The sequence below is a fragment of the Camarhynchus parvulus genome, chromosome 1 (genome assembly GCF_901933205.1).
Source record: "Camarhynchus parvulus chromosome 1, STF_HiC, whole genome shotgun sequence".
Lineage (NCBI taxonomy): Eukaryota > Metazoa > Chordata > Aves > Passeriformes > Thraupidae > Camarhynchus > Camarhynchus parvulus.
In genome coordinates, this window is record NC_044571.1 from 3,463,729 (window position 1) to 3,524,676 (window position 60,948).

General features: G+C 40.7%; 2 protein-coding genes across 2 annotated transcripts; both read right to left on the reverse strand.

Annotated features, from left to right (window-relative positions):
* Positions 1–3,758: 3,758 nt before the first annotated feature.
* On the reverse strand, positions 3,759–12,199 carry PSMG1 (proteasome assembly chaperone 1). Its single transcript, XM_030949122.1, has 7 exons — positions 12,063–12,199; positions 11,751–11,833; positions 10,384–10,535; positions 9,974–10,036; positions 7,830–8,028; positions 6,728–6,864; positions 3,759–5,230 (listed from the first exon to the last, which is right to left on the reverse strand). The coding sequence occupies exons 1-7, from the start codon at positions 12,182–12,184 to the stop codon at positions 5,156–5,158; spliced, it is 831 nt and encodes a 276-aa protein (XP_030804982.1). The 5' UTR covers positions 12,185–12,199; the 3' UTR covers positions 3,759–5,155.
* A 2,007-nt stretch (positions 12,200–14,206) lies between these two features.
* BRWD1 (bromodomain and WD repeat domain containing 1) lies at positions 14,207–59,649 on the reverse strand. Its single transcript, XM_030945446.1, has 41 exons — positions 59,534–59,649; positions 59,350–59,408; positions 59,176–59,205; positions 58,935–58,994; positions 55,696–55,846; positions 54,803–54,901; positions 54,445–54,605; positions 54,014–54,235; positions 52,559–52,659; positions 51,922–51,992; positions 50,757–50,857; positions 50,126–50,166; positions 49,307–49,405; positions 47,825–47,975; positions 47,241–47,375; positions 46,223–46,351; positions 44,817–45,042; positions 44,322–44,507; positions 42,819–43,002; positions 41,402–41,492; positions 40,323–40,463; positions 38,841–38,926; positions 37,710–37,905; positions 35,534–35,650; positions 35,328–35,435; positions 34,867–34,991; positions 34,687–34,769; positions 34,244–34,355; positions 31,158–31,219; positions 30,246–30,401; positions 29,071–29,191; positions 27,656–27,781; positions 27,055–27,130; positions 26,523–26,567; positions 26,278–26,424; positions 25,444–25,596; positions 25,003–25,172; positions 23,354–23,589; positions 22,242–22,433; positions 20,456–21,430; positions 14,207–17,902 (listed from the first exon to the last, which is right to left on the reverse strand). The coding sequence occupies exons 1-41, from the start codon at positions 59,589–59,591 to the stop codon at positions 16,779–16,781; spliced, it is 6,906 nt and encodes a 2,301-aa protein (XP_030801306.1). The 5' UTR covers positions 59,592–59,649; the 3' UTR covers positions 14,207–16,778.
* Between the last annotated feature and the right edge of the window lie 1,299 nt (positions 59,650–60,948).

The window sequence follows — 60,948 nt, forward strand, 5'->3', positions numbered from 1 at the left end:
CAATTATTAAACTGAAAAAGTTTGTGAAAAAATGAAAATTTACATGAGCCTTGGAAAGCCTCATGGCCACAAACAGGCACCACAGGGCAAACCAGCCTGCAGCTTTGAGTGCCTGACCCCAGTCAGCTCCCTACTGGGATGCTCAGGAAAGTAAATAATAGGATTATTGTCCAGTAGGACACAAAACAGAGCATTTGCAGAATGATTTGTGTTGGAAAAGAGCTCCAAGACCATGGAGTCCAAGCTGTGCCCCATCCCCACCTTGTCCCCAGCCCAGAGCCCTGAGTGCCACCTCCAGGGATGGGGACTCCAAACCTCTCTGGGCAGCCCCTGACAATATTTAACAACCTCTTCTGTGAAGAAATTCTTGCAAGAATTGCTAAAACCAACAAAATCTTCGCTGAACTTTATGCTCAGACAAACCTGCACCTCCAGAATTCCTTCCCTTGCCATGCAGGGTCTCAGCTGGGGACTGTGGGGATTCTTTTTTGGATTTAAATGCAAAGATCTCTACCACAAGCCTTGCAGGAGGTGAAGTTCCTGTCCATAAAGATAAGAAATGTGCTTCCCACAATACCTGAGAATGAGGTTATTTATAAAACCCCCACAGACTACTTTTTGCTAAAAAATCCTACTAGATTTTAATAGTTGTTAAAAGTAAATTTTCCTCTATACACACACTCTGATAGGAAGGGGAAGAACATAAAAAAGTGGAAATTCTAAGGGCAGGCACTGAATCCTCTGTTGCAGAGCATTTCCTCACACATGGCATTGCCAGATCCCAAATTACTTCCTGCCACTTGGAAAAAACCCACAGCACCCTGATGGAGCTCCACTGGGCTGCCTCAATTCCACATTCAGGTGGAACAGTTCTGCACCAGCACCTCCTAAGGAATGAACAAAACACTGGCTTGTTTCTGACAGCATCCACAGGGGCTCTTGCAAGTGTCTTCCAGGGTTTAAGGGTGGAAACAGCCAGGCAGAGCATTCTGTGCTTCTCACTGTGCTTATTCTGCACAGAAATAGCTTTATAATCCAACTTTGGAAGGGAGTTCAGTGGGGCAGCACAAAGGGAACACCAAACCCAAAAGCAGTTCCCACAAAGGGAACTTTCAAACCCTAATTTTACGGGATGATGGATGCTGAGGTTTTCTCTGCTGTGCTCTCACCTTTCCACAGTGGCTGTTCTCATCCAACCTTTCCTCCCACAGGTTTGCTTTGGGTTTTTCTTTCTTTAAATGAAATGAGGCTGTACATTCTCTGTTCATCTGCTCAGTAATCAAACTGCTGCCTTCTGTGATTGTGACTCTATTATTTTTATTTTTCATCTCGCCTTTTGTTAATTCCCCATGAAGCAGCTTTGAAGTCTCTGGAACTGACAGAGAAAAGGCTGCTTTGATTTCATGAAAAGGGATCCAGGTCAAACCTAAAAGAAGAATTTGAATATTAATGCTGAACATGAAATATGGAATTTTCAGTGTATGAAAGCATGTTGGAATTCTCTGATTCAAACACAGGGCAAGAACCTGTGGTCTCCTCAATAAATGCTTTATGTAAATTGTCCTTTGAAGGTGCATCACTTATCTCATGAAACATTTCCTACTTTAAAGCAATAGCCCAAATTTCCCATCCAAAGAACTTTTAAACATTGTTATACAATTGTTTGGAAGGAAAAAATTTGACTTTAACCTTCTTCCACACACACAATCTGGGGTCTGTGGCCTTCCCTCAACTCAGGATGCCTCAATAGCAAAGTGAAATGAGAGTTTTGCATTTTTATCCCTGTGAGTGAATGGTTTCCTGCAGTATTTACTGCATGGAATTCTTAATAAAAGAATTCTCAAGTACCTCTGCTCATCAGCCACTCTGGGAGAGCTCTCAACAGGGTCTCAGTGTTTCCTCTCAAGTAAAAAAGCCTGACCTCAGTCAGAGCTGTGATCTCACTTGGCTCAAGGAGGTGCCTGTAGGTGCTGGTTGCAGCTGTGTGCAGCAGCTGTCCAAACTTTCAGTCCAAAATATTTAAAGGGAAAAAAAAAAGTGGAGATCTGATGGCAGCAAAAAAAAAGTAAAGTCATGAATCTCTTTCATTTTGCTTTTAGCTCATTTAGATGTGTCGATGTTTTAGACACAAACCAGAAAGAATGAGGTAGAACAAAATACTTGCCTTTTTCTTTTTTTTTGGCACAAAAAATTGTAGAATTACATGTCAGAAGTGATGTTCTTCCTCTGCAGCTTTGCAACAGCTTTTGGACTTTGCAGGGTAGAGCCAATGTGAGCATGGAATCTTAGAAAGAATTAAATTCTTTCCTGGAGCTGTGCAGTGAGATGAGGAATGGGAATGATGGGAATCCTGTCTGCACCCACAGCAGGGTGGGCTGGGAAAGGGATTGGGATTCTGTCCCTGAGCCCCCACAGGTGATTTCCCAGCTGCAGAGCTGCCCCAGCCCTGGGCCCAGCGCAGGGAGGAGCTGGAGCTGCTGCAGAGAGCCCAGAGGAGGCTCCAGGATGAGCAGAGGGATGGAGCAGCTCTGCTGGCAGGAAAGGCTGGCACAGCTGGCATTGTTCACCTGCACAGGAGAAGCTTTGGCCTGAGCTCAGGGTGGCCTTGCAGGGCCTGCAGGAGCCCCAGGAAAGCTGGGGACAGACAATTTCCAGGAGATGGCTTCAAATTGAAAAATTACAGGTTTTGATTGGATATTAGGAAGAAATTCTTCCCTGTGAGGGTGGGCAGGCCCTGGCACAGCTGTGGCTGCCCCTGGATCCCTGGCAGTGCCCAAGGCCAGGTTGGACACTGGGGCTTGGAGCAGCCTGGCACAGTGGGAGGTGTCCCTGTCATGGCAGGGGTGGGATGAGATGATTTTTTAGGTCCCTTCCAGCTCAAACCTGGCATGAATTTACCTCTGTACAGCCCTGCTCTCACACCTGTGGCCTGCACTGCACTGACTCCAACAACTTCCAAGGCAAAAACAAAGAGCCTCCATAAAATGCACCTTGAATCCAGGACTTTTAGGTCAGGCACATCACCCAGGAGTCAGAGCCTTCAGAAATGGGAAAACACCTCTGCCCACCAAATAAATTCTGCAGTGTGACAAAGCAGAGTGGACTTGGGAAGAGCCCTTGGTTTGGAAGACATTCAGCAGAAAACAGATCAGTCTTATCTAAAAAAAAAGGTAATCAATGGCTTAAATGACTTTTAAAAGTGGGATGACAACCCCTCTTCCAGTCTCACTGTTTACTCTGGTTTCACAATCTGCATTTAGCAAACACCTCAGGAAACCAAATCTTACATTCATTTCAAACTTCTGTCCCCAAAGCTTTGAAGCCATCTGCCACATTTGACAAGTCTGAAGTTTGTGAACTCCTACAAGGATTACACCCAGCAGCTGGCAGGAAACAAGAAAGCCTCACTGCAGGCTCTGGGTATGTACTGGAGAGCACAGAAGGGAAAACAAAAAACAGGCAGCAACATTCAAACATGGAAAAAAATCTTCAGTCAACACTCACATCTGATGACAGACACAGTTGATCATTAGTTCTGAGGCATCCAAATATTTAAGGAGTGAATATGAGCTGCTTCCTACATCAAATTAGGGGAAAAGGCAGAATTTTAAATTAAAATCTCTTATTTCTCTGGCCTACAGCACTTCCCCACTACATCCTACCAATATTTCCTGCCATGGAGAGCTTTCAAGCTTTCAATTTTGAGGAGTTCTGCCAGAACACCAGGTTTCAGTCTGATTTCACCTCCCAAGCTGCCATGGTTTTGTTTGGCACTTTTATTTAAGGTGTTTAGGAGCATTCTCACACCCCAGCATAAAGCCAGGTAGTAAAAACTGAATTAAATATAATATAGTAACTGTTTAAAAACATTGCAAACTGCCTGGGTGACCACACCAATACCAGAAATATATTCACAATTCCTCTAAGGGTCTGCATAATTTACTATTAAAGAGATTTCTTGTTATCTGCTTTATTTATTATGAACCAAACATGTAAAAGTAAGAAAATGGTGCAGCCAACTCTCAAAACAACAAAATTCTCAGCTCAGATCACACATAAAACCAATTTATGAATTAAAAGGATGGACAGAAGTGGGGGGAAAAACCCCAACAAAGCTTCAGAATTTGTTCCAAAACCCATTTCCAAAATCCAGCACCACTTTTGGCAAGATGTGCTCATCTGTACTTACCTGAACTGAAATTTAAATCAGTGACAGCTCTGAGAAGGAAAACACTGCTCAGAAATACCCACTGAGCATCCAGTGTAAATCAAAGCTGCACCCAGCAGAGAACAGAATTACCTGGGAGCAAATTAAAGCTTTAACCCCATTGTCTTAAACAAAAGGTTAAATTAAACAGAGTACAACTCAGAACTGCCCCTCAATCCTAGCTAATACTTGAAATAAACTCTGAAATTGTTACCAACTTCCAGAGAATTTCCTGAGACAAAACTTTTTACTTTCCTCTAAAAATCACATGCCCTGCCTAAGAGATCTTTTATTATTTCTACCATTGCCCAAATTTTGGTGCTTTAAAGTGGATTAAATCAGTTTGCCCTGGCAAATCCAGCTGAAGCAGCCTGTGATCCTGCCAGCCCCTTTGACCAGGAGAGGTTATTTTTCACCAGCAAGTTTTAAAGGCATTTACCACACTTTAATTACTGCATTTTGTATCAATATATACATTAAAAAGGGCATGTGGAGCCATAAATAAACATAAGCAAAATTCTCTGTGGATGGCAAAGGACAGAGAGTGCATTTTCTTGACCACAGACAAACCTTAGAAGAGCATCAAATATTAGAAAAACCTTCAGGTCTGAAAATAAAGTAAAAAAGGGAGAGGTCTTGTTAGATAAAACCAAAATTCCTTATCTGTATTTTCCTCTTTAAAATACTTTTAGGTAAGACAATCCCTTCAGGAGGAGAAAAAGGAGTTGCTTTTCATATCCAAGGTATCTTTCCTAAAATCATTCCAGAAGAATCTTCCAAGCCATGCAGAAGGGCGTTCAGTAATGAAGTTAAAAGCAACAAAAATCAGTGGCAAAGTAAAAAATCTACTGGGATTTATTCTACTTATAAAGGAAAAAAAAAAAATCCCAGAAGTCCTCAAGAGAAGAAACTGGAGTTTACAAATAAAGTGCAGCATAGCTGTCCTTGTCAGATGTAGATGTTATTGTGAGTTTCACTGGTTGTCAGGAACTTCTTCAGAATCTTTGTGCTTTCAGAGGCATCCTGGGGAAAGGAGGAGAGGATCAGCATCACCCACACAGTGCTGGGAACAAAGCAAGAGCTCCACTGGCCCCTGGTCCCATTTTCATTTCTCTGAACATCACTTTAATTAAGATATTAACTAAATTTTATTAGATATTGTAATTAAAGAATTATCTGTTATTTAATTAAAGATATTAACATCACTTTTCTTAAGATATTAAGTAAATTTTATTAGATATTATAATTAAATAATTATCTATTATTTAATTAAATTAAAGATATCAACATCACATATATTATACTATATTATACTATATTATACTATATTACATTTTATATTACACTATATTATATTAATTATATTATATAATATATTACATATTACATTATATTACATTACATTACATTATATTATATTATATTATATTGTATTGTATTATATTATATTATATTATATCACATTATATCACATTATATCACATCACATTATATCATATATCATATCATATTATATTATATCATATTATAGTATATTACATTATATCATATTATATTATATTACATTATATTACATTATACTACATTATATTACATTACATTATATTATATTATATTTATTATATTACATTACATTATATTATATTATATTTATTATATTATATTATCTGAGCAAAACTCAGCTCTTCTGAATGCATTTAACCACAGGAATCTGCAGTGCAGCAAGAAAAAGGGATTTATTATTTTGCATTCCTCCTTGCTTGGACAGGAGGGGAAGAGTCTCTGTCATTGTTCTCCTTCAGAGTTTAAATATTTATGTCTTACTCAGACTTGTTCAGCAGAACAGAATGAGCTGCACTGAAAACTGATTTTAGAACTGAAAGAAACACCTCAGTACACACAGACCTCTTTGGGCATTTAAATCTGGGTTCAAAGTGTTCTCAACCAACTAAAATGGAATTAAAAACATTTCAGAAAGAGTAAAACATTCATTTTAGGAGCTGCAATGGGAATTTATGGGAGCAATGGGATTTGCTGTGAGGGTGGTGGCACACAGAAACTGGGGCTGCCCCATCCCTGGAAGCGTTCAAGGCCAGGCTGGATTTCACAGCTGCTGGATTAGTGTAAAAATTTCTTCAGAAATTTGGCCTTTTAGCTCCAAAAAGAAGTTATAGGTCAAAATGGGTTATTTTAAGAACCTTTCCTTTATGCCAGAAGAGAGGCAGATATAGAGCTAGAACAGAGCCATTTGATATATGAATATAAAATGTAAAAATAATACAAAAACACAAAACAAAAAGCTTAAAAGTTTAAAATGAGGCAACTCCAAAGGAAACTGCAGCTTACACAAGCACAAGAATCCCCTCCCTGATATATTCATACATTAGAAGAGCCTGAAAATTCAAAAGGAAGTTCTGAAGGAAGCTGTAGATTGCAATCCCCACCGGGGAAAAAAAACAGCAGAATGCAAGAGATAAAAACAAACAAAAGCTCCCATTAATGTTAAAAATGGAATTTTACCTTGGCTAAACTCTTCAGGAGTTTAGAAGAGAGCAGGGGTTTGAAGGCTTCAATGGTGACTGTGTCCAGCTTGATGACATCAGTGTAGCACTGGTAGAGCACTGCAGGGATCCCCCACACCTGGCAGTAACTCAGAACTGACACAGGGAAAAGGAAACCTCTGTTAAACTCAGCACAAAGGGAATCTCTCTCTTCTGTGTGTAAAAATCAGAATTTTAAACCCATGGGAGTTAAATTACCAGCTGAGGATGCTGACTGCTGGAGCAGCCACTCCTCATCCCCCAGCTACACAAGGAAAATTAATTAAAATCAAAAATTAATTGAATGCAGGTGTTTCTTCTTGGTACATACCTTACCAGGAAACTGTACATAAAAATAAATAAATAAATAAATAAATAAATAAATATTAAAAATAAAAATAATAAGAGATTCTATTCAATATTTAGAAAATAAATAAAATGAATACAACAAGTTAAAATAATAGCAACATCTGCAACAAATACCCCCCCCAAAAATATCTCAATCAAAAAAAAAAAAAAAAAAAAAAAAAAAAAAAAAAAAAAACATAAAAAGGAAGGTGACCAAGAGAAAATCATACACTTTTAGCTTCTGCCAGACAAGCTTTTCCATTAGGGGATTCTAGAATGAAAAACTCAAGGTTTTTATTAAATGACATAATAAAACTGAATCTAATTTTTCTATGAGGTTGATCAGTAAGCTTCCTGTGCAAGCTTCCTGACCTGATATATACAGAAAGGACTTTATGAGCTTTTATTTTGGATGCTCAGTTGAAAATAATTCCTAATAAAACTTATTTATTACTACATAAAAGTCCTAAAAAACCCTACTGTACAATATGCTTTGTAAGGCTACACTGGAGAATTTCCCAGTGCTTCTGTCCCACACATAACTGGTAAAATGATTTGTGGCTGGTTTGGAAAATTGTCCCTATTTTCCAGGGTAATATGTAAGTTATGAATCTATCAGTAATTAATTTTAAAAAAGCTGAATTTTCAGCCAGCTCCCACAATTAAGCAAAAATTCTAATTGCAGAGGGATGCTCCTCAGGGGGATTCTGTAAATAATTGAAATTGCAAAGTACCAGCAGCAGGAAGGTCCCTCACAATGTTGGGCTGCTCCAGCAGTGGGCAGCAGACCTGCTCCTGGAATTCTTTGGTCTTCAAGGCTTTCAGGAATGGAGATACAAGTGTCAGAGTGGATTCCTGAGTTTTATAATCGGCTACAGGACACGTGGAAAGGATGGTGACTTGCAAGCCTTTCTTCTGCATGGAGCCAAAAACCTGAAATTAAAAAAAAACCATCAGCAAAAAAGTTCTCTTCTCATAATAAAAGCAGAGGAACCTCAAGGATTCATTTCAATTTCAGTGCAAAGGGCACTTGAACTCAGGTTTGCAGGACCAAAACCAGTTTGAATCACAACCTTCAGGTAGAAATTTCCCAGGCATTGCTCCTGGGATGGAGATAAAAAACCCCAAAATAACAGCTGACAGATTTACTAAGTCTAGTGATCTTCTGAAAAAATTTAGATTTTCAGCACTTTGTATTCAATATATTAAGATTTACTGCTTTAATGGTGATTGTAAACAAAAGAAAAAAAGGATTTCAAATAAAAACAAGCAGTTCACTGAGCTGCTTAACATTTGAAATGAAAATTGTGCTCCCTGGATGTCCTACAATATTGTAAGAGACTTTATTTTAAATGCACAGATTTTATTTCATTCTATTCTAAGTTGAATTGAGAAAGAAAATTTAGGATTCTCTTTCTCATATTCAAAGAACAGAGTTTTGAAGTACAAAACCTTCTGGACATTACAAAATACCAAGAGGAGAAAAGAAAATAGAGAATTTGGAAACTGTGAGAGAAAGTTGCCTGTTTCTCTCTGTACCAATCCCAGGAGGGAAGCTGCCTGTGCCCTCCCATCACTGTGTCACCACTGAGACAGAAATCTGACAGAAATATTCAGAAGCTCACATATTTTCCACTTGCTTTGCTGGGAACATAGGCTGCAAAACTCCAACCTATGTGTTCTGATTTGTCAGTGATCCTTAGAGAGAAAACCCACCCAGATGTAAAGATCTGACCTGTGGAGATGGGAGATGCTCAGGAAATCAGGATTTATAAACAGAACAGGGCTACAACTCATATGAAAAGCAAAAAGATTGGCAGCATGTTGTTTCTGCTGCACATTTAAAAATACCAACAACCACAAAATCTAAAAATACTCAGAACATTGATTTGGTACAACCACACTCCTGCTGTTCAGGAACACCCACATATCCACAAACAACTGGGGAAGACAACAACCCCCCAAGCCATCTCTCTTCTGCAATCCCACTTTAAATGAAGTGCAGGAATGTGTGGAATACAGCAAAACATCTGAGGTCTCAGGGTTTTTAAACTCCCAAATGAGCTGTGATCCTCCAGCAAAGCTGTACTTATCTCTAAGCCCAGCTTTAGAATCCCTGCTGCTCCATCAGCTCAGCAGAGATTTAAAGGCAGGCAAGGCAGGGAGGGAGCAGACAGACAGCAAGACAAAATAAGCCACATTTCCTGCAGGCAAAGCAGTGACCCAAATCCATCAGGAAAATCAAGAGGAGGAACATTCACCCCTTGGATTTATCTGATTAAAATCAAAATGATGATATCTGGAGGGACTTCCCTGAGCCAGCAGTGCTCCTGTACCTGGATAATGCTGGGGTGAGGCTCTGGGAATGTTAAATCTGGGAAGAAATGGGACAAATGTGCTTGGGAGGCACCTTGCCCTCCAGCTGCCCCCTGGGAAAGGCACAGAACACACCCAGCAGCTGACACCATCCACCAGCAGCTCCACAACTGGTTTGGCTGGTGATCCTTTGGCAGCTGGACAAATTGCTGTTGGTTTTTTTGAAGGAAAAATTCTCCCAGAGGTGAAATGCAGCTGAAATAAGGCATGGGAAATGAAAAGCAAGAAGGAAAAAGGTTTGGGAAGTGGTTAAGGGCAAACAAAACTGAAACTGTCCAGAAGGAATGACTGCACTCAGCTGGGAGCTGACAGCAGATACAGCTGGCAGCATCTAGAAAGGGATTTCACTGATCCTGCAGAGAGCAAATTTATTTATTTTTGAATATTTAATAAAAGAAAACCACAGGGGAAACTTATTTAACACTGTCATGGTTAAAGTATCAGAGAAAAGATCCCCACCCTCAGGATTTTATTACTCCATTTATTTTCTTGCCAGTTTTACCTTCTCAAGCCACTGGAACTGTTGATCCTCAGCCACATAGCAACTACACTGGCACAATAAAACCTAAAAAAAAAGGTAAAAACTTGTGTGAGCAAGTGGTTTAAAGGGCACAACAGCAGCTCAGCATCACCTGTTAGGGTGACGTGGCTGCAGACAATACACTGTTCAGTTATTTTGGGTTTAACTCTGTTTCAAAGAGGATTTTTTGCTCACAAATGCAGTGAAGCCACGAGGCTGTGACATCTCTGTGCTGAGCTCCACACAGAACTTCACAGAGTTTTAGTGAGAATTAACCCTTCAGATCATTTATGAGATTAATCCATGATCCTGCAGTGCCTAGTCTGGGGGTGGATGAAAGCCCTGTTTTTCAGAAAGTCAAACACAGAGGAATTAATGCTGAAGTCACTTACTGTGGGGTCTGATATCAATCTGTAGAACAAACAGAAAGAGTCTGTGGGGAGGACATTTGTGGTGCTGGATGTTCTGCACCACTCATTCCACAGCTTCACAACTCCAATCACTTCCCAGCACACAGAATCCAGGATAAAAGATGACAGAAAAGCTGTAAAACCCAAAAAATATACAGTTAATTTATAAAGAATGAAACTTCTGATTTACAAATAAATAGCTGGACTGAATTAGATTATTCCTTTGCAATCTGAAGGAGGAATAACTAATTTTTATCAACTTAGATTTACTGACCAAATCTAAGAAACATCAGCAATGTGATTAACCCTGCTGTACTCAAATTTAAAAAGATGAAGAGATGTTCAACACATACAGATCCCTAACACAAAAATCACTTGTTCTTAGGAATTATACCCTTACAATCAACTTCAAATTGTTTAGTATTAATTAAGGATGTGAGATATTAGGTCTCTAATACTTTCTGACACAGCAGATTAAAACCAAAACTCACTGAAGCAGCAAAACAGAACTATTACACTGATTCTAGAAAAAACAGAGGCAAGAATGTGGCAAAAATATTAATAAATCAGATTCCTGTCAAAAGCTACAGAAGACAGATCCAAAATATCTATTACCATTTCTCAAGGAAAAACCTGAACAAAACCCAAACAAATCAGCAAAGTTAACTTTGATAAAATCTAAATGTCATCTAAATGTCACTTCAATGCAAGCAAGACTTCTGGGTACTACTAGATGAAAACTTCTGCCAATTAATAAACAATCCCAGAGAGTTTACCAAACAAAACCCAAGTAAAGGAAAAGGGAGATTGTCCTAACTAAAAATCCCAAACTAAAACATACTTCACCTTTCCTGTTCAACTGAAAATACATCAATTTTCAAGAGGAGTAAACAGCTGTAACAATAACTGTGTTTTACATGCACAGAGGAACTTCAGCTTTCTCTGGGACAACTCAGCTGCCTCCAGGTTTAACCTCTCCTGCTAAATGAGGAGCTGCACATGCAGTAAATAGAGGGGTTTAGTGAAAGCTGGAGGGGGATTTTCCAAAAGGTAACGGGATGACAGGACAAGGGGGAACGAGTTGAACTCAAGGAATGCAGGGTTGGATGGGATTTTGGGAGGGGATTGTTCCCTGGGAGGGTGGGAGTGCCCAGAGCAGCTGAGGCTGCCCCTGGATCCTTGGAAATGCCCAAGGCCAGGTTGGACTTGGAGCTTGGGAATGTCCTGGCACATTTACAACTCCAAATGGGGCTTGGAGCAGGGAATGTCCTGGCACATTTACACCTCCCTGCCACCTTCTGCCTCCCCACATTTATCCCCCAACCCAGCAGCTCTGGTTCTGCACGCACCCGCAGCGTTCCTCCCGATGGCCACGACGAACCTGGAGCACACCAGGGACTCCTCGGCACAGCTCCACAGCACTTGGATCTCCCTGGGGAAAAACCACAGAACAGCCCGGGCTGGGAGGGACCCACAAGGATCATCCAAACCCAGCTCCTGCCCTGTATAGATCCCCAACAACCCCACCCTGGGCATCCCTGGCAGCGCTGGCCAAAGGAGCTCTGGCAGCCTTGGGCTGTGCCCATTCCCTGGGGAGCCTGGGCAGTGCCAGCACCCTCTGAGGGAAGAACCTTTCCCTGATCTCCCCGCGCTGCCGGTACCTTTTCTTCTCGATCTCCCTGCGGATCTCCCGGTCCTCGGGCGTCTCTTCCCGCGCCTCCTCCTCCTCGTCCAGGCCTGCCCGGGACGGAGCCACCACCACCTCCCCGAAGAAGGTCGCCATGGCCGCCGCCCGCGCCTGCGCGGCCCCGCCCTCAAGCCGGAGCAGGCGCGGGAGAAGCCGGGAGCTCTGAGGGGAGAATGGGCGGCCGCGCCTCTTTCAGTGAAGAAAATCGTCCTAATATCCCATTTAAACCTCCCCAGGCTTGACTCAACGGTTTAACGCTATCAGAAGTTGAATAGTCTGACAATTTGGGACAAACTTGCAGGCACTGGATGTTTGAGTGAATTTGCAGACAGTGCCACATTCCACCTTGTCCCTGAAGAATGTGTCATCCGCTCCAGCCTGGGTTTGTGCCCCGTGGTTTTCCATGGCTCCCAGGTGGAGTTTCAGTGCTGGAAATGGATTTGGTGATGGTCAGACAGGAGAATCCCCACTACCTACCCAGAGGTGGGAACAGGAAGGTCTGGTGGTGCAGAAGAGTTGGCAAATAGTGAGAAAAAGAATAAAGAAACTCCACAGCATGTTTATTTTCTGCCTGACCTCGATGCTGTTCTGTCCTGTCCCTGTGCCCTGGGAGCAGAGCCCGACCCCGGCTGTCCCCTCCTGGCAGGGACTTGTGCAGAGCCACAAGGGCCCCTGAGCCTCCTTTGCTCCAGCCTCAGCCCCTTCCCAGCTCCCTCAGGAATTCTCCAGCCCCTTCCCAGCTCCATTCCCTGCCCTGGACACGCTCCAGCCCCTCCAGGGCTCTCCTGCAGGAGCCACGATGCCTCAGGGTTTATATTTTTTATATACTGCATATATAAAATACTTATATTCTTTTCTATTTTTTAGATTCTGTTCTGCTTTAGTGTGTGGGTCTGGGCTTCATATGATGGGATGCTGAGCTCTGTGCACAGAGCAGGGAGACAAAACAATTCCTGCTCCAGCTGGGCACCAAGGACAAATGATCCAAATCTCAGCCCAGGAGCACAAACACCGTGGGCTGCAGAGAGAAAAACAAGCAGGGTGGGACTGCCTGGGCTAAAGCTGGAATGGGACAATGAACTGCAAGGTGCAAATGGAGCAGAACTGATCCCAGGGACAGACCCCGTGCCCGGCCGTGCATTTTGGGGCCATTTTGGTTCATCTTGGGTGCAGCCCTGGCTGAGCTCTGCTGCTGCCCAAGGTGCATCCATGGAGGAAATCCCTTTCATAAATCCCTGCTTTATTCTTTAGCTCTGTCCAGTCTCTGCTCTGGGGCAGCCTGCACAAGGCACCAGCCAGAACTGCACCCAGCCCTGGAGGGACCCCAGCACAGAGGGACAATCCCTGCCCTGCTCCTGCTGCACACACAATTCCTTACCCAGCCCAGCTGCCAGGGACCTCTTGCCCCCCTGGGCTCGTGTCCAGCCCCTGTCAGCAGCACCCCCAGGGCCTTTTCCAGCTCTCCAGCCCCATGGGGTTGTTGTCCCTTGGCTTGGCTGAACCAAATAAGAGCACAGTGAGATCCTGTTGGAATCCCGGATACTGAGAATTTTAAACTTTCTGTGCTGAAAGGCACAGACTCGCAAGAGAACACTGCAATTGACCTGAGGCTGTGGAGAAGACTTCCAAAATTGATTGACAGCACTGGGATTACGGATATGTAGTCGGTTAGAAGTGTGTAATATCACAGGGTGGAAAACTTAAAGTTTGGGGTTGTAGAATATAGTAATAAATATGAAGCAAGATGGAGATTTTAGGGCCGAGGCAGGCTGCTCTTCTTCACCTTCTTCTTCCTTATTCTTCATGAGTTTGGGTGGTATTTTGTAATTGGACAGAAAAGTCTACATTGTGGGCTTTGAGGGATCAGTTATTGGGTTAAAAGGGAAAATAATCTAAGTGTCATTTCTTAATTGGATAGTTTAGTCTTAAAAGAGCTTGTAACAAGAGATAGTTGGCCATTTTGTGCCTTGTTAATGAAAGGCACAAACTCATGGGTGTGAGGCTGTTACACTGATAAGAAATAATAAATGCTTGAGTCCAGACATTAAATACCATCTCAAGTGCCTTCAATCCCGACCTTGACAGAAGTAGAAAATACAAACAGAGAATCCACACATCCCAGGTGTATGTACAGCTTTACTTTGGTCCACTAACACATGTACACATCATCAAAGCCTGTAACATGAAAGAATTTGACTCCTTTACGATTCTGTCCTGCACTTTAATGGTTCCCTCTGTTCATGCTGCCTGATCACCATCACAGACTCAGGTCCTGCTCTAAAACAAACCAAAACAACTCCCAAAAGTCACATTAAATAAAGATCCTACTTTTAAAGGACTACTACTTCACTTCCCTGAGTACAGCTAGACAAAACCAAAAATGTTCACTTGAAGGTGAAAGGACTGCCTGTCCCATAAGAGTTAGCATGCTCCTTTAATAAATTAAAAATAAATAAACTCTTAGAGGGTGAAAGACTGAAAATACCTTCCCAGTTTAATGATTTCTCTTCCCACTATGTGTATAAAATTAGGAAATACAGACCAGCACATGCTTTGCCTACAAAATAAAGTGTCAGGGTCCCTAAGGCAGTGACTCCCTGTGGGATCTGCAGCCCCAAAGGGCAGAACCTTCTCCAGCTTTCAGGGATCATGAACCTGTGTGTGCAGTGACAGAATACAGCCCTTGAAAGAAAACCAGCTTTGTAAATCTAAGCCTAGATTAGAAATAAAAACCTACCAGCCAAATTTTAGCTGTTCAAACTGAAAATTAATAAAAACTCTGATGTTCAGTTCAATTATTCCCAAATTGGAGGTTGTACTCCAGAGAACACTGAGAATAAGCAGCTGCTAAACAATCAAGTTTATGGAAAATATAAAAAAATAGTGGACTTACTATCTCATAACAAAGTTTGCTCCTCAAAGAAAACACAAAACTACCTTCAAGTTTTATCACTAAACACAACTGTGTTTGTATTTCAGAAACCAAATAAAGAATCCAGATAAACATTTATCTTGAATTTACAGAATTCTGCTGCATCCTATTAAAGACTATGCTCTAAACAAAACTTCCTGGGGCAAGAACAATTTAAATTATTTTTGGACTTCACATGAAAGTGTTAAGGAAGAAAAAAAAGAGTATTTCTCTGTGCTGAGATAACATCTGGGATAGCAAAAGTGATGGTAAATGCAAACAATGTCAGTGAGGGTGTTGGAGAAGTGGCTCTCACTGATGGCAGCCCCGTTTTTCTACAATGATTTCCATTTGTACAAATTCTGTCATTATTCACCAGGATTGCGCAGCTGCACTAATTTTTTTTTACTCCCAAACCCTTCTGGATCCCACTACCAGTCCAACCTGCTGGAAAACCAACTCCCAAACTTGCTATTTCAGTTCACATGAGCTAGGTTAGGGTAAATCTGATACTCTGCCACATCTTCTACTGAAGATTTTTCAAGTGTTTTTACATTTTTCAAGTTTTCCAAAATGTGAGAAAGAGAAGCTGCAGAGAAGAGGAGGAACCCTGGAGTGGGGAAGGAGCAGGGATTCCCTGGTTTTGGGCTGGGGGCAGCCATTGTGGGGCTCCCACCAGCACAATTCCAGGGAAAACTAAAAATTCAAAGCTGCTGTGTGTTTTTGTTGTTGCCATGTGTTCAACCAGGGACCTCCACGTATTTTCCTGGAGAAATTTTCCTTCTTGTCAACGAGAGCCACCTCAAACACTGTGAAAACAGGAGATATACTGCAAAGCTCAGAAACTGGTAAGGTTTAATCCATGGGAAATCCAACATTCAAACACTTTAAATATGGAGGAACAACAGAAACGCAGCAAAAAAAAGGTCTGGAATGTCGGAATCCTGCACCTCAAGCTTTCCACGCATAAAGAAAACAGAACAAGTGTTTTGTTTGTTTTTCTATTTTATAAAGAAAACACACAAAAACCCTTTAGGCCCAAGAGTTCACCTGCATTTCATAATCTTAAAAGTTTACAGTATAGAAGTCACATTAATGATGTACTACCTGTCAGCAGAACCCTCTGTTCACCAAAGCCTCTGGAAGTGGCAAATAAACTTCATCACTGGTAACTGCTCGTACAGAGCACTGAACACCTGCACTGAATCCAGCTGTGAAGTTATCAGCCTTCTCATTCCTCTTTGGAAGCAATGCTTGCATCCACCAGGTTTTTAAGAGTGTGTACTATTATTTAGAAGCCTGTTACTATTGTAGATGATTTCATACAGCATTAGAGATGTTTGAAATCTGTTCTTGAATGTTGCATGACCTAGGTAGTAATTCATTGCAGCACCCATAACAATAATACTCAACATACTGCTATTAACCTGTTTGCAGTGTTTTAACATTTTTTTAACTCTTGTTTATATGTAATAAAATACCAGTAAAGACAAAAAAATTGCCCCTATAATGAGGCACATTTTGGCATCTGTGCTAAATGCTGCTACATGGGCAGGCAAGTGCAAGTCAAAATATGAAAAAGGAGAAAGTCATCATCTAATCACATTCATAACTTTTTCATAGAAAAATATAAATATATTCCCTGAAATGTAGGACAAAGAAGAGCCAGCACCCATCACGAGTTCTAGTGCTATTACCATTAAAAATAAAAGAAAAAAATAAAAGAAAAAAAAAAAAAATAAAAAAAAAAGAGATGGGCTGGCTATCCTTTAGTTAAGGTTACGTTTCGCAGGCGGCCTCCTCGAGGGCTCTGTCGTCGTCGTCGTCGTGGTAGCGCACGGTGCGCCGGCCGCCGTTGCGCGTGCGGATCTTGGAGCGCCGCTGCCGCCGGCCCTGGCTGAACTCCAGCTCCTCCGAGTCCTGCTCCTGGCTGCCTTTCCGCCGCTTCCTGCGCTGCGGCCTCCTCCTGCAAGGCTTCAGGGAGTCGTGGTTCAGGGTTTCTTTCCTGCCGGGTTTGGATTTCCTCTTGCGCTTCCTGCTTTCCGTGGCGTCGCTGCAGATGGTGGTGTCGGTTCCAGAGTCCGAGGAGAAACAGGGGAAGTTGGTTTTGGAGCTTCCTGCAGTCCCAGGTGCTTCCACATCCTCAGAGACAGAGCTTTTCTCCTCTCTTTTCCCCCCCATTTCAGATTCTGTTTCCTTGAAGTCATCCACCCGTTTTAACCTCTTGAAAGAAGCTCTGGGTTTTTTATTTGCTGCTACTCTGGTATTTTTAGTTTCAAGTTTAGCTAAGTCAGAATCTACCTCCTCTTCGGAGTTACTTGTACAATGGTTGTGGGCTGAAGCTGCCTGCCTAGAAATTCCCCAGTTTCCCCCATTTTCTACCCTGTGGTTTGTGGAATTCTCCTCTGAGGAGTCGTAGTCAAAATTATTCAGAGCTGCAGCACAGAGGGGTTTGTGTGGCTGCACGTGGTTATCACTCTGCTTCTGAGTCTCTGTCTCCGAGTCAGTCCTTTCATTCTCAGACTCAATAATATATTTCCTTTTAGAAACAGAAGATTCAGAGCAGGAAGGTTTTTTCCTGCCAGAAACCTGCTCACTCTCATTTTCAGACTTGGAACAAGCCTCCACCTCCGAGCTGTTGAACAGCTTCTTCCTGCAGGCTGAGGACACGCTGCCCTGGAGCTGCTTGCGGTTCTTCCTGGCTGGGTAAACACTTTCTGAGCTGGATAATTCCTCCTTTGCATCGCTCATGATCTTGATCTTGCTGGCTGCCAGCGTGGCACACCTGCGCGGGTTCTTCTTCTCCCCCACGCTGCACACCCTGATGTGTTTCTTGTAGTTGATGATGCACGTCCTGCTCCGCAGCACTTTGGCACTCTGGCTGGCCTCCTCTGATGTTTGTTCTACAAAAGGAAGATGGAAAAGTTCTTTTTAATGTCTTACATTCCTGAAATTATTAGTTTATTATGGCCAAATGCTGCCACTTTTAATGAAATACACAAATACTGAATTTCAACTGTTAAGTGCAATTTATCTCAATTCTTTACTAAAAATACCAGCAGTATCCCAGGGATACCTTTAACTCTAGAGATTGTCACTTTCAAACCTTTTCATGGTCTCTAAAGAGCTTTCTTTAGCATCACCCTGTTAATTAACTCAGAAATTACAAATTCCCTCCCTTACCAAACAAATGCTGTCATATTAGTAATACCTGTATCATTAAAAGCTGTATTTTTCTTACTAGAAAAAAAGCTGCAATGTTAATTACACATTTTAGACCTTTTATCCTTAAAAAGAAACTATAATATTTCATGTGGATGCAAATTTCACGTGGATTTCAAATTTCAATTTCAGATGGCTTCAGGTGGAGAACAGAAACCCTTCAGCTCCTTAGTGACTTTAACACTCAGTTTGCTGCTAACAGTGAATCTTCTATTCACTGTTTTTTAAATGAATACAGAATATAATGCTTATGTTGTGTTTTAAAACAAATATTCCATGTGTAAATAATATACTATGAAGATCAGTGTTTCCTGTCAAAATAAGACAATTCATACATATGAATAAAAAAAATATATAAACAGAGGGAAAAATTATGAGGTATAAATTCAAATGTCTAGCTCAAGTACCAATATTAACAATCTCTTCATAAACAAAATCTGGTCCTTATTTAAATGTAGATACTTTTATGTATTACTCCAGTATATTCTTATTTTTACATTTTCAAAGGATAATTAATTTCCTTTCTTTGTTATGAACTTCCAGAAATGATACATGAATATTACTACTTGTGGTAGTTGTATTGTGTGATTTTGTGGCCGAAGCACAACACATTTCTGCTGCACACTGCAAAATGCTGTATGAAAGCTGAATTAATCCACAGACTAAAAAGAAGAGTTAGATCTTATATTATACACTGTCCTCCAATATTATTAAGCAGCTGGAACACAAAGCTAAAGAATAAAAAAGTCCAGCCTTCCTGCAACACTGCCAGAATATTAAAATTATACTTTGTATACGAGATTTAAATTTGGAACAAATCTATAATAAAATGTATTGAAATTCCCCACTGAACATCCAGAAATAAAAGCTGCAAAGCTACAAGCAGGTGGCACAGGCAAAAAGGGGGAGCATTAAACCAAGTACCCCCAGAAACTGGAAGAGCTTTTAAAAGCCACAAAGATGTGAAAGTTTGGTTCATCAGGGTGTCCTGGAGCTCAGGCCAAACTCCAAACCTGGGCAGGAAAATCCAGCCTGAGCTCCAACCAGCTCAGCTGCAGGGGGCACTACAGCCCACAAGGTATTGGCACAATTTATCTGAAAACTCTGCTTTCAGTCTTTTCTGATATATAAAATTCCATGCTAAACAATACACACCTATAATATATATTATATATAACATAATATACATTACAGAACTACATACAGACTGTATGTATGTGTATATATATAGACACTATATATGTATGTATATAGTATATATATACTGTTTTACATATCAAAATAGATTATGTGTTATTTATATTATATATATATATTAAAAATAACCTAAGCAAAACTTTCTACATAAATTGTTTACCTGGCTAATTAAGCAGTGTATATATACACATATATAGTTACAGTTATATATATAAAAGACATAATTATTTGAAAAATAGGAACTCTTCAAGTATGACCCTATGAATGTATTAAATATGAGATCTTGGGACAAAACAAATAAATATTCCTTGTGGAAAACTGTCAAGACAGAGTCATCTTACCAGATACAGTAATTAGTTAAAAAACTAATAATTTTCTTAAGATTCTTAAAGTACATTGACAGGATTGGAGGGATTGCACCAAACACCAACCTCTGAATAGTCTTTCAAATTCCAAATCAGGACCAATTCCCTGATTACATGAAGGCACAATGCATATGACCTGATTCAATAAACATCAGCATCATTCTCGTAAGTTTAAAAAAAAACCAAACCAAACCAACTCTGTAAATCATGACCAGCCACCACACAAAGGTCTGAGTGACAGATAAAATTAAAGAATAAAACACAAAAATAAAATAATTTCACTTTCTGAAACAAGTGTAATATAACTCTTACTTGTGCCAAGTGCCTGTCTGTGTTAAGGGCTCTACACATCACTGACAAAATCTTGAAGTCAAATCAAGTTTCAGGTTCTGCTGCACACCATGGATGTGAGAATAATTTAAACACATTTCCATCAAATTCATTTTGGAAAACTATCAATAAAGTTACTTCAAACTGAAACTAACAGTTGTAAATCTGCTGTAGCACAGAGGATCTCAACAGGAAATTAAGGCAAGGTAACAGAACTGCAAACCAGAGGGTTTGGTTATCCTCAAAACAAGGAGCTGGACAGAGAGAACACTCTGCTCTCCTGCAGATTTCCTGTGTTATCTTAGGATTAAGTAATAGAGAAATTAACTTTAAAAATGTTACCTTTTCTAACTATTTTTGTTTTTCCTTTCCTCTTCCTCATCTTTGCCTTTGCAGAAGTTTCACAGTAATTGCTGTTATTGGAATCACTCTCCGAGTCCGAATCAGAAGAGCGATGGCAGCTGGAGGCAGCTCCAGATTTGGAACTCCTCACAATCCTAGTGGGCACCAAGCTCTCCCACACACAACTCTTCTCCTCCTCTCTGCCTTCTGCTTCAGATTCTGCTGTGTCCTCTAAATCACTCAAGACTTTTGCTTTTTTTAAAGGAGGAGACAGCTGCAGCCCAGAGGCTTTCCTGCCATTCCACCTGTCCGACTCAGAGTCTGCCTCATCCTCAGAATTGCTCACTGCAGGCTTGTGATGGGCAGGTGTTGACTGCTCAGAAACCTTTTGGCCGCCCCCATCCTCAGAATTATGGCTTTTGGAGTCCTCCTCTGAAAAGTCTAACGTGGGACTTTTCACTTTGGGAGACACAGAGCACACAGGGCCCCGGAGCTGTTTGTGCCCGTTGCTCTGCCAGCTCTTCTGCTTGCTCTGCGCGTCGGGCTCAGAATCCGAACTTCCATTCTCAGATTCGCTGACAAATTTCCTTCGTGGAGCAGAGCAGCCAGGCTGAGAAAGAGCTTTCCTCTTGGTGAGCTGCTCTTCTATTTCTTTGTCACTCTCAGACTTCAGGCCTGCCTCATCCTCAGAGCCCTCCAGCAGCATTCTCCTGGCGGCGGCCGAGGCGTTGCGGTGCGGCAGCTTCCTGTTCCTGCAGATCCCGATGCTCTCCGAGCTCGACACCTCTTCCTCCACATCACTCATCAGCCTCAGTTTGTTGGCAGCCACAGCAGCACTCCTGCGTGGGGTTTTCCTGTGCCTGCCCTTGCTGTTGCTGAGGGACTCAGATGTCATTGCTGAAGTATTTTCAGAGTCACTTCCATATAACTTTTTCCTGACCGTTTTCCTTGTATTCCCGTTCTGCAGAAGTGGTCCTGTAAAGGAAAGCAGGGATTAGTATCTTAAATATGGAACAGCACCTTTGAAACCTTGTAAAAACTGGGGCAGGTTCAACCCACAGACATGCTTGAAACATAAGCCCTAGTGACAGTCAGGTGCTTTTCCTGTCATAAATTTCACTGGTTTTGTTTTTTCTTAAGATATGTTACAAGTCATTCCCTCTCACCAAGCTCTGGGTTTCTGCCCTCTTCCCCTAGTCATGAAAAAAATATTTTAAAAAGTTGAATGTAGTATTTGAGAGCTTCAAAATTAGCACCAGTGTAGCCATGATATTTTCTGAAAAAATCATTTCCTTAGGATTTTTTCTCCTGAGAAGCTGAGAGACCTCAGGAACAAAATGTAAACATTGGCTATCTGCTGCTGTGGAATGCAACAGGTGCCTCTGTGATTGGTCTTATGTGGTTGTTTCTAATTAATGGCCAATCACAGTCAGCTGGCTCGGACTCTCTGTCCAAGACACAAGCCTTTGCCATTCATTTCTTCTTTTTCTATTCTTAGCTAGCCTTCTGATGAAATCCTTTCTTCTATTCTCTTAGTATAGTTTTAATATAATATATGTCATAAAATAATAAATCAGCCGTCTGAAACATGGAGTCAGATCCTCGTCTCTTCCCTCATCCTCAGACCCCTGTGAACACTGTCACACACCAATTAAAAAAAGAGTATCTTACACATACAACAATTAAAAAAATACTAACTCCACTCAGATATTTTTTATAAATATAAATATATAAATATAAAAATGTGGATTTTCTTTTTGTTCAAAAGACACTCCTGGCACCCCACCTGTCTGTTTCCTCTGAGCAGCTTGGTTCCGAGTCAGCCTGCGGCTGCTCTTCCTCCTGCACACCCCGTTGTGCAGGGGAGAGGAGGACACAGGAGCCCCAGCACAGCCTTTGCTGTCTTCTGAGCTGCTTGAGGAGGATGAAGATGAAGAGGAAGAAGATGAAGAAACCCCAGAACCTTCTACTTCACTCTCTGTTAAAAAAAAAGGCAATTGGCAGTTAGAATTCTAAACAGCTTCCAGTTAAGAGTTACATTTTGCTGATCCTGGAATCTTCAGAGTTTTCTCACATTATCTTAAAATGCATCCTCATGCCTGAATATCAAACTGATACCTCAACAAAATCCATATTCACACAGTGTTCAGTGACAGGAAGCTTCTTTAACCTGCATTTAAGCTTCAATTAAAACGAAACAGCTCTTTTCAAACACCAGATTTAAGTGAAAAGCATATTTAAAAAACCCTCCAAAACACAGAACATTTTCTAACAGATTTTACCAGAACTTGCATTCTTATTCTTTGAAATAAGCTGAACTTTTTCAAGGTGAGGTATAGAGGAAAAGAGAAAGCTTTTAAGTCTCAGGGAACTTCTGTCATTTGCTAATTGTGGATAAGAAGTTTTATATAACATATATGTACATATACATATATGGACATACAACCTGTATTTTATATAGTATCAATTACCAAATACTCTATAAGAAGTTTTATATAATATAAATATACATACATTGGCATACAACTTGTATTTGATATAGTAGCAATTATCAAATACTCTATAAGAAGTTTTATATAATGTATAGATACATATATGGGCATACAACCTGTATTTTATATAGTATCAATTATCACTCTATGCTTTCCTGTTCACAAATTTCTTCATTAATAAAAGTAAATTTACTGTATTCTACACTATTTCAAAGCAAAAAATTATATGAAGTACACAAATATTTTTATAACATTCACTGTAAATAATCTAAATGTCCAAAATCCAGTAAAACAAAATTGTGCATCACACAAAAACCCTAAACCTTGTGGAAAAAAATTCCACGTTAAAAACACAAAGCTCATTTAACAACTGAGAATGCAAACTGCAGCAATTCTAAATCCTGACCTGATGACAAAGCAGAACAATTAGTCAGTGGTGTGGATCTGGCCTTGCCATTCCTCTCAAAGGATGCCAGGCAGGCAGAATCTGAGGATTCTCCCGAGGAGCTCTGGTGGTAGGAGCCAGGGTTGGGTTTATGGCTTGTGACACAGGCAGCTCTGCTTGAGGTAGGCTGAGGAAAAGCATCTTCCTGCTCAGATTCAAGTTTGGCCTGAGACTTGAGTGGTTTCTGCTTCAGATTTCTAGAGAGAGAGTGAAAGTAGGAGAGAGAAGGCAACAACACTTAATTTGCTTTTTTATTTCTGGGAGGTTTTTATGAGCTAATGTGGTGTGGGACAGTTTTAACTCTGGCAAGGATAAACATGAACATAAACATTTACTAAACATTAAAAACATTTACTTTCATTAAGTAACAATCTGCACTCCTTGGGCAGTCATACAAGAGGAGACAATCTTTGTCTGCTCTGAGAAACAGAATTTAATGGTGGATGTCCTCCAGACAATGGCTGTTCTCTCATTTTCACTGCAGCAGCAGCAGCCTCAATTCCTGCTGGATTCCCAGCCTCTAGTTAGGTGCATGTGAGCCTCCAACTAAATGTTATCAAATTATTATTATTCCACAATAAACTGAGTTCCCAACACACACAGAAGGTGGAACCTTACAGTTCACTGTTTAAAATAAAGAAAACTTCACTAATTTGATCCTTCCTTACCTCCACATGCCTGAGTGCTACCTGTCATCCTGCTCAGTCCATTATTTTCACCTACAGAACTGCTTTTTGTCAATTTTTCCTTACAGTGCAGGTTTTCAGACATTCATCCAGGTGCACAAGGTGTGTAATTTCTGTTATCCCAAACCCCACTTCTGCTGTGCCCCCCTGAACAGTCACACACAGTTCTCCAGATTTGAGCACAAATGAGATTCAAAAGACAATTTCTGCCCATCCTGGTGGGTGGTTATTTTAAAGTATAAAAGTAATTCCCCTGAAATTAGTTTGGGGTTTTTGGTTTTTTGGTGGTTTTTGGTTTTTTTTTTAAATTAAACTCTCACTCCTGCCCTTTCCCTGCCAGAGAATGAAGACTGGACAGCAGCAGAAGGGAAAAGCTCAGTTTCAGTAATTGATCACATTTAGCTTGTGTATTTTGTCCCACATGCAAATTAAGAACAGGAGTTAATCATGTCTAACAGCAATTGTGTCCAAAGCTTGTTTGCCTCCAAAAGAGAAAAGGCAAATCTGGCTCCCAACTAAATGCTATAGCAAGTGACAATTCCTGGAAATTCCACAGGACTGACTGTATTCTGTATGTAACCAAATATGTGATTTATGCAGATTTTCATGTTCATAATATATCCAGCAAGTAATCTTTATTTCATTCCTCATTATTTTAGTTAAATATTGATTTTCTGATTCAAATATTCAAGAAAAACCCAACATTTTCTACTCCTCTGTCCCCAGGTATTTCTCAGTTTTATACTATAAAAAAGCCCCTGTTTTTTAACATATTTTTCCTAGTGCATGAAAATTATTAAAAGTTTCACTGGGGTTATAAACCATTTAAAAATCAGTCATTCCCCTCTTCACAGACTAAATGTGAGAGTCAATATGAGTATCAGTCAGCTGAGATGGATCTTTATACCTCCATGATTTGATTACCTGAGCATTTTGGTGGGCTGCTGCACTGAGCTTTGATTATTGAATCTTCTCGTGTACCTCTGGTTTCTCCGTAGCTTCTCATTCTGTTTCTGCCCATTTTTGAAATCTGAAACAATTCTTCGGATTTTCTCTTCAAACAGTGCTGACAATCTCAAGGTCATACTGTAAATCTGGGTAAGGAAGTGCTTTCTATTAAAAACAGAGCCTTTGATTCAAGATTAATATTTGTAACATCAAAATCTGCACAGAAAAGCAATAGGAAAAGCACAGGCAGTCCTGTGCAACACCAAATAAACAGGAAATGAACATATTAAATATTTTGTTCTATTTCTCCCCATTATCTACCCAACCAGCAGCTTTATCAAAAGTACTGATAAACAAACTGCAAAATAAGATTTATTTCATGAAGACATTCACAAACCCCCAGAGAGTAACAGCTACCTTTGACTTTTTGTTTGGAGTATAAGATTTTGCATTACTGAATATCAGTCTGATATCTTTGCACAGTTCCATTGGAGTGTCATAATTCCCAGCTTCCAGAGTTTCCTTCACAGTACCAAAATCCATTGGAGTGTCTATAATATGTCTGTAATCCTGTAAAAAACATATGAAAAAAATCTGTAAAAGTATAAAGGAAAAAAAAAAACCTTTTGAATTTTATTTGTCATTTAGGAGTAGCTAAAATTACACAAATTATCTCAGCAGCAGTGGAAAGGGAAGCACCACAGAAGAAAGCAACACTTTTGCTGAGACAGTTTGATTTAAAATCTCCTTTTCATTATCCCATGAATTTTACTGTGAGAAACAACAGATATGGTATAAAAAAACAGCAAAAAAAAAAGCTCCAAAACACAACAACCACACAAAAAACCCCAAATCAAACCCATCAAAACACCTCAATCTCTCTTTCTCTCCCATTCTTGTTTTTTTTAGAGAACCTCAAGATGCTTTTAAATCCTGAAGTGAGACTCAAACTCAAAATATGGAGTCACCAGGAGAAATTATTTGCTGTAAAGAAGATTTTTTTCCTTTAGATTAAGTTTGTTGGATTTTTAGAGGAAAAAAGAGACTGAAGGGGGTAGTAAGATTACCATGAACAGCTAAAAGAGAGAGAAAAAATCAAATTCATAGCTCAGGCTCAGGAAACAGATTTTAGACCTTCAAGATACTCATTTTAATTGAGAAAATACAGATTTTTGTAAAATAATCCCCTTACAAGGCACAGTAAGACAGCAAGAAAAGAAGAATCTATTAAGGTTATCAAGTACAACTTACAGGATATTGATCCAAATCAACTGGCTGCCTGAAAGGTTCAGAATCCTCACACTGGAAAATTAAATTCACGAGTTCCATGCACTGCTTCTTCCAGCAGTTTTCATCATAGCCACTTTTCAGGTTTTTCCCTTTTTTTAAACCCCGTCCCTTGAGGGGGAAAATAAAGTTAGGAAAAATATTACTGGAATACAGCAAGAAAAAATTCAACCTGATTTGGGTTATAAGGTGAAGATTGGCCAACTCACTTTTCTTCTTCTGTATGATGTTCTTGGAACACATTTTTCATCATCCTGCACAAAATAAAATCAATTATCTTAAAAGTGATACAGGAAAAATAGGTGATGGAGGCTAAAAGTGTCATTAGATTTGAAACTGTGGTAAAATTAAATTTTTTTCTTAATTCTTTTTGTCAGTAAGACAAAAAATGAGCATAAAAATACAACACAGCATCTGGGAGACTTGGAAAGCAATATCCTAGGTAAGGACAAGAGCTGGAGTGTGGAATCTTCAGTGGTTTGAGAAAAGGAAAAACCACCATCAGAAATTGCAATTAGAAGTTACCCAACAACTTTGAACTTCAGTCACTAAATATTACCAGTAATGCAATTCACTGATAATAAATGACATAAAACATTCATACAGATTCCTAATATAGTCCATGTTTGTATTAGCTATGTAAATAACTCAGCAATTTTACCAACAATATTTGAAGGTTGCTGGTATTTTCTGACCACCATAAATTACTGGAATTTTCCACAAAAAAACCCCACAACTTACCAGATCAGCATCATGACAATCTTGTTCATCATCTGTTGTGCTACATAATTCAAAAATATTTGTACAGTCCTGGTCACTGCAATGCAATTAAATCTCTGTTACTGGAATAGCAAAAGCAGGGCTGCTGTTGTTTCCTAAATTAAACTCAGGCACAACCAAGTGCTCCATATTAAAGGGAAGACAGTAACTGAGTATTAAATGGAATATAAAAATCAGGATTAGGGATTTGAAAGGGGCCTGCCCAGCTGCAGGAAGGCTGCTCACACTCATTTCAAAATAAAGCTCTCAGTTTATTGTAACCTTTCAATTAAGTCAGACAAGCTACAACAGGAACTTCTACACAGGACAGCACAGAAGTCACATTTTACAGGCTGAGCTACTTAACATACTCAATCTCAAGTGACATTTTGGGACTGTAACACCAGGAAAAAAGGTAAAATGCCTCTAAGCTAAACATGTCTGTATTTAAGGTAACACTGAATTAGACACCTGTCCTTCCTTTAAAGCAGGGCTCACCACAAAGGGATCCTGAGCTGTTTTTACTCTCCACTGTTCAAAACCACCAGGATTCAAGCATTATTTAGATTAAAATGCCACTTACTTGATAAACTTTAGGAGCTGGGTGGTGATTTTTTTTGCAGCTCTGGCAATAGCACTCCCAGGCTCATTGAAGGTTCTGGCATTGCTTTCAATGTATCTGACTTCCCAAACCAATGCTGAAATTCTCCTTCAAATTAGAAAATATTGCACCTTTAACACTAAAGAGAAGCTTAAAACCAGCAAAAATTATATCTCTGTAATTTTCTCTTCATATTAGATTTAGATGTCCTCTGGTTTGTCTCCCTTTAGGGCAGTCTCAAACTTTTCCTTCACATGAAAAACTGAAGGAAGCAGAACAAGCAATGCACATCTTTGATCATTCATTTCCCAACTCACTATTGCTAATTCATCCTTAGACAGTTTGTGATATAAACTCAGTTAATTCAGCTGGCCAAGTAAGCACCAGCATTTGTTATCCAAAAATCACAAAATATCACTGAAATCATCCCAAGGACTGTAGATTTCCTGAAATCTTTAAAACCACAAGCATTTTTAAAAAGCTTACATTTGACTTATTCAAAAGGAGGGGAAAGAGTATAATTTAATCACAACTCTAAATGATCACATTTCTTCTGGAAATATCAGAAGCTGCTTGGTACAAAGCCCTGAGAAATGGAACACAAGCTGAGTCATATCTGAGGAACTTTTAGTTAATAAATTCAAAGCACAAACATTAAAAAGGAGTGACAAGAGTTTAGTCTAATTATATTTTTAAAGAATCCCAGCTATGATGTTTCTTTCTGTTTTCCCTTAAAGACCTTGCTCTGAGGCCAACTGACCACTGAAAACAGTGCTTCCTGTAAAATGACAGCTTTAAAATCTTAAAAATAGGATTTGAGAAACTGCTACAAATTGAAATTATAACTTGATAGAAACGAGCTGCCACAAACCTGTAATTTCATTTTTACAACTAATTTTCCCAATTCTTTATGCCTGTGAAGCAGACATACCCCAAGTCTGCAGTTCTTCACCTACAGAATTTCCAGTTATTTCCCAAAACATTTTATCCATCTTATACAGAGGAAATGTCTCATCACTGTATTTACAGACACACTGAATGCAGGTTCAGATGAAGAATATACTTAAATTTATTTTCAAGCTATGGCTGACCAGCACATCCATCAAACCAGAGCTCTGGCATCATTACAGAAGAGACAGAAGGAAGAGTAAGTTTTTATCATTTAAAATGCTGCTGAACATATTTAACATTTCACCTCTTGTGTTTAAGCTCATTTCTGAAAATAGCAACAGCTTAACCTGCTTCAAAAGTTCAAAGTAACTCAAGGACAGCACTTAAAATCTGAATTATCATCAGCACTGAAGTAACTCCAGGGAGTTTGTTACCATTTGGTGGTTTCAAATGGTGAATTTCTCAGGGCAGGGATGCCAGGGTTTGCTGTGCTCTGCAGCACTGACCTGTAGAAGCGGTTGGCCAGGCGGGTGCGGATGGTGTTCAGGTCCGTGGGGTACGCGACCACCGTGCAGTACTTGGGGTACGTGCACAGGTCCACAGGGCCAGCAAAAGCTGCTGAGATGTCTGGTGAAAAACAGCAAGAACAGCAACATTTAACTGTTTGACTTCATTTTTGGCCTTCCAGTGCCTGAAGGAGATGATAGGAAACAGACAATTTCCAGGGGATGGAGGGACAGGACACAGGGAATGGCTTAAAACTGACAGAGAGCAGGGATGTACGGGATCTTGGGAATGAGGAATTGTTCCCTGGGATGGAATTCCCAGAGCAGCTGTGGCTGCCCCTGGATCCCTGGCAGTGCCTAAGGAGCATGGAGCAGCCTGGGACAGTGGAAGGTGTCCCTGGGACAGTGGAAGGTGTCCCTGCCATGGGATGATTTTAAAGATTCTTTCCAACTCAATCCATTCTATGATTCTACAACTCTGCTGCCTTGGATTCTCTTTTTAGTGCAGGAAGTTTTGTATTTTCTTTTTTTCTTCCTTCTCCTTTTGATTACCTCCCAGTGAACCAATAAAACCTTTTTGAGGGAAAGCCATGGTAACATTTTCATTTTGTTCCCTCGTGGCACAACACACTGCCAAAGTTATAAAGCACTATGAGGGCACTTCTGCATTCAGCAAAGTCCATGATCCTCTCCCTGATGATTCTTAGGATCATCCTTGATTTCTGCAATATGCCAGCACTCCACATCTCCCATTTCTGATGCCATTTCTGAGGACAATGCCCTAGAAAACTGTTTCATATCAAGATGTGGCTTCAGATTTGGAGTTAAATAAGCATATTGAAAAGAAGAAAAAATAAAAGAAGAAAAATCAAAGAGAGATTAATATACCCGCCCATGGCAGGAACTGGACTGGTTTTCAGGTCACTCCCAACCCAAGCCATTCTGGGATTTTATTTCAAAGCCTGCAGGTCCATGATAAATGAGATGGATGTTATAAAACCAACGATGTACAAAATCATAAAGATCTCAGTACAAACACAACGAGCTGCACAGAGAAACATTTTCTCATTAAAGTACTTTATGACAGGGAATTTTTAAAGGATGCCATGGATATTCCAGGCTGTCTATAAATGTACCATCAGGAGAAAAGCACCTGAAGCTCAGCTCACACTCACCAAGAGTCATGAGCTGATCAATGCCACGGATAATCCGTTCACAGGCCTCATCCCGGGACTTCATCCCCCACTCCCCCTCCTGGGGTTTGTACAGGAGCTTCTCCACCTCCTCCAAAGTCACAGAGACACTTGCTCCTAATTCCTCAGGCTGATCAACTACAGACAGCAAATTGGAGAAGGAGTGAGAATAAGATAAATTGTTGAGAACTCACAGTTATTAAATAATTGTGTGCTTGCAACTGACAAAAAAATTCTTGCCTTGAAGTAGAGTTTAATGCTAAGGGTGTGGGGAAAAAAAAACCAAAATGGATACAAACAGCAAAATGTTTTAAATTCTGTTTTTCTGCAGTTTTGAATTAAGTTTATTACCTTTCTGACAGCTTATTCAGTAACTAGTTAATCAGTATCCTCCCCCCTCCTAGCTGGTACTGACAAGTACTGGAAAAGTGAAATATTAAGACAAACCACAAATTCCACTCTTTTATTTACAGATAATCTGGATTTGACCAGCAAACTTTATAAATTGTTGGTTTTAAACTATGTGCAGTAAGGGTTTGCTGAGTGGAAATTATTTTATTTATTGTGTTCTTACACCCCCTTTTATTATAGTAACTACAACAAATTCATATTTTGAAACTTGAGATGTTTTTTGAAAGCTGCCATTTGGAAGTAGCAGGTTTTATTCCCTAAGTCAGAGCTACACATTTAAATTACTTTTTAAAAAATTTCTCTGAAAATGAAAAAGGAAAAAAATATAGGTTATTATTTAAATATTTAAATTATTTCACTGAATCTGAATCAAGACTGTCTTAAAGACAGGAGTCACCTCAGGTCCACTACCTGCATGAAACAAAGGAGCTGGAAAGAGGGAGAAGCACATTAAGCTGTTTTATTAAAGGTTTTTTTACCTACCATTATCAGGAACTGGTTCCATGTCCCATGGGCTCAGCTTTTCAATTTCACCATTGTCCCATCTGATTCACCAAGTAAAAAAATACAATAATAATTTAAAGTTACTAAGCATATTTAAATCTTAGCTATAAGCACTGTACATAAATTACACCTATTTGTAGCTATTGACAAAATACACTGTATAAACAGGTACAGAAACACAGGCATTGGTTTGCAAAGAGCAAAAAGGGAAACATTCTTCATAATCAATTTCAGGTTAAAATTGTGCCCCTGATTTTGGCTGTATGCCACTTGCCCAATACATCAATCAATTTTACAAAGCCTGTATCAAGAGGGTGAAGAAAAATGAGCTGCACATTTGGAAAAGTGAGATAACATCAAGGGGAAGATTTGAGAAAAAACACAAGAGATGTTTTTGCTGATCACAACAGGAGTTGTGCAAGTCCATGGATGAAGGAAGAACAGTAAGTGAGACATTTCATGTTAGCACTTCCATTTATGAGGCAGAGAGCATTAAAACAAAGAAAATAATAAATATAAAATGAAGAAACTGAAGTTAATTAAGGTTCAAGACAAAGCAAAAGTAACACAGGTGCTCTTGATAGACCTGGATATTCTGATACTGAACTATGAGGTGTGAACATCATTCTGAGATCTCTCCAAATCCCACCACATTTGGGCAGATTTTTACATGCTTTTAAAAATACATAAAATACCAATGAATTTTGCTATTTCCAAGGTAAGAAATGTCTGACTGGATCAGCCTCACACCTCACTGATGCACACAGGCAGCAGAACCCTGTACAGATGGAGTGCTGGATCTTTCCTACAGCTGGGTTAATCCTTATGTTCCCATTTTTCTTTTTTATTACAAGCACATCCCAGAAATCAATAGATCAGACTACACTTCACTAATTTCCCTCCAGAGCTTTGCCAGCAGTTTCCTGTCAGAGCTCTCCAAATTCCCAGGTCTACTTCTGATGCATTAATAAACTCAGATATTTGGTCTAATGCCTCCTGTGCATTTATTTCAAACCAACTGGAAACTGCAATGATCATGCTCAGAATATTCTGTAACTAAATCCCTGCTCTGGCAACAGCAGCTCTCCATTGCTTTGGGTTTCCCAATGCCTTGGAAAACCTGGATCATTCAGCCTGTTGGATTTTTATGAACTAAGAGTCCTAAAGGTTGATCTGTTCAGTTCTCCTCCCCAGTTACTATGCAATGCTTCACAAGTTGTTGATATGCACAAATGGATATATTAATTCATCATTTTGCAGGTAAGACTTTATCAAGAATTCAGTACAGCTTAAGCCCCACTTAGTTCTGCTTAAGTTCCACTCATCCAGGTAATGCAACTTCATAATAAACCAAGCTGCTTCTACACAAACACCTATTATTGTCTTGCCAACTAAATAACAAAAAAATTTAAAATTATCTTCAATTCATTTATTTTCCATACAACGGTAACAGTGATAAACTGAAGCAAGTGTGACAAAAAGAGCAACAGACCCAGACAAGTCACAAAACCTAAATACAGCTGCCAAACACTCCAGATATTTTCACAGACATATCCTAGGATTCTGCTCTAGAAGAACCAGATAGAATAAAGTCCTTTTGGAAAAGGATCTTAAGGAACACAGCATTCCTTCCTTCAAAGCAGCTCTAGACTCTCCTGTTAAAGGCTGATACATTAAAATATTGAAATATCCTTTAGGTCTCACGGGAGAAGGGAGCTCAGGAAATTGGCACCAGGCTTTTGTTCATGACTGGAAAGTTGATTTGGAACTGGCCAAGAAAAATCCAAAGCCCACCTGAACTTGCTCCTAAGGAACATCTGTGGCACACAACAAAACACATGGAATGGATGGAAGGTAACAGGCAAGAATTTCAGTCTGGGAGTTACTTCAACCTTCCCACCAAGGAAAATCATCGACAGAGAAGACAAGTAGATGAGACAAGGAACCAAAACATGTAACACAGCCTTGGCAGTGTCAGTGGATTGTCTGTTAGCTATAAAATTTCCCTTCTTTGTGGTGAGCAACAGGTTCAACAGCCTTTGAGTGAAAAAGCAATTAAGAAGTCCTCCAACAATGAAAGTGTGACTGTTCAATGTAGTGTACAAGGCATGGGAATTATCTCTGGGCATGATGGAAATAGGAATATTGAATATTCACTGTTTATTTTCCTTACAGTTCTCCCTTGCTGGGAGAAACCAAACCAATCAAAATCCCAGAATTATCCTTTCAGTGCCTGATGGAGGTGACAAGAAGGCTGGAGGGGACCTTCACAGTGGAGTGAAGGACAAGGGGAATGGCCTTAACCTGCAGGAGGGAAGGGTTAGATTAGATACTACAAAGGAAATCTTGACTCTGAGGGTGGTGAGGCCCTGACACAACTTGCCCACAGTTGTGGGTACCTCATCCCAGAAGTGTCCAAGGCCAGGCTGTTTGGAGCTCTGAGTAACCTGGGCTAGCAGAACATGTCCCTGCCTATGGCAAGGGACAAGACTATCTTTAAGGTCCCTTCCAACCCAAACCATTCTGTGAATTCCAGACAGTTTGGACAGGGCAGGACAAGGTCAATATCCTGAGTCTGAACACTGAAGTCCAGAGATATCTTTGTTTACCCTTCCCCTCCTTTGTGGGAAGGCCTGTTTGTTAATATGAAAAAGGGTGCACAATGTTAAAGACAAAGTGTGAGGACTTGAGGCATTAAGGACCTTGATGTCAGCAGCCACAGAGGAGATTCAGCATCCCCAAACCAACTATCCGTGCAGACCAATAATTAATATTCACAGAAAACTGCATTGCTTGCTTCATGGAAGGGACACACAATTACTCAGTACAGGAAATGTGAAAAGGTCAACAACTGCTTTTACCATATCACTACTCATTAACAAGCTGCCACAAGCTATTACATATCCACACTGTGCTACAGCAGCAACTTAAAACCATTAAAAAGTGACAACACCAGGAGTAAAATCATTGAAGTGAACAATTTATACACTCCCATAGCAATGAGGCAGTTATGTGACAGCAAAGGCATTCTAATAACATTGGAAATCAAATCTTTGTGTACTCACTTGACACTGTAGCACTGGAAGTGACTGTCTGGATACTGAGGCTGATAAGGTTCCTGTCCCAGCACTGTCCCAAACCACCAGGCATCGTCAATAATGGAGCGGAACCTGTCGGCTGCAGCAAACACAGACATTCTGCTGAGAGCAGCATTTAACTCTGTGGCTGCCACAGGCAATCAGGAAAACTTTTGATAAATTTACTGCTTGATTTCTTTCCACAATTTAAGTTCTAGACTCACTGACAGGTGAAGTCTGTTTAGCTTTAAAATAAAAAAGGGAACAGAACAGTCTGGATATGTGTTTTGGTGACTGTATTTACATCTACTGCAGTCCCTCCAAGGTTCAAATTTCTGACTCTTGACCCTACAAACAGCACATGCTGCAATTAGCTAAGGACACCTTTGTGATTTCTAAACTGTTCAGTCCAGCACTCAGCAAACACTTACAGGCCTGCCAGTTCCTCTGCCGGGCTTCGTCGTAGAACTGACGTAAGATGAGGAAGTCGATGACATCGGGCATGTCGTGGTATCTGGGTAAAAAAATCATCACTCAAGTGTGCCTCAGGGCTTCAAGAAGAAGAGAAACATATTCTTAACCACTTTTCAGGGAACTAAAACTGCACATACCTGATGGAAAATGATTTGTCTGTGTGTTTCCCAGTGGCGTGATCGATAAAGGCAAGCTTGAGGCAACACAACGTGGGAGGACCAACTTCGTATCTGATTCCAACAATTTTTACCAATTCCTGATCCTACAGGTAACAACAAACAGCTTCAGCAAGTTTTGTCTCAGGGACCATGCACAGAACTGTTAGTTTAACATGAATTAACCAACTGTACCCACATGCAAAATACTGAAATGAGATTTGAGACTTCAATGGAAAACAGTCTGTCAGCCTTAGGATTTTAACACAGGTCTTTCATTTGGCTTCCCACAGAAAATTCTGCAGACAATCTGATAATTGCACACACTTTCCCCATAGGGAAACATTAGTAACCTCCCAAATGCATGTTTGGCAAACAGAATAATAAAACTCTTCAGTCACAGACTCTGTTACAAACCCACAGAACCTTCAGTGCAGACTTACCCTAAGCACCACTTTTCTCCAAGGCTCCTTGTGTGGATTCAGTTCATAAATGTTATTTCTCCTCACTGCTTCAATGTAAGCTTCGTGCCCTTGTCGAAAATATATCACCTAAAAAACACCCCAACCAGCCCAAACAGTGAATGTTTTCCTGAATTCAGCAATTATAACAATCACAAGCACTGGAAGATGTTAATCCTTGTTCCTACCTCGTCCCCCATCTGAGGGACAAAGGGGGACCTTCGGAGAGCCGTGTCTGTGATCCAAACTGGAGGGTGCCAGTCATAGGACAGCTCCAAGTTCACTGGTTGTGCTGCAGCATCAGCCTTCAAAAATCAGACATGATGGACATGAATTCTAAACAAATCATTCCATTTTGGTTTGGCAGATAACAGCTTAACTTATAAATGACTAATCCACAGCATTTCCAAACAGTATCAGCAGAATTCCTCCAAGGCTTTGTTTGAGTTGTAACTGTATTTGTAATTCTAATACTAAACATTCCTTTCCTATCTGGAGATTTGAGTGAGCATGTCATTATTATGCAGGCCTTAGCAGAAGTTTTGTCATTTAGAAGACAGTCTCAGTACCCAATTAAAAATTATTCAAGCTGCAAGAAACTGATTCTACTTCGAAGGAAGTGAAAGGATAGAGAGATAAACAGGACAAATGCATCAAAATTACCCCAGGCTTACAAAAATAATTTGTTTGCTCCTTTATGAGAGAAAACAACTAACAGTACTTATTGTAACTTAAGGTAATTATTTAAATTAACTTTAAAAAACCAGTATCTTAAAATAGAGTAATTATTGTAACTTATAAAAAAATTAAATATTCAACCTAACTGTAAATTGCTACCAGCAATGCAGTGACTGTGTCCCCTATGCATTAGGCAGTTTAAGTTATAGAGTCACAGAATGGTTTGGGTTGGAAGAGACCTCAAAGATCATCTTGTTCCATGCCCTGCCACAAGCATGGACTCCTTTCCTCTATCCCAGGCTCCTCCAAGTCCTGTCCAAGCTGCCCTTGGACATTTCCAGGGACAGGGTAACATGTGGACAACATGTCCCAATGCCTCACCATCTCAAGAGTCAAGAATTCCTCCCCAATCTAATGTAACCTAACCCTGCCCTCCTTCAGTTTAAACCCCCTCCCCCCATCTTGTTCCATCCTTTAGGAAAAGTCTGATACTCTGTACTGATATTTATTAATACATTTCCCCTTTAACATCAACCTTGAGAACCCTTTTCATTGGGAAAATGAAAGCACCTTCACTGGGAATGCAGATTCTTGCCTACAAAGCAGCAGATGCCTCACACTGGGAATGGTCTCAAACCAATCCCATGTTCTCTCTATGTGCTGACAAAGATCCTTGGCTGATGGCAGTAACAATTATTTCAGCAGTTTCTAACGAAGGCACCTAACCCCTAAGAGAGAAATGAAGATTGTGCAGAAAAAAAATGTGTGCAAGCCCTGTGTCAGGACCCAGGACATCCCTCTGGCTGTCCTGAGCAGCCAAGACCCCTGCCAGGGGGCTCAGAGACCCTGGCACAGAGCCCAGGACCCCTGTGGTTTTGATTATGACCCATGGAGCAAGTTACTGATCTTAGATGAAGATCTGCAAGCCATGACAAATTAAGTAGAATGATAGTGAATTTATCACAAGGTGAAAAAGTAGATTTTGAGGTGTTTAGAATGAGGATTCGGGGGGGCAAGATGGAGGGATCTGGGCATGTCCAGCCTTTCTCCTTCTTCTTCTTGGCCTCCATCTTCTGCTGTGATGTTGGCACTTTTAGATTGGTTTAGAGTAGAAGTTCACTGTCTAACATAGGTGATAGGTACTGGGAAGTAATTGTAAATATTGTACTCGTAGTTTTTAGTACAAAGATAACACTGCCCCAGGGCAGGCAGAGTGCCTGGACTGTTTTGCTGAGCGGACCTTGGCAGGACAGGAGAAAGAATTTTATAGGTAAGGAACAAAAAACAACTTTAAGACCGAGAAATGAAGAGCTCTGACTCCTTCTTCAACTGCCAGCCTGGGAAAAGAGACTTTCTAACACTTCTTGGGGTCACTCTGACCAGCTGGAGATCCCGGCAGCCCTGGGGGGCATCTCCTAAATTACACTCCACTGGCTCCTACTCCTGTTCCTATGTCTGAACAGAGGTGTTCCTGAGCCAGTCCCTCCCATTTCCCTGACTGGCCCTCATCTTTGTACTGCCCCCTGGCCCCTGGAGAGACAGCTGGCCCCTGAATCTGTGTGTGCCTTGGCCCTGAACCACACGGCTGAATTAAACATCTGTGCGTATCATACAAAAACCCTTTTTGCTTCCTTACTCCGGACTCTACCAGCAGCTATTCAGGTCGCAACAAAAAGAAAACTGTACCTCCTCCTGCTTTTTTGGTTTGGGTTTTTTCCTCCTCTTCCTCCTTCTCCTCTTGGGAGGCGAGGATTTCTCAGCGGACACGTCGTCCTCGGAGGTGCTGCAGTAGCGCAGCGCGTTCCTGCGCGAGCTGCGCACCGGCGGCTGCAGGTTGATGCCGGCGTCCGCGATCCAGTCCGAGTATCTGCTCGAGGAGTCACTGTGCACAGGGGCAGGGAAACACAAACACAGCCCAGCTCTCAGTGCTGCACAACACCCAGCTCCCTCAGCAAAATACCAAACAGCAAGTGCTGTTGACAACAACCTCAAAATCACTTTGCCCCTCTTGTAACTATTACTTTACTTGAAGCTTAACATGAATTTTTGGGAGAATCCAGTAATTCAAATTTCTTTAAACAACTAAAGTCTGGTGAATGCTAAAATCAGTGACTTTAGTCAAGAAATATGTACAATTCTGGACTTATTAGGAGCCCTCCTTAAGGAACACATGAACGAAATGCTGCTTAAATTCTTTACACTTATCCAAATTTCAGCTACACATCCACTCTGAGTGGATCTCTGAGTACCATCATTCTCTCTGAATATTTTTTATTTCTATCACTAAATACTAAGAGTGTATCTAAAATAGCCCCAAGGAAATTATTAAAAATTATCTATAACAGTTCTACATAAAAACAGGAACTTTTAAAAATTCAGATTTTTCATAAAAATTTTTTAAGAGCAAGGTAAAAAAACCAAAAAATTCCCCAAACAAAACTGGGGGAAAAAATTTCCCTAACAAAATCTTTCATCCCTCCAAAACCAGACCAAAACATACTGTAGAAATATTCCAGACTCTTATCCCTCTTTGCCACACAGCAAAAAAAAGCAGAGAGACTTAGAGTTACATTAAAAAAATATGAATATTTTGGTGAAATGGAACAGTAAGTAACAATATAATGGGTCAGTGAAGTATATTAATTCTACCTTATACTATTATTATTATTATTATTATTATTATTATTATTATTATTATTATTATTATTATTATTATTATTGTATCATCACATCTGAAGCACAACAAAGCTTTCATACAACTCTTAATTTGTCAAAATTCAAGTAAAACTCATTATGGAATATGATTCTTCACTTTACCTAGAACTATTACTGTTGCTTTTCTTGTCACTTCTCCACTCTTCCTCTTCATCAGATGAACCAGAACCCTCACTTTCTTCAGCTTCCTAAATTTAAAAATACAAACTTAAGCCAAATCCATGTTTTAAAGGCGTGGAACTTAAAAACATGTCGTCCCCATATTATCAAATTTAAAGAAGTTTGGTAAAAAGTTGTTAAAATGGAAATAAAAGTAATCAGGCCATGTGAAGTGCATAATAAAATCTGACAGGGAAGAATTTACATTACAAAAGGATCAAGAAAAACATCTTCTCTCCACATACAACAAGGGGATGTTCTGTCACTATGATTTTTTTTCATTAGTTCTGCAAGTTGAGGGTTTTTCCCCCCTCCTTTTAGTATTAAATGATAGACCAAGTACTAATTAGAGTACTCATGCATGTATTTAAATGCAACATTAAACAGTAGAGATAGACCAAAACACATTATGACTTTACTAATTTCCTGATTGTTGCTCATCAACTATTAGCATTAATATAATGTTTTAAATGTGTTTTTCATAACTGAGTCAGTATGTTACAATGCTCATGTGTCAGGTTGTATTTTGTCAAGCAAAAAAAAAAACAGGAGAAAATCCCATGAGATTTCAATTGTGCCTTCAAATGTTTGAATTAGTCCAACTGATTGTCATTTTCAGAGTAACAAAGCTGAGAGTCCTCTCACTAAAACCTGCTCATAGACTGTGCAGATGATACACTACAATATCCAAGTGCAATACTCACTGAACTTTACATTCCATTTAAGTGATTTATTGTTTTTATACACTGAAATTCTTTATTAGGAGGCAAAGAGAGTCCATTTCCAAGGAACACCATTCCTCATCTTATTTGCAAGACTTCCTGATGTCCTGAACATGCTCCCTTTTGTTCACTGCTCCTCCTTAACAAAGTGACATCTCCAACAAGTCTGAGCTTCTCAGCTCCTTCCACTTCTCCTTTTCCCAATTTAAAATTATTTCCTTGAGGGTAAGGCAAGACAAGGGCAGTCCTACCACCCATTTACAGTCTGATAACACATCAGACACAACAAAAAGCTCCTGCTACCCACAAAGCCCTGTGTCACTTCAGGTCAGAGGAACAGACCCTGTGGAATAATCACATCAGCAAGAACCTTCAGGATTTTCATAGAAAAACACTAAACCACATCTAAACTCCAAATGTCACCTGAAGCCAACAAACTGTCCATCAGTATTTGACAGGGGCTGTGGATTTGGTTTAGAATATTCTCAGCAAAACCAGTTGAACCATTTATAAACTGACAGGAAATATTGTCTTTATTAAAGCAACACAACAGGTTTAAGAAGTACCAAAAATGACGATGCTTAAAGAAATACTTTCCCTGGGGTTTTTTGTCTGCTTGTTTAACAGATAAAAGGCACATCTACATGAAATTTCATTTACTGAGCTACTCAAGATCAAAATCCAAACTCAGAGGAGAACTCACCTGCTCTATCAAGCCAAAGCAGTTGTCCCTCTCCTCCTCAGAAGACTCCAGCTGCTCAATGTTTTTCCGTGTTCTGTAGTTGGAATATTTCCGTCTGTGCAGTCGACGCTTGGATTGGATTAATGAAGATTCAGAATCACTCTGATTTATAAAGAAGGAAAAGGACAGGAGTTAAATAAAAATATTTATCTGGCAAATTTTTATGAGGGGGAAAGGGTGGTTAAAAGCACTGCTGAATGCAAAAACTGAAACAGCATGATGAAGTTAAAACTCCCTTTCACAAGAAATAACTTTCAGGTAAGCCCAAAGTTTAAAATTTATTGTTACAAATTTAAGATTTATTAGTTGTTCTAAGGAATTGTTCTTTTTCTTTATAAACTACTGTGACAGCTTCATTCACATCACTTGATAAATGTATTTACAGACTCAAGACATAACTGCCTACAACGTACAATTATAAAAACAGAGAATGGTCTGGGTTGGAAGGGACCTTAAAGATCATTTTGTTTCAAACCCCAGCTCCCTCAGTAAAGGGGATTGTGCAGTGGAATTCTTGTGTCAAATTGTTTTGTACTCTAAGACACAGCAAATCAGGCAACAAGCTTTAAAAACAGCACAATAACCAATGTTTCCTTCTTGTCAAAAAACAGGTGATAAAAAAAGCACTTGAAAAGAGGGGAGGCCGAAGAAGTTTCTCCACACACAAAACAATGTTATCTAAAATAAAATGACAAGGAACAGCAATATAACCTGTGATTCCTCAAGCACAGCACCTTGAATGCTCTCAGTGCTTCAGCAGGACTTGCCATAACTGTGTAACTGCAGTCAAACCAGAACGGCCTGAAAGCCATCTTGCCTTTAACAATTACTCCCAAATACCTCACGCAGAAGCAGGCAAGACCGAAAGCAAAAAGAATTCCAGGTATCCATAAAAATAAATCAAGCCTTGTCCTGCAATAATTGGGAGCTGAATCATCAGAGTCCTTGGAAGACCATACCAGAAACCTCTGCTTTCATTTTCTACACCACCACGTGTCCTTGGGCACAGAAGGCTCACTTTTCCAGAAGCTGCCACATACCTTTTCCAGTGACTCAAATGACTTTTTATTCTCTGTTGCATAAAGATGTCTCTCTTCTTCCCCTTTTGCAATCCGATATTCTTCCTGTTTCCTATAAGAAAGCCATGAAAATCTAATTCTACACCCGTTTTGACAATGCTGGTCCTTCCAGGGATCTCTCTCACACTCAATTCTATTCCATTTTTAATTTCAGATGTTATTGTTGCTCAATTAATTCTAGACCATCCTATCATTTCCAGGCAAGAGTAAAAAACATGGATGCTAAGAAAGTCTTCCTTCCAAACATCAAAATATAATCTACATTTTCAACCTCATTTTAAATTCACATTTTTCCATTTGCAATCACTTTACCTCCCAACACTGGGAATTCCTCTTAAAACCCCCAGAGATGTGGTAGCACCTATGGTTGTGACTTTAAACAGAGATGTTTAGCTACTAATTCTCCTTTTCACAGATTAATACTGATAGTACTTTTGAAAGCAACTGGTTTAGCATTTCAAGGGGTTGTAACTCATCACCTCCCAAAGTCTCACAGAGAGCACAACCTCACCCAACAGCACTTAATTTAGACAAACCAAGCTGCTGTGCTGTCCCTAGTGCTGCCTGAACTTGTAACTTTTACATTTTACAGATTCTGTACTGGATCAGTGCACAACTCTGAACTCTATACAGAATGCTAGTTAGTTCTCTTCACATTTTGGTCAGACTAAACAATCCTTCTGGGCCTGGAAACCAAGGTCAGACCAGCTGCCTCAGGCCCTGAAAAGTATAAACAAAAGTGAACTGGGGGGAGAAGCAAACTAGGGGGATATGACTTCATTACCTGAAGCTGTAATTGGACAATTAACCTCTGATATGCAAATAGACCAAATTTATTACCTGCCAAAAAAATCTCGTGACCATGCTCTATATCATGGACACAGCCTCTGCCAGGCTCTTGCACTGCTCAAGAGCAGTTGGGGGTTGAACAAAAGCAAAAACAAAAGTGAACTGGGGGGAGAAGCAAACTAGGGGGATATGACTTCATTACCTGCAGCAGCAATGAAGCTGGACAATTAACCTCTGATATGCAAACAGAACAAACTTTTATCTGTCAAAAAAACTAGTGACCATCATCCACCATGGATGCAGCCTCTGCCAGGCTCTTGCACTGCCCAAGAGCAGTTGGTATAAACAAAAGTGAATTGGGGGGAAAGGCAAACCAGGGGGATATGACTTCATTACCTGAAGCTTTAATTGAAAAATTAACCTTTGATATGCAAAGAGACCAAAATTATATCTGCCCAAAAAATCTCGTGACCATTGTCCACGGTGGACACAGCCTCTGTGAGGCTCCTGCACTGCCCAGCTCTTGCACTCTGCCTGGCCTCTGCTCTGGGCAGCCTGTGCAGGCATCACCTGCAGGTTGCAGACAGACCTGAGCAAGCTGGGGGGGATCTCTGGCACCACCACCCTGCGCCTCCAGGCCTGCAGGTCCCTCTCGGTGGCCATCTGGCTGCGGGGGGCGTTCTGGTGCATCTGCCGCACGCCCTCCACCTGCCCGCTGCGCCGCAGCCCGATGTTGGGCGGGGACTGGATGTCCAAACTCGGCCTTCTGAAAGCTGAAACACACAAATCAAAATGGTTTTTGCCATGCTGAAGGGAACTGGAAGATTCTTGTTAAAAGATAAAAAAAAAAAAAGAATAATGGCTGTGTTTTTATCTCTAAGTACGTGACCTGTAGCCTTCAGTGATGTCTCAGGTTTGAGCTTTTCTATTTTTCACATTCTGTGCTGCTTTAGTGTGTGGGTCTGAGCTTTGCATTATGGGATGGTGAACTCTGTGCACAGAGCAGGAAGACAAAACAATTCCTGCTCCAGCTGGGCACCAAGGACAAATGATCCAAATCTCAGCCCAGGAGCACAAACACCGTGGGCTGCAGAGAGAAAAACAAGCAGGGTGGGACTGCCTGGGCTAAAGCTGGAATGGGACAATGAACTGCAAGGTGCAAATGGAGCAGAACTGATCCCAGGGACAGACCCCGTGCCCGGCCGTGCATTTTGGGGCCATTTTGGTTCATCTTGGGTGCAGCCCTGGCTGGGCTCTGGTGCTGCCCAAGGTGCATCCATGGAGGAAATGCTTTGAATAAATCCCTGCTTTATTCTTTAGCTCTGCCCAGCCTCTGCTCTGGGGCAGCCTTCCCAAGGCATCAGTTCTGGAGGATTATGTGTCTTGTAGAAAACAGAGATTACACAAAGTACTTTAAAAATGGTTATTTCTGCTACTGTTGTCACAGAATCAGAATCACAGAGTCATTTAGCCTGAAAAAGACGTCCAAGATCCAGCATTTGAACAACGACCACCTGGTCAACCAGACCAGAACACTGAGTGCCACACTCCAGTGGTTTCCCAAACACTTCCCAGTGGAAGGAATTGTGGTGTGACAGAAGGGTTCTTCTGAACTATTTCAGACAGTTCTGAGGCCAGTGAGGCTCTAAAAAGCACTTTTCCTAGAGCTGAGCACATATAATGAATATATAATTATGTAAGAAAATATGTATTTTTTCATCTATATTATATAACTACATAATTAAAACTCTGAAGACACAGGTTAGGAAAGTATCTTGTTTAGATCTGGGACAGGGGAAACCAGTTTGAATAATGGCACACTACTTACTTTGCAAAAAGTAAGGAATGCAATTTGCAAAAAAATCTATTGTATATATTTTGCATGCTATTAATGACCTTGTCCTTTTAAAGTGAAAGGCTTTATAATTTAATCACAGGAGCAGCAGTGATTTAATGAATAAAATAACCAAGTTAGCACAATGTTAAAGGAATCTCAGAATGACACTGAAGTTAAAACCTGTTTCAGTATTAGACACAGTACAATAAAAACAGAGACAGAACAATTACTGAAGAATTTATCAGCAGTTCTAACCTCTCCTGGGTGTTCCCTCCCCGTTTTGGGGACCACTTGGAGCAGATTCTTGATCAGCTCCAGTTCTCTGATCCTGTTCCAGCTGGAGCTGTCTGATCATCCCATCCAGAATGCTGGGCTCCAAGCCTGGCTCATCCTGGTCAACTGTCTGCTGGCCAATCACCTGCTCAACAACTTCTCCATCACCTTGCAAGTGTGAAACAGATCAAATCAATGAACTTATTCCAATTATTTATTCCAAGTGAGACATTTATGGAATGTACAATCAAACTGTTTGTGAACATCACTGCCCACAGAAAATAATTGCAACATCCATTTGAAAAACTGATTTTTTTTACTTTTTTAAATTGTATTTACTGTAGGACCTTCCAGCATCTTTAGTGAACATAAATACAAAATATTAAGTGAAAAAAGAGTATTTTTGAATTGCTGATGCCCCCTTAGGAACTAGTGAATAACCTACTTCTGAATGTAGAGCTTTAGTGACATTCTTACTTGTTGCTACATATCCAAGCTGAGGAATCAAATGTTCATCTGCACAGTTCTCTCTTCCTGGCACCAATCTTTGATATTTTGTGGGATGAGGGTTTCCATCCACATCCACTAAGAAGGGAGGAGGCATGAGGTGAGGGGCCTGCTGGGTCTGTTCATCCAGCACGTAGTTGTTGCAGTCTCGGAGCAGCGGCCGGTAGTCAGTGTGGAAGAACATCTGATCAGGAATCTAAAAGGAAATTTTATTTTTATGTCAGCAGTTTGGAAAAAAAGAATATGCTAAAGAACAAAGAACAAGCACTAAAGTCCCTAAAATCTACTTAAAGGTAGAAGAAAGGGCAAGTTTCCAATTCGAAAGATGATTTATGTGTAACTTCAGTTAACCTGGATGGGTTTTACAGCACTGCAGCTTTCTATAGTGCTTTTGCAGGCAACAAAATTCGTTCAGAAAATAAAAAGCTGAAGTAACTTGATGCAAAAGTACTGTTTTACACTTTAAAATATTTATCTCTCATTCTGCATTTTTGCCCTACAATTACTAGAATCACAGAATATTCAGAGTTGGAAGGGACCCACAAGGGTCACCAAGTCCAATTTGTGAGTGGCCCCGAAGTTTCCTTGCGAGGAAATCTTTGGCTAAAGCTCAACACCAGCTCTAATTAAAGTTTTCCTAATCAGGATTTCATTCCTAATCTATATCCACCTGAAGTTTTTTCTACAACTGCAAGTCTGCTGAGTCCATGAGGCTGAAGGAAAATGGTTATATAATTATTAGATCACAGTCAGAATGTTTGCTTCCAGCAGTGATGGCAAAGATGAAGGGAACAAGTTTCAATTTCAGCTGAGAATGCAGAGCAAGGAAAAAATAATTCTTTAAAATGACACACATGGAACCAGCATTGCAATCCAAAAAAAAATGGAGGGGAAGTGAAGAAAAGAAGAAATATGTATTTATCAAAACAAAAAGGAGGCAGGTTGATAAATTCAAAAATTTAGGATAGCATAAATCATTGGATCAGTAATTCACTTTTGCTTAACTTAATCAACTACAGAGAATTTGGGCTTGAGTGAGGAAAGGCCTAAAGAAGTGCAATATAAATCAGCAGAAATTACAAACAGAAGCATTTCTGAGGTTGAACAATGAAGGTGAATTAGCTGTCTCCAAGATGAAAATGTATTCCAGGAACATTCTTGAGAGCTACTCCCATGGGAATGTTAAGATATTGGGTTTTTTCTGCTGTGCCAGGATCATATAAACAATACAATCACAGACATCAAGAAATCCATTACATTTAGATCCTCTAACCACACAAATTATTTTTGCATATCAACTTTTAAATTAATTAATGTAGTAATGTAATTTTTAGTTAGAAACTCCATACAGAGATCTGATAAAAAGCTGAACTTACCTTTTCATAAGGCCTGCTACAGCCAAAGCCAAATATCAGCAGATGTCCATGAGAATCTGTGCATGCAAAATGCTGCCCATCTGGTGAAAATTTACAGTCAAAAACAGCTCCATGTCCCTGGCCTTCAATCTGGATGGAAGGAAAAAAAATTCAAGATTATTTGACCATTTTTTCAGAGCAAACCATAAGCATCCAAAATTATTTAGTCCATGCATTTCCCTAAACACCTCCAATTAAGGCACAAATAGTTTTGTTACTTCAGTATATTTCTTTTCCCCTTGAATTTAAATCCTGAACCAATTCTAAAAGATGCAGTAGAAGGTATGAAAAATTACTGTTCAGAGAATAAAGAAATAAACATGTTTTTCTGAGGCTTTTTAGCTGTCAGCACACTGCCTGAAATAAACTAGAGCTAATATAGACTGGTTTTGTTCAACAACTTTCTAGACAAGAACTTACGAATATAAGAAAGAAGTTGTTCTTTATTTTAAGAACTTAAAAATAAAAAAAAAAATGCTCTTTGCTGTTGACAGACCAGGGAAAAAGGATGAAAAATTTATATGAACATTAGCTCAGAACCTAAGTCTCAGAGAAAATAACCTAATTTAAAGTATTAATGATGAGCTGTCAAATGGAGCCCTCAAGCACTGTGCCAATGGATATTAAGATTATAATTTTTCATCCTGTGGAAAATACAAGTGTCTTGAAACAATGGCCTAAAACAGAGCCTTTTAGATGGCACCTCACCTCAGCTGAGGAAAACAATTAATATGAATGAAGTGTACAATGATCTGCAGTAGAAAAGAGTGTAAAATCTGCAATAATCAGGAAACTCTAAGGTAAAAAGCTCTAATGAAATAAAATGAATTAATAAATTTTGCTGGTTAAGGTTTTCCTGTTTGGTTGGGGTTTTTTTTCCTAAAGATGCAAAGGTATGAATGTTGGTGGCAGTTCCTTAAGCTGGTAGTGAACACACTGCTGTGTGCTGAGAACAAATGGGGTTTAAAGAAGCTCTTACCATGTTAAAATAATGTTTTGTTTTGGTGCCTTTGGTGATGTCCCAGATGAAGATGTTGCCATCGTGGCCTGCAGACAGCATTATCCTGCAATCAAAGGGATGGGTCTCCAAGACAAACACTTCATCTGCATGGCCCTGCAATGGAAAATTGCACATCTCAGGAAAAAAGGGAAATCCACAGCAGCAGGACATTCACAACAGAGCCCAAAGCCTGTGCTGTCCTCTCTGGAAAATTAAACCCCAGGCAGCCATAAAGATTAGAACATTCCAAAGGTAAAAATTTTCTGGATTCAAGCAAGAGCTGTAGAAATATGAAACTTTTGCCAAAGGATGGTGAATTATTCAATGGGTGAGTTACTGCACAAGAATTTTATTTATTCCACATTTATTTGTTCTTTTATTTACAGGGAAATTCCAAATCTGGAGGAAGCAGCAAATTTTGGTTAAAAGAACTCCAAGAACACCTCACTTGCTGTACCATCCATACAGAGCTTTCAAGACTGATCAGCTCTAATTCTAAATTCAGCATGCACATGTCACTGCAATTCCAGGAAAATCTTCCAAAAGCAAGGAAAATCCCATACCACCAAGTCATGGAGCAACTGCCCTGTGCTGGAATTCCAAACTTTGAGCAGGTGATTATTCACAGCCGTAACAACATAGTTGTCATTTTGGTTCCAAGCTATCATGGTCACTTTAGGCTTCATGAATTTGTCTTCTTCTGCACAAGTGTCACTATTTGAAAGAAGTCAAACAGGTCAGAGATGTATTTTATATTTTAATTAGTCCATTTCTATATCAATATACAATAATCAGGCAACAGAAAGGAAGTGAAGAATTAAATTCTGGTTGAAATTTTTGTCCACAAAATCCTTCATTTAAAGCAAATCTGGATTCTTAAATTTTAAAGGACTTGATAATCTCCCATTTGAGATGCAAGGCAAAAAGGCTTTCCTTTTTCACGGAATCTTGGCTCCTCTACAATTAGAGTCCTAACATAAATCCTGCCAAATTTTGGACTTTTTACAGTCAGCTTTTCCAACCAACTGATTCCCAAGCCAGCCTCTACATTAGCTAAGCAGTTTTTAATAAGTCCCAACAGAAACACAGTAAAGATAACATTTCCTTTTAACCTCAATCTATTTCCTTATTCTCTCCCTAAAATACATTTATAGGATTCTGTAACACTGCCCCTCAGCCTTTTTCCAGTCAATCCAAGGAATAATATTTCCTTGAAACACCTTCACATGGGATTATCTTTATTCCACTTACAAAGACTCTGAACTACACAGTCACAGTCAAATCTCAACTTTTAATAACTCCTCCTTTGTAAAATCAGGTTTCTTTCATGGTCTTTGTCATCAAAGGAAAAGCTTGAAATCACCCTCCAATCAAATGGGTACCCAAGGTGTGGCTTTTTATTTAATCACCTACAAACCATTTCATCAAAATCTAATTTAATCACCTACAAATGAATTTATGTTCAGTGTCTGTGGAAGCTTACTGAGCTTCTGTACTCCTGTAAATCACTCCCCCTTCAGGTTTACCCAACACCATAAAATAATCTGATTTTTATCTCTAATAACATTACCCAGACTGTGTGCCACCAGCATTTCATTAATTCACTTTTTTAAAAGCAGAAAATGGGAACAGACAGGAAGATCAGTCCTTGAGGAAAGCCACCTATTCCATGTCATGACCTCTCCTGCAAATAGGTCACCACCTACTTTATTTTTACTAATCTAAAAATATTTCTCCCATGACACACCAGGTGTCAGACTAAAACCCAGAGACAGAAGTTAGATTCTTTCTGTTCACTTTTTTCCCTGAAAAGAGGCAATAAAATTGACTTGGTACAGAGTACATTTGAGAGCTTCCTGAACACGTAGGAATTTATGAAAGCACTCAAACTCAGCCATTATTACATCACCAGAACACTCAATTCACCCCTCCCAAGACCACAGAACTTAACCAGGATGCTGCTCTCACTCTCATATTTGAGTAATTGAGTTTTTCAATCTTTCTGAATTTAGATAAGGAAACCATGAAATGAACATTTCACCTACCCCAGCAGCCGATCAGACATATCCAACAAAATGCTCCTCCACTCTGCTTGCTCGAAACGCCAGATCCGAGCTGTCCCATCTCTGCTGCCACTTATGAACCTGAACAAGGTTTAAAAATTCATTCATTTATCCTCCAAAAAATCTCCTTTAAAGTATCTTTAGAGTTGGACACCACCACAACATAGATTTTGTAGTGGAAGACTGATAGAAGTGAAATCTTCAATTTGTGTTCAAGAGAATTCTTTCCATTCACTTTCTTTCCAGAAAAGCAGGAAAGAGTTTTTCTGAACTGGAAAACTGAATAAAGTTGTCAAAATATGAAGAACAGAGAAACAAGTTCCAAAGTTTAACTCAATTCACAAATTCATCCTCAACTCCTCCTCAGCACAGGATTTCAATGTATTTTAATTGCAGAGTTTCAGATACTGAAGTAGAGGCAATAACAAATCAGATGAAAAGGTTCTAATTCATTTTTTACTATTTTCACTGCTTTTTTCCTATTTCCTACACAATACTCAGTGAAATTGAAAGGAAAGGAGGAGTAAAAGGAGATTTATGAGGCCACAAACACACTGGGTACATGAAGAAGTGGTAAAATTCCTCCAGGTAAATAAAACCCAAGCCAGGCAAAAAATATCACCTAACACAGATCAACAGAAACTGGAACAGCTGAAGCTTAATTATGCTCCTGCATCAGTCCAAAATTTCCCTTCTGAGTTCTAAATAAGGAGATTTTCCTTTACTGGGAACATCCAGTAATAGATTCTTAATTCCAAAATTATGTATTTTTTGGCCATATTTCAGCATTTTTCAACATACCTGTCCCCACCATTAGAAAACTGAATGCTGTCAACTTTGTCCTGTAAGAAAAAGTAGAGTTTGTTAGAAATTTTATTTTTTAAACAGGGAAAATATTTTTTTGATAATTCTGAGATTAGTAAAATCTGAAATAATGAAAAAATAAAATGTTGTGTTATTTTTAAGAGTTTTAACAGCATGGCAAATCAAGTCCAAACACTGCCCAGAATCACTAACCATTAATGTATCTAAAATGCATCTTTTAAAAACTGCCTGAATTAAACATGAGGGATTAACAGATTAAATAACCTGATTCCAATACCATAAGCCAACTACAATGGTGAGGAATCTGTTTTTCCTACTCCTACTTACACTTTCCTTGAAAAAATAAACAATAATTCACTTTTATCACAATAAAAACTGCAGGAAAAGCAGATACCACACTTTGTCTCAGAGTAGAAAAGTCTCCCCTACATAAAAAAAATAAGTACTGATCAAACCTTATCAATGCAACAAAAATAAAGTCAGATTTTGTAGGAGAGGAAACATTAATGCAAACAAAATTAATTAAGAGCATTTCTAAAAACCCACTCATAAAATCATCTTGTGATTTCAATATAGCTTCAAATGAACTAATTAACTAATTACTTACAGCATGACTTTCCAATTCAGCTATTTTCTCAGGTGTTTCAGAGCCAAAAAAATACATCCTGATGACGTGGTCAGTGCTGCCAGTTGCTAAAAACATCCCACCTGTAAAAATCGAGCAATAATTAATCTGCTGTGGAAGAAATTAAAACAAGTCACCACCATTTCTCAGAGGCCTGGTTTAAATAAAAAAAAAGCCCACAACTATTTGGAGAATGGCACATTTTTTATGCTCTTCCACTGACACACATATGTGGAAGGAAATCCCTTTCTTGCCCCAGAAAATGTTCTCAGCCATAGTAAAAATAAACTGATGTTACAAAGGTTTTAAAATATATCTTTAGGGCAACAGTGGAACTTTTAACATTAAACTGCACAGAGGAGCTTTCAATGGTGGGGAATATGGCTCTGGATAATCAGAATTATGTAGATGATTTTCATTGTAGTCTGTGCCTCATTTGTGCCAGTGAACTGCATCAAAATTAGGTTGAAATGTGAGTAAACCAGTCAAGTGAAGCACCCCAGTGTAAGCACACCAGTATTTAGCTGAGGTGGCAGAAATTTTAAGATCTGCCTCTAAGTGCTGTCAGAAAAAAAAAAAAAAAAAAACACCAACCAAGCAAAATATCAAAAACACCTTCTCAACACAAGCCAGGGGTCTGTCCTGACAATGTTAACAAGCTACACTTTGATTTGCTTTTTATTTCTGAAATTCACGTGAAGCACACTAAAGATCCAGTTCTGGATCCTTAAGAGAGGAAGATCTTTAGGAGAAGATCTTTATGAGATCTTTATCCCTGGCACTGGGTCAGGAGCTGCTGCTGGCAGGACCCACCTCCACTGCTGGTGACTGTGGGATGTCAGAGAACCCATTTTGCCAACCTTTGACATTGCATGAGGGAATTAAACAAAGATAAAAACTTTCTACAGATGGATAGAAAAAACCCAAGACATGAGGTGGCTTTTACCTCTGTGAAATCACCAATGTCTTCAACAGTCTTTCTCTTAATTAAATCATGGGGCTTCCCTTAGCTATGTCACAGCTAACAGTGCACATCTGTGCAGTTATTTACTCACAACTGCAGGTTTTGTCCATTTTAAAGCTGTCACAATCAAGTGTTACAAGAGAGGAAAGAAGAAATCACAAGGCTGAACTCCACCTGACTTACCCACACTGAAGGAAGAACAAAGCATCTGAACCCCTGGCCTGGGCTTCTCGGTGAACTTCACTGGCTTGGTGCTGAAAAAGAAAACATGTTTGAAATAGGTCACAGCACCTTAAACTTGGCTTTTAGCAACATTTCAAAGCATAAAGAGATGTTTCTTTAAACATGGTTCATTTTATACCATGATGTGGCACAACACCAGACACACACTGATCATCCTAGAGCCCTTCTTGCTAGTAATTAATTTTTTTGGTACAAAGAGTAATCACATACTGACCATTTCAAACTATCCTGCATGCAAGTTCTGTAAGAAACATCCTAAAACTACAGGAGTGTTGGAAAACCAACACCACTGCCAAGTTTTATTATATTTTCCAACATTTTTACATTTCCAGCCAGTCCTGCTGTCTTACTTTTGTACTTTTAGTGAAGAAAGAAATTAATGTATTTCCCAACTAATCTCTCAAGCCAATGGAAGAACATTAATTTGTATTGGTGATGGTGCTTCAAAATAACTATTGAATGCATGATCTGCACAGCATTTTTATAACCACAAAAACCCAGTGGAGTAAAAACCACCTGATTTATTTTACTCAAGCCCAGAATGGCATAAAGGTTAATCAGCAAACCATTCACATACTTGAATTTCATGGAATCTGTATCCCACTGCCAGAAGCAAACAGTTCCATCTGCCCCAGTGGAGACCATGTACCTCAGGGAGCCTTTCACCATGGGACTGAACTGCAGGGAGGGAAGCAAAATCACACACACAAACAGAGATTTAACAATTGTTCATCAACTTCTGAAAAAAGTTAATGTAAAAGCTTGATTTATTTTGGATTTTTTCACCTCAAACTGCTGGAGCAGTTGTTGGTAAGTCATTTTTAGTGTTTACAAAGAATACCTCCCCTGATTTAAGGTAAGTTTGTGGTCTGTGTTTCAATTACTGTGTTAAAAAAACCCCAATTCCTTCAGTGGTTTGGGTTTGATGTTTCCACTGACCACAATCATTGACTGAAAATCCTGTCAATGACTAAAATAATGAGCACAGCAGACTGAAAAAAGGGAAGTTGGAATAGACAGGTGTAGTTTAAAAATAATTAAGCAGAGCACGAGATGTGAGATAGTTTGAATGTGTAACTTAGCATTATATGTAATTTTATAGGAATTTCATGGGAATTCCTCAGAAATAGTTCTTTAAGACAAGGATTTGTTGCTATGCACAGAGCTACCCTTCAGAAAACTTTACAGACACAACTTGTTCACCAATTACTAGCATTAGAAAGTAATATAAATTGTACATAGTGCAATTATGGTATTATTATGAAATCTTAAATTTAAAAAATCCACACACTGCAATAAAAGAAGTACCACAAGTATTTAGACATTAAAAAACCAAACTAAAAACGCAATGAATGCCACAGAAAGTGCAGGTATGAAGATTACTCTCTGAGGCAGCGTTTTTGAGAAAAATTCAAAATCGTTTGTTTGTAGTGAGCTCCACAAGCCACTCCTCACCCCTCAAGACAAGCTGGTGGTCTCAGTGGAAAACACCCCAAACCTGGATAATGAGCTACTAATTTCTGTGTTAATTAAGGAATTTAAACCCAGACTAAATCCAAAGGACCACCAAGAGCACATCATGTATCAAACCACCTTCAAATTTAAATACACACATTACACCTTTGTCCTTGTGAAATAACTCCTGTTTTGGAGATTAAAACAAATACCCACATCCCAAAAGTCATAGGAATAACACACTGGATCAGAACACACTCACACAGAATAGCAAATCATGTCTCCACTAAGAGACAACAGGACAGGATATTTCCCAGAAATTCCCTTTTGTTCCAACAACTCAAGTATTATACACAGTGATCTTGAAAGGAAAAAGAATTCCTGTCATTATCTTCAGTTAAATACTTAGAAATTCCAGAGAGACAAGGAATTTACTTGTTTTTAAGCAGGTTTATCCTGTGATTTGACTTTGTTTTAACATGAATATTCACACATTCTGATTTCCCTACTCCCATAGGCAGCCCCAGAGAAATCATTTCAGTTTTTAATCAGCAGGAACACTTCAAAAGCCCCATACCTGCAGTGAGGTAATGGACCCTGTGTGCCCATGGAGGACAGCAACTGGTGCACAAGTCCTCAGACACCACACTCGGATCATCTTGTCACAGCTCCCAGCTGCAATCATGGTGTTCTCATAGTTCACAGCCATGTCAGAGATCTCTGCTGAATGGCCTCGTAAGGTGGCAAATAATCTGCCATTGTGGGTGGACCAGATCTTCACCAGACAGTCATCTGAGCCCTAAAGAGAAATATTCATTAAGGACAACTTCTGACATGCTTCTGACCTTTAATTACAGCAAATTGTTCCACTTCAGCAGAGTGAGGGAACTGCATTTTACCAGCATTGATATTTATCTCCAGAAGTTTCAACACAACACTCATTTCCAAGCTCTTTTCCTTGCATCATCTAAAACTATATTCAGAGTTGGATTTATTTCATCAACTTACAGTAAATATTCTGTGTCCAGTCCTGTCAAATGCAACACAATACACAGAAGAGAGATGGCCAAGGATCCTCCTGTGCATCTTGACATGCTGGTACATACTCCCTGGGAATGAGGTGCTGAACTTGGCATATCCAGTTAATTGCTTTGCTCGATGCACCTCCACTAGAACACAGAGGAATCACATCATGTTTCAAACATGTCTGTTCTAAAACTTGGGTTTATTCAATTGTCATTAATATTAAAAAGCTACTAGAAATGACTTTCAGATTTCATCAAGTCAGGTTTTGTGGTATCTGCAATTTTTCTATCAGTATTTTAGGTGTGCTCAGCAGCAGTGGGGAGAGGTGAGAGGAGCTTACCAAGGTTTGGTGGGGTGCCATAGTTCACAGGCATTTCAGGGGGTCTGCCTCGATGCAGAGCAGCAAATGCAGAGCCCTTCCAAACAGTGTTCCTGCAATCTGCAAAAACAGAAATTCATCATGAATGTTTGTTAAAAATGCCAAGAGAGCTCCAGCTCCAAAACACGGCAAAGAGCCCACCTAGTCTGGTCTCAAACAAAAGATTGAACCCACCAAAAAACCAGGCACCAACTGCCCCAAAGCTTCTCACAAACAATGGAGAGTTAAAGAGAAAAATCCATTTAATAGTAACAGAAGAAGAAAAAACCAACACAACCAACCACCAAACTCTGAAATTACTCCTAAATGATGGTACCCCTGCAGTTCACGTGACACAAAACTAGAATTCCAACTGATTTTTAACATTTTCCTGAATATTTCTACAGGAACGTAATGAGGAGTTAGTAATATGAAGTTCTTTCATGAGATGATCTCAAGAACCTTGCAGTAACTAAAGGGGTTTTACAAGAAAGCTGGAGAGGAATTTTTCACAAAGGCTTGGAGTGAAAGGACAAGTGGGAAGTAGGACAAGTTTAGAGGGGATGTTAGGAAAAATCCTTCCCTGGGAGGGTGGGGAAGGCACAGCTGGGGCTGCCCCTGGATCCCTGGCAGTGCCCAAGGGCCAGGTTGGACACTGGGGCTTGGAGCAGCCTGGCACAGTGGAAGGTGTCCCTGCCACAGCAGGGGTGGGATGGGATGAGCTTTAAGGTCTCTTCCAACCCAAACCATTCTGGGATTTTCTGGGATTTCACTTCCAAAGTGTCAGTTCTGCCTTTCTCACACCATTCCCCAAATCCTAACTCTGTACCCATGCCAATGAATCAGCCCCATCTCAAACAAAGAACAGATCCTACCTTTTGCTGTCCGTAGCAAGGACTGTCTCCCTGCCCCAAGTAAGGAATTCACTCTGGAAATGCTGGGTGGGATCTCCTTATCCAGGATAGGGCCAATACGTTTGCAAATTTGTAATAAATGATCTGGAGCCACATGCTTGTTGGACAGCACCTGACAGAAATTCAAGGTTTAAAAATTAGGTTGGTACACCCAGAACAGATGGATTTAAAAGCATCAATATGCACAGGTATATATATTTTTTTTTAAGTTCAACTTACAGAGAAAAATATCAATTCTGTTAAGCTCTGATCTAGTAAATTCAGTGAGTACTGATCTGCAAGCTAGGGAGAGCTGTAGTAAAAATAACTGGAGTAAAGTGACTCCTGCACATCAGTATTTTATTACTTGAAGCTTGCAGGAAGCACTCCTGTGGCACCCACTTGTGAGGCACCCTACACTGAGTGTCTTTGCCCAATTCACCCTGTGATTTGTACTAAAAATAAGAAATAAAATATAAACCCTCAGAACTCAAGATCATGCAGAATGTGGTTGCAATCAAGCACAAGAATTTATGCACTACTACAGGTACTTGTTCAGTGAACTGCAAACCAGCAGGTTTGAGTACAGTCTCTCTGGAAACAGTTTCCTTGAAGAACCAGTACCACATAACCTAAGTCTGCCCTACTTCCTTAAACCAAAGGATCAAACCATTCCTCCCTACATTCAGGAATGATCCCACATTATCTGCATCAAGCAACCTAAAAAAAAAATACACCCCCACACACACTCAGATGTCTCAGCCAAGAACAGATGTGTGCGGGTTTTGATGATTTTTCCCTCTTTTCTTTCTGGGTGTTCAATCTAAAAAATCCTTATTCTTATCAAGACAACCACAATAATGCAGAAGTTAAAGACACAAAGTAAGAGTTTAAACAGCTTTGAGTAGAGCAAACCATCAGAATCATAAATTGAAGCTGTTGGGGAGGTCTGAAGGAGCTGGGATTGACAGCCCCACACTTCCTGCAGTGTGACCTGGCCATGAACAAACCAGTCAGCCCCAGCAGCTCCTGCAGCAGCCACAGAATTCCCAGCCAATCCAGCCAGGAGAGGCTCAGGGCCACACCAGCTCAGGTATGTGGCCTCCTGCCCAGGTGCCTGAGAACACAGGCAGAACGAGCTCGTGCTGCTGATGCTGTTCTCTTGAAGGGCTGAGCTGGGATGAGCAAAGTGTCCCAACAGGGCTGATCTGCTCACACAACAGTGGGAATAAAAATAAAAAAACTACACACTGCCAGAAAGTTGCCCAAATGCACACAGAGCATTCAGAAGGTACAATTTAAGTCACAGCCTTGCACTTGTTGTTAATGATAAAATGCAGGCATAAAGCTTGTGGGGCACAGGTTGTGTTCCTGGCAGGGTGGGAGGTGATAACATCAATAAAATAGTTCCCATTACCCCACAGGCAAATCTGTCCAAGCAAATCAGCCCATCACATGCTTAAGGTTGATTATAAGAAACATATCTGGTAGCCCAAAGTCTACAAAATGCAGTTTGACAGAATTTCTTTATCAATTTTGACTCTTCAATTGGTACAGAGCAGTACCAGCCACAACATCCAGGACAGAAAGGTCAGCCTGCTTTCTGCCAAACACTAAAACCCTTTCTTGTTTGCATGCCATCACCAATATGTATATTTTCTAACATATTTTGAAAATGCAACCCTTGCACACAAAACCTTGCAATTCCTTTCTTTTTGAAGTAGCTTTGCTGAGATTTTGGAAGGAGCAGTTATTTTAAAGATTTGCAATTCCATGCTGAGCAAAGTGGAATAGAAATAATTACACCACATGACTGATTTGTCTGTGATCTCTGCAAATTCAGAGTGAGACCAGTGGGACAAGAGGTTCCCAGAGCCTCTCAAAATACAGAAACTAAAACTCTGAGAAGATTAATTTACATGTTCTGAAACACTACTGCCCTGTGCAGAGATTTCCTTTAAATTGTGCAGGAAAAAAGAATTAGAAGCAGCACATGTTAAAGAATTAGTTTGACAAGTGTATATGCAGAATAATCACAGTTAAGAAGCAGCCCTGAAATCAGAAAAACACATACACAGGATCTCCCAACACCCTGCTTTTTGCCAGAAGAAATAGGCTAAGAAATCAACAATGAAACAACAAAAAAAAACCTCCCAACAATTCTTTCTAAGCTTAATCCTACTTTCATCTTGCCTAAATTCAAGTCAGAGCTTGAAAATATTCCTGTTTAGCAAGGCCAGGCTTCTTAGTGACTGAAAAAAACTGATCTAAAACCTTCCTTGCTCAACTGACCACAACGACAAATAGAGGAAATGGAATCACACTTATCATTTCAAGCAGTGCTTAAGAAAGTGTTTTAAACAACACTTCATTCCTTCTCTATGCAAATATGATCCTGAGATCTTTAAGTGCTTCACAAGAGGGAGTTCACTGCAACAATCAGTCAATTAACCCGGAATGCCTGAACCTTAGGTGGGAAACAGCAAGGATAAACAACTCTTTAAAGGAAACACTATCAAATACAATAAAGCAGGATAAAAACCACACAGGGCAGGGCAGGCACCACCAGGCCATGACCCACTGGCATTTAAACTCTTTGCCACTTAAGAAACAGCAAAATTAAACCCCAAAACACAGCTCTGCCTTCTGTACAAATCAATTCAGAACACACCACATCAGCCGTGAAAGGGAAGAAAGTAAATTTTGTGGAGAGATCATCCCCATCTTTGCAGCACTTTAGAAACAAAGCCAAGACCAGCGAGGAGCCGGTGATGTGAGCACATTCACAGTCACCACAAGTGCCAACCCTCGGCTTCTGAACAGCGATTTCATTTCCTAATCTGTTGGAGGGGGCTAAAAGAAACCAACCAGAAAATAAATACCGACAAATCACAGCGTGCCTCACAACCTGGTCCCTGAAACTCCGAAATGAAACCTCGCTGTAGATTGGCTCCTGCCAGCATGTAGGCAGTGGCATGTACCACTGCACAACGCCAAGCTCCACCTCTGCTATGTAAACAATATCCTCAATTTAAACCACCGCTTGTGTTTTTGTTAGTCTGATGTAAAGAAATTAAAGGCCCTTTCTAAAGTAATTCCAGTGTTCAGAGGCAGGGTGGTACAGGAAGGTGAAAATTTGGGCCTACTCTTAAAGGTAGAGGGGTCTAACATCAATGTCATCACCGTAAATAAAGGGTTTTTTTTAAAGAGAAAAGTCTCACCAATTCTTCATAACTTCTATAATGCTCATTTCCTTGCCAATCCAACCTTTTGGGAAGCAACTAAATAAAGGAAAAACAAACAGAAAAACCGTGAGCGGTTAAAGGGGAAAGGAGGGATTACAGACCACATCCAAAACAATGTGTGTCGAGGGGGGGAAAAGTTGAGACAGCGGCAGAAACTTGAATGACTTGCAAAGGAAACTTTTGACTACAGCACGATTTCATCAGAGCCCACACAGACCTGGTGCTGCTCCAGCTCCTGCACCAGCACCTGCAGAGGGAAAGGAGAAAAACACAAAGTCAGGGACAAGGCACGATCCGGCTCCCCCAGAGCGGGGGGCGCGGCTGCTCCCACCTTCCCCCGAGCCTCAGGGGCAGCGCGGGGTGCCCGCGCCCCGGTGAGCCCCGCACTCACCTTCAGCGCTCTCCGGCAGGGCCCGGTGCTCAGGAACCGGGCGATGAGGAAGTAAAGCTCTGTAAGAGACACGGCAAGAGACACGGGGGATGAGCCGGGGGGCGGCCGTGACCCATCCTGAGGGGGGGGGGGCAGGAAGATGGCGGCACCGGCGGCACCTCCTCACCCCGGCCCGCGGTGTTACCTGATTCAATGAGCGGCAGCGACGCGCCGGAGCTGGAAGAGGCCGCAGGCTCGGCCATGGCGGGCTGAGGGCGGCGGGCCCGGCTCGGCACGGCGCTGTCAGCGCCTCCCCTCCTCCCTCCCTCCCCTCACGGCCGCCCCCCCGCTCCCCTCAGCGCTCCCTCCCTCCCTCTCCCCCCTCAGCGCAGCCTCGGCGGCGGCGCCGCCGCCATCGCCGCCGCACCACCCGCCACGGAGCCGCCGTCGACACCTCCGCCAAGAGCGCCCGCGGGGGGGCGGCGGAAAATAGTTCCCGCAGTACCGGGCGCTTCGAGCGCGCCGAGGGAACGGCGATGAAGGCGTGTGGCCGCGGGGAATATACACGAAGGGAAGCGGGGTGGGTGGCGGGGGGGATGGCGGGGAAGGCGGTGGGTGAGGAGAAGGGGAGGCGGAGGCGCGGAAGGATCGCGCGAGGAAGGCGGCGGTGACGCTCACCGGAGGCGGGGCTGAGCGCGGCGAGGCGGCAGCGCTGAGGGGTGGCGGGGGAGAGGCGGCGGCGGCCGCGGGGCTGCTCCGCTCGGCCCCGGCAACAGTGGTGCTGCCGCAGCTGCGTCGGCATTCCTGGGCCGGGACAGCCCTCCCGGGACCCACGGCGAGGCACCGAGAGCCGGTTCCAGGGGGCGATGCGGTGACAGAGCGGACGCCGTGTGCCGCAGGCCAGGGCCTTTGCCTCGAGTGCCGTGTCCGGCTCTGGGCTCCTCACTGCGAGGATATCGAGGGGTTGCAGCTTATCCACAGAAGGGAACGGAGTTGGGAAGGGGCTGGAGAATTCCTGAGGGAGCTGGGAAGGGGCTGAGGCTGGAGCAAAGGAGGCTCAGGGGCCCTTGTGGCTCTGCACAAGTCCCTGCCAGGAGGGCACAGCCGGGGGGGTCGGGCTCTGCTCCCAGGGCACAGGGACAGGAGCAGAGGGAACGGCCTCAGGCTGGGCCAGGGCAGGCTCAGCTGGGACATAGGGAGAATTTTTTGCTGAAAGTGTGATTAAACATTGGAATGCACTGCCCAGGGAGGTGTTGAGTGCCCATTCCTGGAGGAGTTCAAGGAACGACTGGAAGCGGGTCGTTGACAAGGGGTTGATCAGTCAAAGGTTGCACTCGATGATCTCAGAAGTGTTTCCCAAGCAAAACGATTTTGTGATAATATGATTCAAAGTGCACTGCGCCGCATGGTGCCCAGTGTGTGCCATGGCTGCAGAGATTGGGGAGCATCAAGGCTGTGCCCGTGTGAGAGCTTAGGGCTGGCCCAGCCTCTGCTGTGACAGCAGAGCTCCATGCGGGATGCCGGGGGGCACCTGGGCTTCCCCAAACACCACCTTGGGGAGGGGCATTTCCTACATCCCAGCACTGCTCCCCTGGCATCACTGAGCCAAAAAAAAGCAGC

Coding starts and splice junctions, on each gene's coding strand:
- PSMG1 (XM_030949122.1), bottom strand. CDS start 12,184: ATGGCGACCTTCTTCGGGGAGGTGGTGGTGGCTCCGTCCCGGGCAGGC. Junction 11,834..12,062: donor AGGGAGATCGAGAAGAAAAG/GTACCGGCAGCG, acceptor GTTTTTCCCCAG/GGAGATCCAAGTGCTGTGGA. Junction 8,029..9,973: donor AGTTCCAGTGGCTTGAGAAG/GTAAAACTGGCA, acceptor TTTTAATTTCAG/GTTTTTGGCTCCATGCAGAA.
- BRWD1 (XM_030945446.1), bottom strand. CDS start 59,591: ATGGCCGAGCCTGCGGCCTCTTCCAGCTCCGGCGCGTCGCTGCCGCTC. Junction 50,858..51,921: donor TTGTTCTTCCTTCAGTGTGG/GTAAGTCAGGTG, acceptor CGATTTTTACAG/GTGGGATGTTTTTAGCAACT. Junction 40,464..41,401: donor CATTTGAGTCACTGGAAAAG/GTATGTGGCAGC, acceptor TTTATAAATCAG/AGTGATTCTGAATCTTCATT.